The 72,089-nt window shown below is 36.0% G+C and overlaps 2 protein-coding genes across 5 annotated transcripts in view; one reads left to right on the top strand and one right to left on the bottom strand.

Annotated features, from left to right (window-relative positions):
• The window catches only part of fbxo41 (F-box protein 41), a 45,643-nt gene extending 23,281 nt beyond the window's left edge, over positions 1-22,362 (top strand). For all 3 annotated transcript variants that reach the window (XM_042759925.1, XM_042759933.1, XM_042759943.1), the window contains exons 4-13: positions 2,831-2,904; positions 8,470-8,831; positions 11,067-11,302; positions 12,575-12,690; positions 13,573-13,725; positions 14,748-14,843; positions 15,022-15,140; positions 15,781-15,939; positions 16,410-16,525; positions 18,162-22,362. In XM_042759925.1, the coding sequence (XP_042615859.1) occupies positions 2,831-2,904; positions 8,470-8,831; positions 11,067-11,302; positions 12,575-12,690; positions 13,573-13,725; positions 14,748-14,843; positions 15,022-15,140; positions 15,781-15,939; positions 16,410-16,525; positions 18,162-18,224 (1,494 nt within the window). In that variant the 3' untranslated portion in view covers positions 18,225-22,362. The remainder of the gene's footprint in view (positions 1-2,830; positions 2,905-8,469; positions 8,832-11,066; positions 11,303-12,574; positions 12,691-13,572; positions 13,726-14,747; positions 14,844-15,021; positions 15,141-15,780; positions 15,940-16,409; positions 16,526-18,161) is intronic.
• A 2,625-nt stretch (positions 22,363-24,987) lies between these two features.
• On the bottom strand, positions 24,988-55,787 carry rnf24 (ring finger protein 24). 2 transcript variants are annotated; one of them, XM_019092316.2, is made up of 7 exons: positions 55,420-55,787; positions 51,392-51,445; positions 39,578-39,727; positions 34,023-34,065; positions 33,851-33,892; positions 28,607-28,686; positions 24,988-27,225 (listed from the first exon to the last, which is right to left on the bottom strand). In XM_019092316.2, exons 2-7 carry the CDS (start codon positions 51,406-51,408, stop codon positions 27,084-27,086), a joined length of 474 nt encoding a protein of 157 aa, XP_018947861.1. In that variant the 5' UTR covers positions 51,409-51,445; positions 55,420-55,787; the 3' UTR covers positions 24,988-27,083. The 2 variants fall into 2 exon arrangements, with proteins under 2 accessions (XP_018947861.1, XP_018947862.1); XM_019092317.2 differs by lacking the exon at positions 51,392-51,445 and having other exon boundaries at positions 55,420-55,784.
• Positions 55,788-72,089: the final 16,302 nt, after the last annotated feature.

Genomic DNA, 72,089 nt, shown 5'->3' with positions numbered 1-72,089 from the left:
TCATTATCGAAGGCGATTCATCTGTGGTTATGAATGCGATATTGCGTAGCTTGTCACTGAGCTACGGCTCTGTGTATTAAATGCCGCTCCATCTGAAAGCATGTGATGGAGATTTACTACTAATCACAGAACTGGCTTTACTGGTGAGATGCGCATGATAATGGCATGCGAGTTATCGTGCAGCCCTAGTAAAATTCATGTGTGCACGGTTACTCACACTGCCTTTTTAGGCTTCTTTTGACAGTGCATGGCACATTCAGGCAGCACCCTAACACCTCACCCTCTGACATCATTGGGGGGGGGACCCCCTTAATCACCATGGAAACAGCAATCTACATTTGTCATTTACTCATATAGTGTATTGCACACAGCACTGGTGACTCAGTTTGAGTTCACACATAGCCCGTGTTTCCAAATGCCAGCCACAGCCTTCCAGTCTCCGGCTATCTGGAAAGGAAGTACACTCAGTGATGTCAGAAGAAGGGCAGAGTGTTTCAGAAGCATACACTCTGTGATTCAGGACATTTGGCCTAATTACAGCACAGACAGGCACTGTGCAGGAAAGTAAGCAAGAAAGAAAAAGATGGAGGTGCAGAATTATTGTTGTCATCTCAAGCATTTCCCACAATCCCAGGCAGTCTGTTATGCTGTCCACCACTAGTGAGATGAATGGTGCTGCTTCGCTTTCTGCCCCTTTTCTGCAGGCACTAAGCCCAGTGTGTGAATGTATGTGTGTGCCCTGTCAGCATTATGGCACCTTGCTTGGCCCATTTTTTCTTGTATCACCTAACCAGCTAGAGCAGTGATTTAAAGGCACAGTTTTCCTATTTCCTGTATGAAATTGGTAAGTCTAACACTTACGTCTTACAAATAAAAGTCATTAGTAGTTGGCCGATATGGTATTTCTACAGTATATGGAAATCAGAACACACTTTTTTTTTTATACCACTTAAACTGGTACTATATTAAGGATTTTACAGGGAAATCAATGTAGGCCAGGCTGTTTTTTCCCATAACAGAAAAAATATTTCATAAAAACAACAAAAAGACCCATATTTCCCTGCATTTTGGGATCTCAGAATTGCAAATAAGCTCGTAAATATAATTGTAATTAAAATAATCTTCAAAAATCGGCTAAAAAAACATCTCTTCCATCTTTATTTGACACTCTAACTTTAGCACTTTCTATTCTAATTCTATTCTTTCTTTTCTTTTTGTATTCTATTTATTCTTTTTTTCTATTCTCTGTTTTTGTTTTATTTATTATATATATATATATATATATATATATATATATATATATATATACTATATATATATATATATATATATATATATATATATATATATAAAACCTTGCTATGTGTACTGCGTTAAGCTAACTGAGACTTATAGCACTTGCATATCATTGCTCTCTTGTTGATTTTGATTGCTTCCATTGTCCTCATTTGTAAGTCGCTTTGGATAAAAGCTTCTGCTAAATGACTAAATTTAAATGTAAATGTAATTTGCTTTGGTTAGGGGTTTTTTATTGATGTCTAAATGTAAATGTAAATGTTGTATTAACAATTCTCATTCTTGTTTTTGTCTACTGATACTTTAAAATAAAAGTGAAAACGCTGTAAATAAAAATAAAATCTAATTAAATATTAACTAAAATTATTATAGGATATCAATGATACAAAAATAGCACTGGTGTAGATTTGCTGAAATTAAATAAACAAAATTTTACACAATATTCAAAAACATAGAAAACATAAAATATGCATTATCCTTTGACAAAGCTTTCAGCAGATTTGTTAAACTGACACAATCGATCAAATGAACTTGACTGTCAGGAAACAAAGTCGATTTGGTGCAACTTTGCCTATTATTTGGACTGGTAGAGTCTTTCAGCAAGGCACATTAACACAGGTTGCACCAAGGGGATTGTCCATGTAATAAATGTACGGTTAGCCAATTTACATAAAAGCAGCTAAATTACAAATTAGTTATTTATTAGATGAGTAATCACTGATGCAAAGCAACCTGCTGTCTCGTTGGCTGTGCTGTTATTTTGGACTCAGGGAGTTTCGAAACATTACTGTCAGTGTTGATCCAGACATAACCTACTTCTCATGAAGCATGAATAGTGACGCTAAAACTAATGTGAGTCGTAATCTCATCAATGTTCTGACGAAAATGTGACATGTTCCTCCCATGTACTATATGGACCCTTTTCACAAGACACATTTCTAAGGTCATCAGCATCATAAATCCTCCAAAGTTTTTTGTAATTTGATACATTTTTTTAAATTTATGAACATTTATAACACTATACTTTGTATTATATCACCTTTGCATCAAATTACAAAAAACTAGTTAACGCTAATTAGTTAATGGGTGTTTCTAACAGAGCGTCTATGGGAGTGACGGTAAATTTGACATCGTTCTCTCTACTGACTGTCGTTATCAGTCTCTCTCGATTTTTTTCCTTTTTTTGAAAGTCATGAAAACACTGTCATGGAGCTCTTCTTTTGCTATTTGAGCAAATGGGAATGCCACAAATATATTTGTGGTAGTCTCCCATTCACTGCTATAGAAGTTTACCCAACTATGACGACTTCTGCTGCTGAGAAACCTGGAAATGGGAAAAAGGTCAATTTCTCTAGTCTGGATCATGTCTGAACAGTTCAGACTGGTCCTAGTTTTCTACCTTAACTGTCAATCTGCTTTGATTCTATTTGCCTACTGATGTTGAGCTACAGTATCTCAGTTGTGTTTAGTGAAATGTTGGATCATCCTTCTCTCACACACACTCTAACTTGATTTCGCTCTCTTTCTCTTGTAGAGAAATTCCAGTATCTCTGGGGCATCGAGGGGCATGTACCAAGTGTCCGATCGACGTTCCTCCCCCAGCACTGCGTAAGACTCATCATAGCTTAATTCTGCCTGCTTGACTGTTTTGACATCAGCCAAATCTTCTTCTTATCATAAATTTGAATAATTATATGTTATTTTTTAACAGATCATTTAAACAAACCCCTGAATTACAGTCATTTGTTTTGTTCCTGATTGAATTAACGTGTTTGAACAAATTGGTTGAATGACTGATTCAGTGACTCACTCATAAAGATACCAAAGTATCTCTTTTATAGCACACTGAAATGTATCATAAAATTTTGCCATCAGAATTTTGCAGTTTTATCTCAACTATGGCAGAGCAGCATGTTTATGTCTTTTATCTGTAAAGAGAGGTGGGTATGTTGGAGTCAGCCTAGTGTGGATGTGTCTAGGGAAAATCGCTAGATTGTTGCATTTGCCTCAGGGTTAAAGCAGTCTGTAATCTCTCAGCCATGCAGAAGATATGCAGAAATAGTCCCGTGGCACACAGACACACACACATAAACGCATTGCTGTGTGTTGCAAAACTAAAGTGCCTAAAAGCACAAGGCCAGAAACAACCATTACCCAAGGCTCTTTAAGGATAGTGGTGAACACTTCTTGTGTGTGTACTGACAGCATGTGTATGTCAGGTCAGGTTTTGCATACATAGTGGAGACCAAATGCCCAAAATTAGTAAAACCTAAATTCTGGACCGAATTGATGATAGAATTCTCTTTAAATGACAGTATCCTTTTAATAAACAAATGCAATAATATCTTAATGGGAATCTAAAGATCCTTTTGTGTGTGTGTGTGTGTGTGTGTGTGTGTGTATGTGTGTGTAAGGTTATGGTTATAAAATTATGTTTTATAAATGCTGTTTAATGAGGCTATAAATGGGCACATAAAAATGCAGACAAATTGGACATATTATGAACGGCACTATTTTTAAGATTAAATGTTATTCTATTGAAATTGTTTCAACCAATCACCATCTGACTTTGAGCATGACTAATTCACATCACAAACAAATTACATTTTTTGTTTTATTTTTAGATCTTCATCTTCTTATGGGATTTCACCTAACATACTATAACCTTTCTGTGACAGCTCTTTTAACAAGGTTCTGATCTGTGAATGAGACATCACTATCCATCTGTTGTGTGTGTGCATCTGCGCATGGGCCGTATCAAACCATTTGGTGCTCTGAGGGAAGGAAGGAGCAGTGTGGGTTTGCCTGGAGTCTGCTGTCCCTAAATTGACATCACAGGCTCCACAGGTCTTCCTCATGAATCAGACGAGATAGGCTTGAAATACCTGACCACATATGACCACTGCTGTTCCTTTATTATGACATAACCACCATCATCCATCAATTATTAAGACATGAAATAAAGAATTGGCAAATATAATACTGTTAAAAATGTGGGGGCAATATGAAATTAATGCTTTTATTTGGAAAGAATGCAATAAATTGATGCAATAAATCAAATAAAGTTATTTTAAACTTTCTATTCAACAAAGAATTCTGAAAAAAATGTATCGCTGTTTTCACAAAAATTGTGACAGCAATTTTCAACATTGATAATAAGAAAAAAAAAAGTATATTGAGCAGCAAATTAGCAAATTAAAATGATTTCTGAAGGATCTTGTGACACTGAAGTATTGAGTAATGGCTGCCGAAGGTCCACAGCAGTCCATTTAGCAAAAGAGTTTGTAAATCTGCTTGAGGTACACTTTGGGGAAGCCATTGCTTCCATTTTCAGCATCTCTATTTTTAGCTTCAAATGAAAATTACAAATAGATAGTTCTTACATGTAAGTTGTGCTGAAACATTGCAAAAGCTCTATAATACTATAAAGAAACCAGACTTATATTCAAAGTTAAAAACTTTCTTGCAGATGTCATTATTTTTTTACTGTCAGTTTGCATGAAACTTTTCATATTTCACGTTATTTTTAGTCATTGTGTGTTATCTTACAAATGGCTTTTGATATCTCTGCCATAGCCAGCCATGCATTACACATTCCTGCTGTGTAAGAAGTGATAATGTGTCCCAGCTTCATTTTTAGTGGGTCGTTTGCTCTTCAGCCCACAGTGAAATAGAAAAGTCTGTCATTGTAGTCTGTTGCCTACAGCAGAGCCTACAGTGACTAGTGACTGCAGTAGCACAGTACCTAAGTCTCAGTGTTGGCTTTTGAACTGTAACATCTGGAGAATGACTAAATGTCTGGCTGGAATCCCCAGTGGAAATTTGGTCCCTGCTAAGCCTTGGAGGAGAACATTCCTTACCCATAATCCCATGCAAATGCCCTAACTGTTGCCTGAGTTGAATGGTTTCACTTGTAATGGTTAACGAAAGGTCTTGCATAGTGAAAGAGTTCAGAAGTATTTTACCCATTTAAACTGATGCCCATGAGATTTTTGAGCCAAGTAGATTTTGGATGCAACTATTTGAGTCTTTGAAAAGTAAGTTACATAATTATTGAAGATACAAAGGAATCAGGAATAATGCATTCACATGTCTAAATTTGGGTAGTACAATTGTGTCACAGCTTCCTCAGATCATTTGCTTTAAACTGATGTCAAGGCTGCTCTTTTCTATATACTTTACTATAGTTGTATGCTGATTACCAGCTGCTGAATTCACATAAATAACATATATACATATATTTGTTACATATATTTGCATTTGATCTGACAACCACTGTAACCTAGAGTCATTTCTTAAATATATAGAGCTACTGAGTACTTAAAGTCAGGACTTCTGAGTCAGGACTGACACTAGTGCATAATAAAAAGTGCATGGCACTCCTAAAAGTTTTGGTTTACTGTTTTGTACTCTGAGCTCAGTGGTAAGAAGAATCTTCTGAGCAGTGTTTTGACTGAAAACAACTGAGAGCCACTCTCACATTTGCAATTAAGGAAATTACCCATTACTCATTCAGACTTAAAATAATATTTGCAAGATTAATCTTTGCAAGTAATCAATCTTTCTTCCTACAAAGTGAGCTAGCAGAGTCTCTTATTTCTGAATTAGCGGGTGTGTGTTTGTGTGTATTATAGGAAGTCTGTCTAGACAGATCTGATCGTATTTCCTGGTTAACTCTGTTCTAGGTTAACACAAACCCTGTATCCTAAAGCAGTTGTTTTCAACTGGTGGTTCTTGACCCAGAAAATGGGTAGCAAGTCTGTTCCAATAGGCTCATGGAATATAAATAAGAAAATGCAACTACTCGTATAATTGTGCATAATTAGGAAAGCAAAATTAACAGGCAGTTAGTAGAAGCTAAACAAATCAAGCAAATGCTATGCTAACTTGCGACATACATTACTATTTTAGTATTATATATATTCTATCATAGTATTCATTGGGTCTGGGCAGTTATGATGATATATATTGTGGCTGCAGTATCTATCGTTAGAGATTATGCTATACTGTTTATACCGCGGAGTGTAAATATATCTTTATCGTGAAATAAGATTTTGTTCATATTGCCCACTCCTATTTTTATTCTTTAATATTTCCATTTTAATTTTAGTTAAATTGTTAGTGTTTTTTTTTGTTTTTTTTTTTTTATTTTTATTTTTTGTTTTGATTTTAGTCAAAATTAGCTTTAATTTTTATATTTTCAGTTTTTATATATATATATATATATACAGGTCCTCAAAAAATTTGCATATTGTGAAAAAGTTCATTTTCCATAATGTAATGATAAAAATTAAACTTTCATATATTTTAGATTCATTGCACACCAACTGAAATATTTCAGGTCTTTTATTGTTTTAATACTGATGAATACATTTTTTTTTTCTCAAAAAATGAGCATATCATGAAAAGGTTCTCTAAACGAGCTATTAACCTAATCATCTGAATCAACTAATTAACTCTAAACACCTGCAAAAGATTCCTGAGGCTTTTAAAAACTCCCAGCCTGGTTCATTACTCAAAAACCGCAATCATGGGTAAGACTGCGACCTGACTGCTGTCCAGAAGGCCATCATTGACACCCTCAAGCGAGAGGGTAAGACACAGAAAGAAATTTCTGAACGAATAGGCTGTTCCCAGAGTGCTGTATCAAGGCACCTCAGTGGGAAGTCTGTGGGAAGGAAAAAGTGTGGCAAAAAACGCTGCACAACGAGAAGAGGTGACCCGGACCCCGAGGAAGATTGTGGAGAAGGACCGATTCCAGACCTTGGGGGACCTGCGGAAGCAGAGGACTGAGTCTGGAGTAGAAACATCCAGAGCCACGGTGCACAGGCGTGTGCTTTTTGCAGAAAAGCGGTTAAAGCGCCTGACCTGGGCCACAGAGAAGCAGCACTGGACTGTTGCTCAGTGGTCCAAAGTACTTTTTTCGGATGAAAGCAAATTTTGCATGTCATTCGGAAATCAAGGTGATAGAGTCTGGAGGAAGACTGGGGAGAAGGAAATGCCAAAATGCCTGAAGTCCAGTGTCAAGTACCCACAGTCAGTGATGGTCTGGGGGTGCCATGTCAGCTGCTGGTGTTGGTCCACTGTGATTTTATCAAGGGCAGGGTCAATGCAGCAAGCTATCAGGAGATTTTGGAGCACTTCACGCTTCCATCTGCTGAAAAGCTTTATGGAGATGAAGATTTCGTTTTTCAGCACGACCTGGCACCTGCTCACAGTGCCAAAACCACTGGTAAATGGTTTACTGACCATGGTATTACTGTGCTCAATTGGCCTGCCAACTCTCCTGACCTGAACCCCATAGAGAATCTGTGGGATATTGTGAAGAGAAAGTTGAGAGACGCAAGACCAACAACACTCTGGATGAGCTTAAGGCCGCTATCGAAGCATCCTGGGCCTCGATAACACCTCAGCAGTGCCACAGGCTGATTGCCTCCATGCCACGCTGCATTGAAGCAGTCATTTCTGCAAAAGGATTCCCGACCAAGTATTGAGTGCATAACTGAACATAATTATTTGAAGGTTGACTTTTTTTGTATTAAAAACACTTTTCTTTTATTGGTCGGATGAAATATGCTAATTTTTTGAGATAGGAATTTGGGGTTTTCATGAGCTGTATGCCAAAATCATCAGTATTAAAACAATAAAAGACCTGAAATATTTCAGTTGGTGTGCAATGAATCTAAAATATATGAAAGTTTAATTTTTATCATTACATTATGGAAAATAATGAACTTTTTCACAATATGCTAATTTTTTGAGAAGGACCTGTATATATTAGGTTTAGTACTTCATCCTTTTAGGATTAGTATTTCAATTTTTTTCAATTTCAGTTAGTAGTTACGGCAACATTGCTAATTGAAAGGTAAATAAAAAGCTCCAGACTACATTTAAAAAATCTGGTGAATTATTTAAATTACTTTAAAAGAAAAACATAAGGAATTAAGATTACAAATTAAGATACATTTAGTGTTTTGTGTGAATAACTTACATTTTGTGAACATACATTTCATGGTAATATTAATGGATTTTGCAGTATTTTAATGATTATTTGCATGTTAAACAATTACGCCAGTAGATGTCCAGTAATTCCTTTAATAAATTACTGCAGATTAACCACAATATTGTCCCAGTGTTTTTCTCCATGCTTCCCTATGTGCTCTTCCTAAACAGTGCATCAGGACGAGGGAAGTCTGTGTCCCAGGGTTCAGGAGGTTACGACAGTGACAGTGTGGACCTCCACGCTCTGGAGGACTGCCCTGATGCTCAATACTACCACGTCCAGTGCCGACTTGGGGAAGGAGGTGGAGGAGGAGGATATGAAAGGGCGGCTGCTTCTCGCAGCTGGGGTCTCCGCAAACAGGCCATCCAGAACTGGCAGCGCCGGCCGTACAGGAATAGCACAGAGGGAGAGGAGGGCGACGTGTCTGATGTAGGATCCCGCACCACCGAGTCCGAGGCCGAGATGTGGGAGCAAGACAGGAGAGCAGAAAGCCAGCACGGGGGGAACCGTGGAGGATACAGACTAGCTACAGGTGCGTCATTGACTTGCGTGGGCAGAACGAGCGAAGAATTTGTCCTTGAGTTTATTTTGTATTTCTAAATGTTTGTGGAAGAACATGGTTCATTTCCCAGGGAACACAGTTCCAAAGGCATGAATTTAAATGCCATTTTTGGCTTGTCAGTCATTTAAAACATAATCTGGGGCAGGCAGAAAAGATTTCAAATGTCATTTTGCAGTATGTAAGTTTGTGTGTTAACAGTTTGTTGGCCAGTTTGTCATGCCAGAGGCCACAGTACCCACTCTCCAAATAATGACGGTGTAGTCGGGTCAGAGGACCAGGATGCCGGCTGAGGAAAATTAGGTCACATGAATGCAACTGCTGTCAGGATCATAGGCCAGAGTGCAGTAGAGAGCATGTGTCATAAAGCCATGAGCAATGAGCACAGTTTTCCACCTACTGACTCCAGGTCATTGTGGGAAGAGCAAAATGAGTAACCAATAGTCTATTATATGCTCTCATACATAATCATACCATATACAGAGTGTGACTTAAGGCCATGATATCTTTACTGTATGTATTTCATTTACATTGATTAAGGCTCATTTGTACTGTTTTTTGTAGTGTAGATTGTCAACTCTCCATTGTTCAGCTGTTAAATTATGTGGCAGAAAATATTACCAACCTTTGTAGGGGGCAGCAGTAGGCTGTAAGATTTTTTCCTATCATTATAGAAGCCAGCATGGAATCCTATATTTGAAGGATACATATGCCTTCCATGTCAAACAATGTCAAAGTGTCAACCTCAAAAAGTATTTGGAAGTTGGTATAAAATCCATTAGAGAGATCAAGGGATGTATTCTGTGAATTTATTTAAGTGCAGACTTGTTTCTAGCAGATGAATGCAATTAAAAAATAAATGCATTTTTGATTATTATTTTATGTATTTCTTATTATTGTGTTATTTTTATTATTTATTACTATTTTTGCACATTTTTATTTGTAGTTTATTTTTACATATTTGGATTAACTAATTTTTTTAGTACAAACATAATTTAATAATTTGTATTTCACAAATTAATTAATATTCAATAATAAATAAATAATAAATAATTATTAGTGAGGTTTAATTAAATAAGTATTATTATGACCTTTTTTATTCTTTTATTTTTATTAATTAATTAATTAAATCTAAAATTGTGTAAATCAAGAAATGAAGGCATTTTTCGTTGCAGCCTACTTGTTTAGCGGTTAAATGCAGATATGAATGTAAATTTATATATATATATATATATATATATATATATATATATATATATATATATATATATATATTATTATATTATATATTATTATTATTATTATTATTTAATAGATTATTTTATAAAATATTTGTACTCATATGAATAAACTAATTTTGTAATACTGATATAATTTAACACTTTTTATTCCACAGGTAAAACTGTGTATTTGTATGTAATTGTACAATAATTTATATTCTGGTATTTTTATTATTATTTTTTTTATATATTAATTAATGGTAATTAACCTTTTACATTTTTTGTAATAATTTCAGAAATCAAGACCATTTTCCCAGCAGGGCAAACAATGTGGGATGATGTTGCCTGCATCCACTGATCCAGAGTCATCTTCCCATCCCGCTATTCATTAATATTTGGTTTTGGGTAGGAGAAACTGATCCTAGACCAGCAGTCATGGCTAGTTTATCCAGCTAGCTTTTGAATGTAACTGAATGCATAAACATAATGCCCATGTCCAGGTGAAGGCCTACTGTCCTTACCATAGCCATACCTTATCCATACACAATCCCTCCTATCCTGTCTGAGACATAACTTCTTGCGGATTTTGGCTCAAAAAATTTCATCTTATAAAAAAAGAACAACACCTGTTTCTTTAGTCTTGTTAGATCTTCAGCAAATCGTGTATGACTCAAGTAAACCTAGAGCCTGTCAAACTGGAACTGTGAGATAGAAATGGCCTGCTGATTGCATGATTTGGAAGATGTTCAGAACCTGTAGGAGGCAGTGAGAAGAGCAAACAGACTGATAGCTGTCCTTTTTATGTGACTGAGGCGCCACCATATGGACATGTATGGTAATGCAGCCAGGAAAAGGATTAATTCAGGCAAAAATGAACTCACCCATGTTCAGTGTGCTAAAGTTCTTCTCTTTTACATGCAGGTAAACTAAATGGTGTCCACAGCTGTCAAGCAAGTTTTCCTTTAGCTCTTATTCTTCGTGTTGGCAGGTCGTTCTGAAGGGGGATACAAGCCTTGTCGCCACGAGAAAAGCCCCTCAAAAGTAAACGAGGTGATCAGTCCTGAGGTGCTGAAGATACGTGCCGCTCTCTTCTGTATCTTTACCTACCTGGATATGAAGACACTCCTGCGGGCGGCTGAGGTGTGCCGGGATTGGAAGTTTGTGGCTCGTCACCCGGCGGTGTGGACCAGAGTGCTGCTGGAGAACGCTCGCATCTCGTCAAAGGTTTTAACACCATTCACACAAACACTTTTACAGTAGTACTTCTGTTCAGTTTAAGAACTGACTGATTTCAGAATATATTTCTCTTTTAATGTATCCATGGCCTTTTCAGTGAATGAAATCAAATCAGTCTGGAATTTTATGTTTATGTATTTTTATTTTATTTTATCAGAAAATACTACTTCTGAAATGTATGCTTTAACACTACAACATGACAAAAGTATTCATATCATATTACCCATAATTACTGTCTTGAACATGTTAAACATTATCACAGTTTAAATGGCAGAACTGCCTTTGGATTAAGCCTTCATTAGACTATGAATAACTCAAAACTAAAAGGGTCATTCCTGTTATGCAGTAACTTTTGAGCTAATTGTTATCTTAATAATTTATAATAATAATATGCTTGTGCTGTATTTTAGTTAAAAATTTGAAAGTAACTGTAGTTGTCCATTGCTCAAAGAATTGAGAAATAGTAGACAAAAGGGTTTATATTAGTTAAAGGTTAATTTGTTATATTTTATAAATAATAAGTAATTATATCCCTTCCTAGACCTAGAGGATGATGTCTTTTTTCTTCTTCTTCTTCTTGTTTTTTTTTTTTTTTTGTAAAAGCAGATAGGATAGAAAGTGATATTAGGGGCATGGGGGAAAAATATGTAATGACTAATAGTTAATAGACAAATTAATATAATGCAACCCCCCCCCAATGAAATGTTTTGGTGAAAATTAAAATGTCAAAATATATTTTACACATATATAGTTTAAGAATTACAGAGACTACAATTAAAACTGAAATGAAAATGAATTAAAACCAAATAGAAATATAAAAAAGGCACACAAGAAAATTAAAATAACATAAGTTAATAAATATGAAATATATTAATAAATAATAAATTGTCATGTTAAGTTAGTACGTAGTGCCAGAAACATGCCAAAAACAACTTAAGTATAATGAAATTATTCATAATTAAATAGTGTAGTATTATAATAGAAGTATAATAAAAATTATACATTTCTATCATCCTTAAAAATTGTGATTGTAATATTTTAGTCAAGATTATACTCTATATATATATATATAATGTGTATATATGATGCAGAGATGAAAATGTCCTGCTTTGTACTACTGACCCACAAGACATTCAACAGTTCTGAATGAGATGTGAAACGGTGTAGCATAAATTATCTGCTGCCCACGTATTTCGTAACCGCTAATAGTCCTGAAAAAGGCCAAGCTCTCTAACTCTGTCTCTCACTATGTTTGTTTAGTTCTTGTGCACTCTGTCTCAGTGGTGCACACAGACACATTCCCTCATCCTCCAGAACCTTAAACCCCGGCAGAGGGGCAAAAAAGAGACAAAGGAGGAGTATCTGAAGAGCACACGGTAACGCGGTCTCCCACTGCGCCTGCTGTTTACTGTACCATACTGACCCTGCTGTTTGTGTGGCTAATGCCTTCCCACAGCTCCACGCACCTCCTCCTCATCTCGCCGTTGTTTTATTACCTTCTGCACTCTTCCCTGATCCTCTCATCACGCTTTCACACCAAACAGATACACACTCACTCGCTCACACAATCTGACACTTGTGAAGTGCTTGTTCAGAGATCCAGCGTGAGAAGGGCACAGAATGAGCAGCCTGTTAATTGCTCTGCTAAATCACCTCAACCAGAGTGCCAGTTGAAAACCTCATGAAAGACTTTGACGTACACGTCGTATATTTGGTGGATTTAAAGCTTAATGTAATTTTTTAGTCTTAAAATATCCTGTACGAGACAAAAAAAAAAAAATCAAAAAGCAATTTTAGATGTACTAAAAGTTGTATAAGCAATTTTAGATGTACCAAATGGCACTGCAGCCTAATAAATTCAAGACTGTAAGTTTATTTAAATGTATTTTGTGTTTTTTAATGTGTTGTGTATATTTTTTTATTAGATGATTTTTATGTGGTTTTGTATGTAGCAACCACAAATGTCAACTAAATATATTTTATTTGTGAAAGAAAATTAAAAAAGAAAAAATTTATGAATGTATGTTTTTGAATTATAGGATGGATATACATGTACATGACATTTGTCCAAAAATGTATTACACATACATAAACATATTTGCATGGGTAAGATATAGTTTTATATACATACTGTAAATTACATTGGTGTATGGGTCATAACTTTATTAGGAAGTCTGGTCACCGTAGTCCCCAAATATTTAGTATAAACTGAAATGTTAATAAATTGTGTTAATAGATTCTCTTTCTTTTGTGTTTAGTGGGTGTCTTGAGGAGGGTCTGGAGGCTTTGTTGAAAGCTACTGGCAGTAACCTGCTCATTCTGAAGGTGTCTCATTGTCCAAATCTATTGACCGATCGCTCTCTGTGGTTGGCCAGCTGTTATTGCAGGGCACTACAGGCTGTCACATACAGGTTGGTCCACAAGGGAGCACTAGTTAGTCTTTTTTTATATATTCTTTTATTACACAACTTTGTGGCATACTCTGATCGGTCAATTGCGTCATTGTACAGGCAGATATTTTTGTATTATGACTCCTCAACTGTATTAATAAGCACTGTCCCCAAGACATCAATTTACTGCATAGCTTTAATGAAAATAATATCAACTCTAATGAATTTTTCATGTCTATTTAATGATTTATTCACTAAGCAATCATGTAATAAATTGGATTGTTTAAAGGATGAAAACATCTTTTTTTAATGACTGACTGGCTGTTAGATATAATTTAACATTTAATAATATAATAATGGCATAAGGTCATAACATTGAGTTTTCTCTTATAAGATATACACTTTTTTTTTACAGAGCCCCTAAAGGGATGTGAGATGGTAGAGAAAGAGATGGGAGGAAAACTTATATTTCAATGCTTTTGTGTTCACTTGCAAAACATTTGCGTTTTCCTGAGCAACTTTGCGTTCACTCACAAACCTTTGAGGGTGTGTGGGGGGGTGGGGGGGGGGGGGACTATTTTCCAGTGCTTTTGTGAATGAATACAAAAGCATTTAAATATAATGACAATTAATGACCACTGTGCAGGGAAACCAATTTGCTAAATTGCTTTAATGAAAATAGTATAAACTCTAATTGATTTGTCATGCATATTTAATTATTTATTCAGTAAGCTATCATTGGTAAAAAAAAACTGGATCTATACTTTAAGGATGCAAACATAATTTTGGGATCAGGCATCCTTTTGCAATGACTGACTGGCTGTAGACTCATACATTTTTCATGCATTAAAAAAATAAATAAAAATCATACATATATTAGCAGGAAAGCTTTTTGTAATTATGTTCAAAGCCAGTACTGGTCAGAGTAGAAATAAACACGTTGATTAATGTATGATTGCTTAGTTCCCAGTGACAGGTCATAACAAGGTTTGCAAAGGCAGATAGAGAAAGTTTCTCAGATGTTGATTTTGATTATGTCTTAGGAGTGCCACAGACCCTGTTGGACAGGAAGTTATTTGGGCACTGGGAGCTGGTTGCAGAGACATCATCTCACTACAGGTGGCACCTTTACATCCATGGTAAGAGTAAAATACACTTATTTGTTCCAAAGACAATTGTAGATTTTTGTTACGGTGTTTCTTAAACATGGTTTGATAGCTTAAATAATATGTCAGTTTAAAATGCAACATCTACTTTCTTTTTTGAGCAATTATCTTTTGATATTTGAAAAAAAAAATGTGAATTGTCTTTCTGCAGTCAGCAGCCAGCACGTTTCAGTAACAGGTGCCTGCAGACCATTGGCAGATGCTGGCCACACCTGCGAGCGCTGGGTGTGGGCGGAGCTGGCTGTGGCATACAGGGATTGGCTTCTTTGGGTGAGTGAGAGTAAACTAGTGTTTGCCATTATTTCTTGATGTGTTTGTATATACAGGTGCAACTCAATAAATTAGAATGTCGTGGAAAAGTTCATTTATTTCAGTAATTCAACTCAAATTGTCAAACTCGTGTATTAATAATTTGAATACTTCATAAAACCAAAAAAAAAAAAACATTTTTAGTGAATTGTTGACCTTCTGGAAAGTATGTTCATTTACTGTACATGTACTCAATACTTGGAAGACAAGCCATTTTCTACTCTGCTTGAGTACCTTCCTCATTTTGATATAATGGTTTTGACCTTTCTGAATCCCAAGACTGCAGTTAGCTATGTAAAAAAACATCTGAGCCATACATAGACCACTTTAGAAAACTTAATCAGGAAGATAAACAGAATTGTTTTTGAATTTTTAAACTTGTTTTTCTCAAACCTTTCAGCTATTTTCTTCCACTTCACTTCCAGTTACTGTCCTCAGTGTCTCTAGGACTACAGCTGTGTATTAGTTGAGTTGTTGGAGCCATTTTTTTTTCTTCATTTTTGAGTGAAGCATTCCTTTTAACATTGCCTCTAATGCAGCTGACTACAGATTGTGCCAATAGACTTTCTTAATCACCCTGTTTGTGTGTATATATCTTCAGCAAGGAACTGCATGAGGCTGCAGGTGCTAGAGTTGGACCACGTCAGTGAGATCAATCAGGAAGTGGCTGCTGAGATGTGCCGAGAGGGACTGAAGGGTCTGGAGATGCTGGTGCTCACCTCCACTCCTGTTACTCCTAAAGCCCTGCTTCACTTTAATAGTGAGTCCACACAAACTGATTCAGATCCTTATTCATTTTTATTGTTTGGTGTTTGAACAGGAACAGTGAACAGTAATTCTATTTGTGCATCTAAACTAAGTATCAACCAGTGGAAGCCTGGTGATGTCAAAGGCAGAGATGTTGAATCATGCTTTATTAAAATAAATTACTACATTTAATAATTTAATCCTTAAAAAAACTATATTTAATTTCTGTTTAGTTTAATTCTTACTTTTTTTTATAATTAGCATTTAATGAATTGCAAGAGACTAAGTAATATTCTCCTGTATTTGCAGATAATTTTGAAAAGATCATTAAATGAGTTCTTGGAAAATGTTCAGATTAAAGATTGGATTTGGTTATTTCTCTAGATTTAGAGCTATGAATGACATGGAATACGCCCGCACTTCCTGTAAAATGACTCTCTGCCCTCACTCTCTTACTCATTCCCAGCTCTACTCTTTTCACAGGTGTGTGTCGTAACCTGAAATCTATAGTTGTCCAGATCGGTATAGAAGATTACTTTGAAGACCCTAACAGTCCAGAGGCCAGAAAACTCTTTGACGAAATGATGAACAAGCTGCAGGTATAGAATCATTGCTATAGATAGGTTTTTGAGACATCTGAGACCATCAAATACTTTTACCCATCCATATCTGTTTCCACTATCAGACTAAAATTACCAGCAAAAGCTGTTGTGTAGTAATTTAATCTTAGGCCATGGGGTTTTCTGTGTCTGAGACAGCGTTAAAGATGAGTAGGTGAAAGCAGAAGAACCTCTCCATGAGTCAAATGCAAGTGATTCATATCAACCATTTGCTTTCTTTGAGGACGCAGGAAGCTGCCTCTTCTCTGTTCTGACTCTAGATAAGCTGGGAGAGGAAGTGGAAGTGGGGTTACACCCACCCACGTCAAAACTCAAACTAAAGTGACTTGCAGGATGTCTTACACAAGCTGTGCTGAAATGGGCTGCTGTAGATGACAGAGTGCATTGCTCATCAAATATCATTTTCACAAGAGGCTCAAAAATATGTTGTACTTGTTCAGTTACTGCCCACGGTTTATTTCCACCATCAATGAGGAAGCAAATTTATAGTGTCCAGATCTATATCATCTCAGTGATTTGGCTCCTCTATGCGGTCCTGCGGATGAAAGTTCTTTCATTTTGTAAAAAGCAAAATGAAAGTACCCTTTAATCGCATCACAGGATCAGTTGAACCGTCAAAACCCAAGCAGAGATTATGATTATCCAGAAATAAATTATGTAACTATAATGCCTTATTGCCAGACATTTTTTCATTTTTTTTTTAATCCAGAGATACTTACAAATAAATAAAAAAAGAAATGTATCATAAAAGTCCATTACAATAGTCAATAGAATAAAAAAAAAGAAAGAAAATAGTAAATTTTGCAGGCATGTTTCTCAGTAGAATTTTGAATGTCTTTTAAATTCTAATTCAGTTCCTGGAACAGAATTGGATTTGAATTGATGTAGCAACAGAATGCAGAATTGTGATTTGAATTAGAATTTTAAGGTACACTATGGAACGTCGGTCTCTCTGTTGCTTACTATGGTTGAAACATAAAATCGTAATTTACTTGGGCACTGTTTAGTGTTATTTTAGTATTATTTACATACCTTTATATTATTATGACCCTTATATTATTTATATATTATATAACATATACTTTACATTATTATGACCCTTGTATTATTTTGTTAATATTTTAAATCAGTCGTTATTTTTATATTTTCTATATTCACTTTAATTTTACTTTCAATTTTAGTAATTAAAAGAACTGAGATTGAGATAGTAATTTTGTTATGTGGATTTGTCATTTTTATTAGTTTTTAAAAATATACTTTTTTTCAGTTTTAGTCATTTTAGTACTTAAAAAAAAAACTTAAATGAAAATTAGAAATCTAATCAACTAACCAATAAAATAAGTTTATCATTTAATGTTTATTTTTTTTTCAGCATTATTTTATTTATTTATTTATTTTTAATGTTAGTTTTGCTTCACCAGAGCAAGAAATTATGTAAACCTGAAAAGGCTTACCAAATCAGACCTGACCTGACTGTTGTACTTGCTCAAAAAAGGAATTTTGTTCACCTTTGAACAACATGTACTCAACATAACACTGTACATACAATATACATACTGTATTTCCAGTAATATAACACCTGCTCGTTTATATCCTTTCTGTCGTCTCCTCTCAGGCACTCAAAAAAAGACCTGGTTTCTCCAAAATCCTCCATGTGAAGGCTGATGGCTTGTGCTAACTCTGCTGTGTTGCGGCCAGAGCCACATAAAGGTTCACCAATTATTTCAACCTGATCGAGTCATTCTCTCCTCAAATAAACGAGGAAGAATCAAACACTTCCGCTTCAGTTTGAACTCTAACCAACAGTCTACTACACCAAGACGGGAGCATCTGTTAGCTTTGACATGACGCCATCAAATAGAGGAGTATGTAAAGATAATATGTAACAAACTCTACGAGAAGGCATAATTACTTGCCATGGCTGCCGTTCCAACAGTCATCCAATTACAGACTAAGGATTTTTTCCTACTTGCCAAACGCACTAAACTTTTAATAAGATCTCAGAGAACATGACGTCTCTCTTCAGAGCACAGAGCTGCAGGAGGGAGCGGTCTCATTTTCGAGATTGACCTGAATCATAAAATCAATGTGAAACCCTAACAGCACAAATGTAAAATCCACATGGGTAAGTTAGTAATGTGGGAGTGTGTGTTTGTGTGATGATCAGCTCGATTGCTTCCCCGATGTTCAGCAAAGAGACGCATTCGTTCATTAGTCGTCACTTAAGAGCGTTACTCTTCGAACTGGATGCGTCAGCCAGCCATATTACCAGGACAAATATCAACATAAAAAAATCACCAGCTTAGACGTGGCTTACAAAGACCTATATTTAGGGGAAGCCATGTCTCCACAGAAATTACTATTACTTGCAGCTATCTTGCGTCCTTAAGCGCAAGTTCAAACCGAAAGGAGAAGCCAATAAATGCAAGCTGTTCGTGTTCATGTCAGACCCTCCAGTCCTTTAGGGTCACTCTGGCAAGGGTTTGTTTCTCATCATTGGATCTGCTGTTCCAGCAGATTTGCAATGCCTTCTCCATAATGTGCCATCCATACTTCGACATTTTGCTTTCAAGGTTGAATTTTGCTCATACCCAATGTGCTATTAGTCTTAAAGGTATTAAGTCATACCCTACAAGGTGTGCACTTATCTAAAGGGAATTTAAGGGGGAATAGTGAGGGATAGAAACAAGCTCATGGTGCTGTCAATCCAATGTACACCTACTGTTTCACCTCAGATGTCAACGTCTCCATCTCTTCCATCAGTTGCTGTTCAAACTTCTATAAAACTCCGGCTGGTGCCACTCACTCGATCTGTTCTCCATCTGCTCTGTTGATTTCAGATGGTATTTTCCATGTTCTAAAGGTAGACACGACTGAATGGACACGTTGCACAATCGAATAGAAGGGATGAATACAAATATATAGAGTTGTTATATTAGGTTCTTAACAGAATCTACAAGAACTTCACTTCTGAAATGTGTGGGTTAAGTTTTGGCTCTGGTTCGTTGGATAGAACTTTATTTGCTGGAACTGGGAAATAAGTTAACAATAGCCATATTAGGCCATGTTAGACTACAAAATGAAAAATGATTCTGCACAGCTGAGATTCAATTCAATATTTATAGCCTCATTTTGTCAAGGCCAGCATTGTGAAAATAACTTTTTCTTTTCTTTTCAAAAGGAAAAAGATTATTTATGGTATATTGTTGGTGCATTTTTGAGTAGATAGTATGACATAGTCAGGTTTTGCTTTCAGTTGGAATATTACTCCATTATTAGGATAGTTTACACTAAAAAAAAAAAAAGAATATTAAAGCACTTAAATGTGTTTTAGCTGGAAGTCAGTCATACAAAGAAACTAGAGTATACCATTCTCATCAAGTTTCTTTAAAATAATACTAATAATATAAAAACATACTAATGCAATAATACTGATGCAAGTACTGGTCTCGACCGCTCTCGGTGCTGTACCACTTACCCATCAGGCATTGCTGCTCCCCTTGGCCAGTCTCTGAGCTGAAATCACACAGTCCAAACGCTCTACTCTTAAAGTGCTTTAGTCAAGGCGAGCACTTCTATGGTGCAACGTTCTACTTCCTGTCTTAAAACACATTATGGGGCTTGAATTAGGACGAGAGGAGTATTCACACAATCTGCCTGAGTTTATTTTAGGATGGCTGTTCAAAATGAGACAATGTGGACCTGAATGGAAACTGGAAAACCATCTTCAAGAAAGAAACTGCAGAAGTGGGATAGGGTAACCTACTCTACCCACAACGCCACACAATGACTTTTCGAGTGTGTTGGCACTCGTCTTCTGAAAAACTGTATGTATATGTTGTTTCTATAGGAAGGAATTACAAACAGTGTAAATATTTCAAATGTAACCTAAGGAAAGAGACAACCTGCAGCGTTTAATGGATATCCACCCACACATGGTTTCCCGTGTGGTGGCCGCACTGACCAGATGACTTTCAGAGTTCAAAGATACTGAATTTGCAGTATGCTGTGTATGATAGATGCTTTATAATGAATGTGTATCAGAGTCCTATAGAGATGGAAATAATTTAAAAACAGAGTACAATTTATTTCAACTATTTATTTCTATAAAAAGAGATGTCTATGATGATGGCATGTTTGTGCTAAAGCATTATATATATATCATATATATCATGTTGCCTTTTCAAGTGTTCTGCTGTAGATGTTATTAGATTATTAGATCTGAGTGCTCTGGATTACTGCTTGCTGCCTTTCATTTTTAGACTGAGCAACCGTTGCACCATTATGATGATAAAAATTAACTGCTTATGTTTAGTATTAAGCCGTTGATGTTCTATTTTGTTTAATGTCGAGTCTTTTTAAAGAATCTGACATATGTAATGCACTTTTTTTTTCTTCCAGTGCTCTGTGATGGTTGGTTTTGTATAATTAATGTGCAATTCCTCTTTTCCTTAGCTTTGCACCAGAAGACTATCAGCTTTCCATTCATCAATAGTTTTAGTAACTTTTTATGAAACCCTCTCATTGGTCTTATTTGATGCATAGCATTAACCTGCAATATAACAATAAATAGCAACATTAATATTTTTTAATTCATTTGCTTTTAAGCAAGTGGTGAAAGTGATGACATGCTGGGTAATAGTGTGTGGACTGAGCACTTTGTACATGGAATTTTATTTGACTAAAAATAGACTAAAAGCGATTCTGAACTATGTGACCAACCCAAATTTGGAATTGAATTCATCTGAATGGATTATGATAAACTGACAGATTTTGAGATCGATTGAAACTTGGGAGAGAAGAAAAGGGAACAATTACAGAATGCCACTTTAGTAGAAGACCTGAAGCACTCAGAAAGATAAATATACTTTTTTTTTTTTTTGTAAGCATAACCATTGTTTTTGTACCATTAACCAGAACTTCTTGAAACAATCAGTTATAGTGGTGTTTGCTATTGTTAGGTGCCAGATGTTGTGACAATTCATGTGTAGCTGTAATTGTAACCATCAAGTCAATTACCTATTATTAAAAGTAAGTCGAAAAGACAAACAGATGATTTATTAATAGTGGAATATTATCAGCTTTTTGTTCTGTTATGTTTAGTGGACTCGACATGGTGTAAGATAGAAACATCATTCACAATCTTAACAGCCACATTCAAACTCTATAGCACTGGAATGATAATAACCACATATAGTACATCTTAATGCCTTTGATTTATCTGTTTTATTTTATTTCTGCTAGTCTGTCCATTAATATGGCATTCAGTCCTTGATGTCAGGATACTGAGATTTTGCTTTTCCAATGTTCAGCTTTGTGCTGTGATGTTCTTTAGCCATGATACTTCTTGGCTTGTCATTAGTCTACCTCTTGGCTCTCGTTTGAATGATTGTATTTTATGGCCATCTGTCTGAACTGCTTTCATGCATAACCTCAAACATCTTCTGGCAACATAAGTTGAATTGTGCTGCTTTTTTTATACCAACAGATTGCATTGACGTTATTTAATGAATGCACATTCTCTGCCGTTGCACAAGAAGGCAATTCATGTCCTGAAGTTAGTTAATATTTATTGGAAAATGTTCATGATTAAACTCTTTTCTTGCTTGTGGGAACAACTGCAGACCTTTTTTTTTTTTTTTCGTATTTTTATGGCCTGCTTATTAACATTCCTTATTGTCTGTACGATGGGTTATCCTAGTTTGCGAAAAGTTGAATATAAAAGTGTGATGGAATTGTTTACATTCCAAAATCTCATGCCATTTTGTTCCAGGCATATTCTATGAGTTATAATAAAAATCTGATACATACACTCATATTGTTTTGTATTGCTTGCATCCTTTAGATTACGTATTTCATACATATGTAAATGAAGAAAAAATCCTTGAAGCACGAATTTTTATTTTTTAGTTTTTTATTTTAATCTATTTATTTGCACCAATTTGTTACATGTTTTAAACAGTTTGAGAAATCACTCCTAAGACAAGAAAAAAAAAAAAAAATATATATATATATATATATATATATATATATATATATAAATATTTTTTTCACAGTTTCCTCTGTGAAAAGTATGCAGACTAAATAAAATGAAATGGGATGTGAAGTGCATCCTCGGGCAGATTAGGGTGCTTTTATTATATTTGGACCAAATCAGTCAACAAATGTTTCTTATTAAAAATACATTTTACCATGTACACACACACACACACACACACACACACAAATTCGCAGTGTAAAGGTACCAAGTATTTTCGCCGAGGGCTGATTATTGTTTATTGCGCATTGTTGTGTTTGCACGTTTTTAGTTGTTAAAATGTAAGTAATTTTCATTTTACATCGATTTTTAAGTTTCAATAGGCCTACAACTGATTTTATAGACGTAATAAAAACGACATGTCCACCAGATGTCAGTAGTGCAATGTGGAAGCAAACGCAGTGCGTCTTTTCGAATTGCTTTAGTAAATGATTCAAGGTTATTAGTTACACCTGCGTCAAGTATATCATACATAACTGTTTATCTATAAACATTGTTTTATCACTAACATTAAGCATGAGTTTAGAGCCTGAGGAAGTTTTTGTGTGTGATACAAATATCCTACATGACTTTTCAGGAGCAATATCCTCTTAGAAATGAAACGGATAGCAGTATTTTTTATTTTATTTTTGTGTACATTACAGACAATCTCTTTCTCTCCTGTCTTATCAGCACAGGGGACACGTCGCTAGTTAGTTAGTGGGTCGGTAGGCTGGAGGAGAGTAAACACAGGGTTACTAGCCTTTCGGACATAAAGAGTGACCTCGATTTTTACTAGATGTTTACATTTTCAGATTAAAATGTGAGGGGTATTTGCCTGTGCAAAACAAAAATCTAATTGAATTATTTTCTTTACCACCTCATAAAATTCCCAAGAAAATGAACAGGTATACACGGCTACACATAAAACTTACGGTATGCAGAATATTACCAGATGTTTGCAGATATATATCCTCTAGTGACTGTAATTAAATTAAATAATTGTAATTAAAAGTCAAAACTTTAAATCAGTCACAAATTTCTGTATGCAAATGGTCAATTGTTTATAAAGAGCCTATAAAGCTAGCTACTTATTAAAAAAGCGCAATTAATAAAAGTGATTACACGGCAAGTCAAATTAATTTGGTGTCACAGCAAATATATAAATATTTCTAAATATAGCTGGCATTTTTGTTAATCACCAACCAACAGAAGTGTGCAAATTGTTATCCAATTGCAGGTACTGCTATAAGTTTCAATATTATTCGATTTAATTTCTTGCTTAGAGGACAACTTAAGTAAAATTATCTAATTTACTCCCTTTACTCCCCACCGTCCAATTTTAAGAATGACAACAAATATTCTTTATTTCAAAAACTTGGCAAGTTTATTTACAATTCAAGTCAGTCACATGCAACATAGTTTAATGAATATAACACAAAATTAGCAAAAGAAAAAAGAAAAAAGCATCTTTGCGTTTTTTTTTTCTTTTCTTCGAAATGTTGATTAAATATACAAAAATATAGTTTACAAATACTGTACAGAAAATATTCTGCTGCAGAATTCTTACTTTTACAAACATGTTTGTGAAATTCACAAACATTAGCAGTGTTAAAAGACTGTGGTAAAAAGGGGTGGGGCTCATGTTTACATCTGTGAGGTCACAATAATGAGGGGCGGAGCAAGATTAGGTCATCTCAGAATGAGGCAAAGGAGTGGTGTGAGGAGCTGAAAGAACATGTCGCATTGTCAAGGTGGTTCACAATGATTTTGGGATAGTTGATAAATTGGCAGTTCAGTTTTGATAGTAATCATGTATTTAACTGTAATCCTAATTTTGCCTTTTCAATTGGTCAGCTAGATATGGCACTCTCAGTAATGATCAGTAGAAAACATTAGTTTGAATATATTAAGCAAAAATGTAACATCACTCCCATAGAAACACGCTAATTTGACCTCCTGTTTTCTAGATGTTTTCAGACTGATTGTGGATTTTGAAATAACTTGTAACAATGTCCACAAAGCTTTTCTTTCCCTAATCTGCATTCACACTAATTTAGAGCTGTTAGAAAGTACTACTGAAATGTTATGGGTTTTAAACAAGCACACAATAAATAAGATTTTTTTTTGTTGTTGTCCCATTGCAGTTCTGCCTCAATGGAGAGGCACCAATACCACCAAAATGGAAGAATATGAAAAAGTGCAGTAATGAAACTCTTGATTTTAGACATAATTAACTACTTTCACATTATATTGACACAGATGAACCACAGCTCTCTATATGCATACATTCGTGATCAGAGTGAGTCTTTAAGACCTGCTGTGTTACAAACACCAAAGAGATCAGGAAGAGATCCTAATTTAGGACTCAACAATATTTGTCCATGTTTTACACTTTGTTAAAACAGTACCAAAAAAAGAAAAAGAAAGACACTTCATTTAATTTCTTCATACACTGAGCAAATGCAAATGAAAAAAGTAAATAAAAATAAATAATACAATTAAATAAGCTCAATTTAATTCACAATCTGAATCTAGCTTAAAAACACAAAGATACATTGCAGAACATGGTGGACAGTTTTCTTGGCAATGAATGAGTAGTACACAATTCGATCCATGATCAGACAGCACTTTAAACCAAACCAGTGCTGATTTAGTTTGGGATAAGATAAAACATTACTTGTGTCAGATAATTCTACTTGGCATCAAAATAAGGTATTAACATCTGGTATCATTTCTGGTGTTGTGGCCAGCCCATATAGATAATAATGTTCATATTTCCTTTCTAGAATGGCTTAACATGGAGGGCACAGAGACCCAGCCTGACCCTATAGCAGATTGGTGGGATGACCCTGCAAAATAGCTGTATAATAGAGCAGGAAAGAGCCAGAGCTTCTATTATATTACAGAGAATAAAGAATGGCTTTTCCTGCTGACTGAATCCACCTGCTGGTCATTGATCTTAATGGCTGAGGATTCTGTGTTGTGCTGGAGACATTCACGGAAAGATGCTGGAATGATACTAGACTAGATTGTGTCTGCAACTTCAGGTCAAATCTGAGTTTGTTTCTGTAGCCTGTCTAGTCTGGTTTGCCTCAGCATCATTTCATTTATTAATATTTTTTGTTGGAGACAGATCTGAGCTTTATGCCAAGCATATTTTCAGTAAGCAATGCAGCACAATATGAGAGTCAGTATGAACACACGCAGACACACACACACTGGCTGCTTTGCACAGAGCCAAAGCTTCATGGGAGATATGTAATAACTAAGAGAATATAATACTCAACAGTACCTAAGGCATAAAACCCCAGATTTATGCAATAATAATTTATAAAAAGACAAACAACACTTTGGGACATTTTGTTCAGTTTAAATTTGATTAAAACGCCTTATTTAATTTGCACTTATTTCCATTAACTCTATAACACATCTGCAAAACTCAAAGCCGAAGTCAGGGATGCAAAAAACCAAGCCAGAAACTGACTAATACTTGGAAGAGTTAGTGGAAACAGAAGGGGTTTAGAGCAGTAAGTGCGGGCCAACATAATAGGTTTTGCATCTAAAAATGAAATAAGTATATAATGTTTATGTTATTTAGACAATAATGTGTATTAGACCATTGGTGGTTCTTCTTTTGCTTCAGCCTTTTTGGTTACAAATTCCCATCAAATATGGCCTTGAACCTAAAAGGTATAGATGTGTGTGTGTGTGTGTGTGTGTGTGTGTGTGTGTGTGTGTGTGTGTGTGTGTGTGTTTATTTAACACAGCCCTCAGTTAAAAAAGCATTACAAATATGAAGACATTCACAGAACACAGATCAAATACTGCTGGGTCACATCCTGACCTTAATAAGACAAACTCTGCATTCACATTTGTTTTGGCCACCAGCTAAAGGTCACAATGAAAAGTATCTACGGAAACAGCCATTCCACTGACTGTTAATACATAAACACTCACGCTAACAAACATATACACATTGGAGAGCTGCTGTCCCTTTAATATACAGTATAAACGTAACCCTCTCTAATGAAAAAAAAAAAAAAAAAATGGTTTGCTCTGTGGCTCTAAAAAAGTTTGAAATCATAAAATATAAAACAAGATCTTGCTACTATCACAAGCAACTAGGTTTGAGTTGTGTGTAAAGTGCTTGTTAAAAAAAAAAAAAAACTTTAGTTAAAAAAGAAGTTTAAAGGGGTTTTAATGTTATGTTTTTTTTTTTAGTCCTTGTCTTTTATTTGCCTCTCACTGGTGTCCTCAAAAAAGTGCTTTGGTGTGGAACGCTTACTTTAAACATGGCTTGGCCATGTAAATTCAATTCTTCGTCATTATCAGACAGTAATTTGAAAAAAAAAAAATCCTTTGTAAAGCCACCAAGGCAGGACATGAACATATGCAGGTCACAGGTCACCGTGGCTCCAGGCACAAATCCTGCACTCTGTCCTTGGATATGAATGTGTACCTGTACAGGAGTGAGTGTGAAGGTAGTGGTGGTCAGATTTTTAGGAGAAACAGGAGGGGCTACACCAGGTTCTCCACTCCGGGCAGAGGCTGCTGCGATGGGGGCACAGATTCGGACATGCTCTGCTGCTGCGCCAGCTGCAAGACGGGCATGTTGCAGAGCGGGCAAACCTTCCTCACCTCCAGCCATTTAATAAGGCACCTGAAAGAGATACAAAGTGAATTTAGAAGATGAAAGGCCAACTAGATAATAATCTGCCAAAAATTTCCCAGATCACAGCAGAGGATCACACTACAAAGAGACACTGCTAACCCAAACTACCAATAATGCTACTGATAGCAAGTCTAAAGTGAGCTCATATGATGTCTCAGGGCTGGTTATGCGTCTTCTCTTCCCATGTGGAATGTGAGAATGAATCTCGGGTTAGTCTGAGTGAGATGTTGCTATCTCTGCACTGATGAATAATTCACTATAAGCACAGTTCTATTTTAGGCCCTGTTGGTCCCATCAGGTACACAAACAGATCTATGATACATAAGTCCTCATTTAACCACTGACACAGTTGGGATGTTGGAGCCTTTAGGGTTTTTTTTTTTTTTAGGAATTTTATCCATTTTATAAATTTTAATATTTTTATTTCAATCAATATGCATCCAAACAACAAGAAATTATTATTATTATTGCATCAATTCAATAATTATTTACATTTCGTTTTTTTTTTTCTCTTCTTTAAGCTTTTCTGTCCTTTAATAATAGTTCAGATCTATTTGATTTATGTATCATTTTGTCTCCTCTAAAATATCATGTGATAAGTATTCAAATCTGAATTTAATGGAAGGAATTTTAGGGGGATTTTATGGGAATGTCCCGGAGCTCATATATCATACAGCGTGACGTGCAAATGATATGTATCAAGTGATTTAGGTTCACATTTTATTGTTTTCATGTAGATTATTTGGGGCCTAATTTTCATCAGCTAGCACTCTTGTGATGTATTGATTCTAAAATAACAAAAATATATATGAATTAATATAAAAATACAAATGTATTAATTAATTAAATAATTAACTATATCATTTTGCCAGTTTACCATTTAATATATGACTTCACTTCAATGACCCATTTAAGCTAAAAATTGTCTGGATTCCCATAGAAGCAAACTATAATGTTGAAATGTTTATAAAGAACAGAGTTTCCCACCCCTTTGATAAGAGTCCAAGCACTGCTCTGACATTTACTTTGCCATTATTATGTTGTATGTTGTGATGTGCAAATGTTTCACAAAGTGGCGAAAGAGATGGGTGAGTCAGACACATTTCAACTAGATCAATGGCAGATTACAGTTATCTGGCACATTTAAAACCATGTTACACTGTACATTTGCATTTAATTGAAGGTTTTAAGTGTGTACACACTACCTGTCTTCCATTGTTCATCAAACAGGTGGTCCAACCTCAGACCCCAATGTTAATTTTGGCCCAGGAGGGTCGCTCAAATAAACAGACTGCAAAAATAGTTTGGTGCCGCTAGCAGTGCAGAAATGTTCCTCTTTTTAGAAAACAACATATGCCAGGGTACTCACTTTCTGTGAAAGGCATGTTTACATGGGCAGATTCCCAACTCATCTTTCTGCTTGAATTCCTCCAAACACACAGCACAAATCTGGGGAGAGAAAACAGTATATTCCCATAAACACAGATAAAATGTTGAAATAAAAACAATTTTGCCCTCAATGAAGAAAACTGTTCCATTGAATAAACTCAGCAAGTTATTACAAGAAATGGACGATATCTCCTTCAAAGATCAGTGAGACCAAAAGATATGTTGTAATGCAGTATTCTTGTGAAGATTTCTCCTGTTAACCTACAACTTTATAATAGACATAACATCGATATGCCTGAGAACATTTATTTTAAGGCTTTTCCATCTTAAGCCATGAAATGGACTACACTCAAGACGATTCCTTTGTAATCTAGCAGTGAAGTGTAGCAGTTGGGGGTGCAGATATGGCAAAAACCTTTCATGGACATCAGTTGAAATGCAGCATTTTCTGATTGCTGCTTATCATGTCTAGACCCGGTGCTGTAAAGCAGCGGTGGAGCCAGAGGGCTGTCCAGGGTGGCACTAGACATCCCTGACATCTGATTGCCCACCCCAGGTGCCGCCCCAAAATTTAATATGCTACTATCTAATTTTCTTTGTTTAATCATACTGAAAGAAGCATTTATTTTAGCCTCAAACTCAATGAAGTGATGCGTCTGGTGTGCCGCATCGCACTTCATCTCATCCGGTGTGGCTTCCAGCCTCTGCGAACTCTCACTCCACACATTAATTTTTTTACAGAGTGAAAAACATTGCAGAACAAACAGGACACAGACAACACGCTGACAGACAAGAAAGACCAGGTTACTTTTGATACTGAGAAAAAGTCCCAGCATTCAAATTCTGTTAGTTTTATCAAGTATTTCAAAAGATAAATACAGTTGTGGAGCTCTTTAGTGGGGTGAATGTTCACGTGCTTTGCCTCAGTTTAAGTGAAGCAGGAGTGCATTCTAATTAGCATGAAATAAACATGACTGAACATCCGAGGGCATGCTGAAAGATACACTACAACTTACTGAATGCATAGTGTCTCATGCAATCCCTCAATGAGTGTTTCAACCGCGGCAAGAAAATGTGCACTAGGGGAGAATTTTGCAAAAATTACATTTATTATATTTTTACTCATATAATTACTCTTTTTAATTATAATTAATAAAATGTATAGATATATAACGTTAATATAAAAGTAGTCAAATATGTACTTGTATACAAATCATTTTTTACTTTTAACCTCAATTATAGAGCTCCCTGTATAGTTTAGTTTAGAAAAATTTCTACTTAATTTCTACTTAACATACTTAATCACAAGCTTGTTAATTATTCCTTAATAATTCTCATGGCTAAACTCAAAAGTTGGCAGCCCTATTTGTATTAAGCTGAAGTTTTAGGTTTTCTTAACAACATTTACAGACTTCACTGTGTAAGTTAATGTTAGCTCCTTTGCTCCAATTGCTGGTTATTCAGATGATAGAAATAAGTTCCAATAGAGAAACATTTGAAGTTACGGTAGTAATGTATAGCTAATGTGGGGTAATGTGTAATCAGCAATCTTAGGATTTATTCATGTTTTTTTTAAATGCCAGGTTGGAGTGGACACTGATTTGGGATTACAGAAATGGTCTGTGGGCCCCCTGAATTAGTCTTGACCACCCCCTGGCCACCCCATGTACTGTATAAACCTCTAACTCCACCATTGTGTAAGTGGCAAACCAAACGCATTGATTAACAATCTGTCTCACATCAGAAAAATATATTCTGTGGACATTTGGACTTAATTAAATAGTGATGTAATGTAAATGTGATGTAGTGTGTAGTGTGATGTAAAATACTCAGGTACTGGCTATTCCATATAAGTCTGAGGGCTAACATCTAGTTGAAAATGAGAACGTCAACTAAGGAAAAGCCAAACAGAAAGACAGGGTGTACCACGGTAAAGATATTAAGCATTATTGGATAATAAAATTATTAATTTTATAGTTTGAGAATATTAATATTTATAAATGTAAAAATTATATATATATATTAGAAATGTTCTGAAAACTATTTTATTTCCTATCTTTAGACAATTTTGTCACTGAAAAAAAAACACTTTTTTTTTTGTTTACTGTAAATTTCAATTTAATTAAGTTAAATCTGTAAATCTTAAAATGTTGCTTAAATTCTGGCAACAACAGCTGCCATTTTTTATTTTATATTCAGATTATTTTATAGAATATTCAGAATTAATCATACAACCTTGACAAAGTGTTAATTCACAATATAAATACCAGTATAATACCTTGCTGTAATAATTCAGAATACAAGTGAAAGTTAAAAACTGTTATGTTCCATAGCTCTTTTTATCCAGGACTTCTTCCAGAACTGTGTACAAAGTAAATATTTCATTAACCTTGCTGACAGCAAACAAGTGGGCTGGGAAATGCACAGTACCAGTTGTAAGAGAACAAAAGTGGTTTCGGACAAATGTGCCTGGGCACATGGGTGTCTGTCACAACAGTTATTTACTATTCTGTGTGCATCACAAAACATGATATAGTTCTGTATAAAGCCAGAGTGCTTTAGGTGTCATTGACCCAGAGCAGGGGGTGGCTGGTGAATTATCGAGACACAATGGTTCTCTGTCTGAGACAAGCGAGACTGCAAGCACACGTCTCGCAAGAGATTGTCTGCTGAATATACACTGTTGGCTTTTGTGAGGAAAGAATGCCAAAGAATGCCATTAACAGGCCAACAAGGGACAGAATGTTTCTTCATAACACTAAACATATAACTAAATCTTGCACAAAACAGACACTGCTATTTCTTTCACTATTACTTTTTCTACTCCAACCAAGACCAGTCTGGTTATAATAAATCATCCAGCCGGACCAGTGTCATTCTCGTAATGGATATTAAGATGAACTAAAACTAGAACTAAGACTATAACAGAAAAAAAGTTACTTAAAATAATCATTAACTAAAAAAAAAAAACGTAAGCTTATTTTTTTTAGCTAGTTGCCAAGGCAACATTTAGTACATATAAAAAAATATATAAACAAACACACACAAAATAAAAAACAGACAGTATTAAAAAACTCATTTAAAATATTAACAAAAGCTACAATAGTATAGTAAAGACACTAAATAAAACTACCGTGGATCATCATCGTGCATTTCTGTTTTATTAACGCCCTGGCCCTCTTTTTCTCCTGTCTTCTGAATTGAAAGGACCACAACCTGCAGTTCAAATGTGACTCCCGGGGGTCTTTTTTTACCAAACGGAAATAAGTACTGCTCAGTCCATTTCACACCACAGCTCTCATTTGTTTGATCTCTCACCTAGAGAGTTGCAGCTACGCACAAGTATAATAAAACACAAACCGTGCAGTTTTATTTTCGACTGTTTCACTGCAGTGGAATTACGCACAATAAATCTTACTCACTGATGCTGTGATATTTATGTCCATGCTGTTGTCACTGGTTGCCATCTGAGGATCCATATCTTGGCAACCGTCTGGCACATATGCTAGATTTCTGCACCAGTGTGTTTGCACGTCAATCATCTGTGCACAAGCTCTACCGTACAATGTGTGTGTGTGTGTGTGTATAATCACCTTAAAGGAAGGGTACTTAATGTTTCGAGAGCTGAGATTATATTCACTTGTTCCATGCTGTATCTAATGTAAGATCAAGGATCAAGGAGTGGTGTGAAGCAGTGTAATTCAGCTTTCTAACTCATGGTGGTTTGATCTTAAAAGCTGAGGCTACATGCTATGGTCGGACACATGCTATGGTCGGTTTCCTCAGGGGGAAACGGTAGCTTTGTATGGCTGTGCTGAATGTCTGTAACCTCTAACTATGCTAGTGAAAATCTCTCATGCCTGTATACAATCATAACATTTGAATTGATTTAAATGCATTTAAAAATAGCTGAGAGTACTAAGCCCTTATTGGACGCTTAAAGCATAATCAAATTAGTCTGGTTAACCAATATTGTTACCTAACAAAAGATGGGAACACCTGAAAACTATTAAACATCTTCCGAAAAAAGCCAGTATTAGGCGTATTGACGAAAGTGTTTCCCCAAACCTATTTATAAAAAAAAATAAAAATCCATATCAAATATAAAATCTTGAGTCTGACAAATGAGTGTCATGACTGCTGGCACAGAAAGTCCAACAAAACTTGTAGAATACCATACAAACTGAGTTTACAAGTGCGGCTGACATTTGCTTGGCACTTCTGGGCAGTGCTGATAGTTTTCAGGCGTGTTTCAAAAGATATGACTAATATAAATCACTAATAGTGTTGTTAATATTGATGACACTTCATGTACTAGACAAAAATGCAGTGGCTGGGAGAACTTTGTGTTCCTTTCCAAGATAAAATGTTACTAATTGTTTTGTTTGTGTTGCCATTGCAGTGCGGTTGTATCAAATACAAATGAAAAGTAGCCAGACGCTACACAAGGCCGAGTATTCCATCAAATGCCGTCACTGTTTTGTTTAAATATTACATCGCATTCATGCACATACGCAGCCAGAAGATACATAAATGTTTAATTAAAATCTCCGCCTGCTCTTTGTGGAGGAATATCCAACTTTACTCATGATGAATAAAATACGACAATGTGAAAACAATTCCTCGACAATGAACTTTTATGAGATACAGAAAGGGAGTGAAGGGCTACGAGAAATTCCAGGACAGTTTGAGCATTCAGCAAGAGCTCTGGTGTCCTAACACCTCAATATTGTTGCTAACATTTCATTAGCACTCACATATGAAGTCAGGACACTGGCCTGTTAACACGGTCATGTACAAACCATCGCGGTGAAGGTTAAACACGTCATAGGCTTATATTAAACATGGAGAGCATACATCTCCTGTAAAACGTCTATACGTTCAGGGTGGAGGGTAGCTCAGGTTTAACAGTCTATATTCTATATCCACTGAGTACTATATCAGAATATAACTGATATTCATTAATATAATGACCGTCAGCTACTGTGGTTACAAGTGTTATGTCAATTAGGGTGACAATGTTAAACTTGAACATTTAAAACTACTCAAAATACAAACACACACACAAACAAAAAAACCTAGACTACAACTGTGAACAGACAGTGATAAATATCAGTGTTTCAACAGTGTTGTAAAATTTGTAAAAAAAAAAAAAAAAAAAAAATTGAGATTATGACTAAACATGATTAGTCACAATAAATAATTAAATAAAATAAAATCTCACCTCATGCAAGTTTAATTCTTTGACCTTTTCCTTTTGAATAACCTGTTAACAAAATAAAAATAATAATCAGTTTGTAACACTCCCATTCACACCCAAATTGAATCATACACAGTAAATAATGTACATTTACATAATACAGTAGGTAGTTTGAACAGATACGTCAGCAGCTCACCTGCTTGTATGCATAGAGCTCTTTGTGAGCCTGGTGCCGTAACCTGGAAAAAAGAAATCTTTGTTTTAGTTCAGAGTGTGACATAACATTTTCATAAACCTGTGCTGGAGAGACATTGATAATACCCAACTATATATAAACAAAGACCAAAATCAAAGTTGAACCATGATACTAAAATACAGCTCACTTTAAATGGCAGTGTTTTCACAGGGTTTTCTGGGTGTGATAAATGCCTTTTGGACCTCTGTTTATATTTTCCAATTGTATATGGTAAACACATGCCTTGACCTTATTTTTCAGCCACAATTTGACAAATTGTGGTCTTCACTACCCAAAAGGCATTGCTCCAGTCATCCTGATGATCATATATAGTATAAATTATATCCACCATATTTGAGCTTAATCATATAATTAAACACAGAGACATCCACTTTCAGAGATCTTCCTCTTGACATTGGCTGCGTCCAGTTCTAGCAGTGCTGTGAGCTGCCTTAATATTTTAAAACTCTCTTGCGAGTCTTTCTAGAGTAGTTTGGGTCTTGTATTGTCTCATTAAGCTTGACCACACTTTAACAGCCTGTCTGAACCAGACTGCCCAGGCACTACCTACTCACACCGCTGCAATGCTTTACTGAGTGTGACTGTTAGACTGGAGCCAGACCCTTTAAAAGAACTATATACAGATACTCTTGGCATGAAGTCAAGAAATGGAGGCAGCCAACCAATGGACAGTCTACATTTAACACCATTTAGATCTTGAGCAAGTGTGGGTCGCAGACAGAGAGAGAGAAAGTGAGAGAGGAACCCTGGCGGAAAATAACTGGAATGCATCGAGTCTCTGGTGTAAGAAAAAGGCTATTTAAAGAAAATCAGCAAATGCCTCACACACTATGTTTAGCCTCTAATTTGTTAATGTCTGAACTGTTAATGTCTGTAGAGCTGTTAGAACATTAGTCCAAGTCCAATAGCTTTACAAGACATTTATCGTGGCCTTTTTTGAATGTTTGTTTTGCTGAAACCCTTTTAGATGCTTTGAAAGATATGACATAATTTCAACCAATATTTCTTCCTGTACAAAGGAAATGAACACAACATACGATACCACAGTACCTTGCAATCTGATCAAAGATAATACAGTATACATTCAGAAAAGACTTAGCAAGTGAAGAAAGAGTTGGATAGATATGAGAAAACTGGAGACATGTATTGTAAAATTTACCTCCATTACAAGTAAGCTTAACCTCTCGCAGCAGAGTGAGAGGGACCTGTAAAACAGGCAGCACAGTCTAGGAGAGAAACTGACATACTATAAGAAACCAGCAGGTAAAGGTGCAGATTTTCCCTTTTGTGGTGAGGATGAGGGATTTATGGGTATTTTAGGACATTTTTTGTTTATACTTATTGGCATGCAAAAAAAAAACAAAGCCAAAACCCTGGTGCTAATGTTGACGTATAAAGGGCCCCGCAAAAGAATGTGTTTTTACGTTTAAAAATGCACAACGCAAGTGACTTGTATGAAAAAAACTCTTTTACCTTAAGCAATGAATTTTTAGAATGCCATGTCATGCATAAGACACTGCAGGTCACACATGTCCGCCTACTGCAAATTTACAAAGGAAAACAATGGAAATGCAGTGAAGTGGAATGCAAAAATGTGTTTTATGTGAATAGCACCTGAAGTCTGTGGTGGCTGGGTGAAAGTAGTCAAGGAGCATTCGTTCTTCAAAGCAAAAATACGATCATAACATGATGGGAACGTAAAATAACAAGATATTCATGTTTCATAATCAGGGCCAAAATCATACAGTGTAGTTCCTGGAGGAAGCTAGGTCAAGATAAACTGTCATTTGACAAACAACAGGCAGTCATGATTGCTCATGCACCATTAGGGTAGTGTTCCAGTCCATCACGTAGAAAACCACCTTATAACCATTTCCCTGCATTGTAAAATAACTGGTACAGCTATTAACATGTCACAGTAAGTGCTCAATCTCAGACGGGTGTGTGTGAATTTCGATTTTCTTCCCATGAGGATGACTGTGCCAGACGAACACTCCCCCACCCGGCAGTTTTCTTCTCCATGTGTGTGTTCACCAGTCACAGGGGCATTTCGCATTTGTGTGTCGGAGCTGGTGCATGGCTGCTACGTGCGGCTGCGTGTGTTTGCTCTCAATCACGACATCCTTCACAGGTCCACTTGAGCTCACGACTCTCTCATCTTTCATGTTGTGAATGTCCACAGAATCGCACGACTACAGTCTGATGGTCCTTTATTCAGTCTATGATTTTCCTGGTAAAATAGCAGTTTAACTAAACAGGTCAAGAGACCGGCTCCTGATCGCTATCATTTCATCTTAACTATAAAAAGGAAAGCATCTTTTACATAGAAATCCCTGCTGAAAAGACAAACTTCATTCTTGTCTAGCTGGTAACTAGTTAAGTTATATAGGAGAATAAGTTTCACCAAAAAAGGAACATTCTGTTATCATTTACTCACCCTCGTGTTTTAAAAACTACATTACTTTCTTCTGTGGAAAAGAGGGACTTTTTTTTTTTTTTAATAACATACTGGTCGCCTTTTTCAATGCATTCACATTGAAATGGGACTGGAGCTTTCAAGTTTCATAAAAGACGCAACATAACTATAAAAGTTCCTTAGATGTGGTCCAAACAACTATATACCAAGTCTTCTGAAGCCATAGAGTAGGTTTGGTATAGAAATGGTTGAACGTTTGTACGTTTAGTGAGCTGTTTAGCACAGTGGCCAGATCAGTGCGACTGGATCAGTCTGATTATTTGTCTTTTTCAGCTTGACAGCACCATTCCTTATTCACTTTCATTGTATTGAAAAGAGTAGCCAAGATTTTCTTTAAAAATACACTTTTTGTGTTCTATGGGAAGAAAGTCATGCAGGTTTGTAATGCCTTTAGGGTGAATAAATGAAAGAAAATTCATTTTCAGTAAGAACCCTGGTGGGTACACTAGCATACAGACATCCCATGTTGGTAACCAGCATTCAAAAACAACATATGCTGGTTTTCTCATTAGGGACGTCTCCATCCTGTCAAAATCAACTGTTAAATGATGTAAAAAGCTATGCATAAGCACTCTGCCTTCTCCCCTATCGTTTCAACAGTGCTGAAGGTATACGTGGAGGTGAAAAATAGCAAGATAAAAATATAGTGGAAAATGCAGCTAGGCAGAATGTTGGCCTACTATTTTGGTACATGCTGAATATGCAATTGTTGTCATTTCCATTATCCCCTGCTGGTGTAATGTACAGTATAAATATTTCAGAGCTGGTCTTCAGATGTACAGTGGCCCCACTTACATATTTTGTGAAATGTTGTAGGTGAAAAGTGTACTTGTGCAGTCAACTAAAATAAATACCAGTTATTTTGACATTTAATTAATTAATTATTATTAAAACGATGTTAATGCATTTTTAAATGCGCCTAAAATGTTTTTAGTGGCCACATACTCTTTGTGCATGAGGGCATAACAAATGTTTGCTGGTAATTCAATGAGAAAGTTATGAATATCTGTGAACTAATTACATGCAAGGGAGACTGCATCTTTAGAAGCTTGGAATCTGGGCTAAATACAAACTTGTTTATAATTGACTTGGTAATCTGACAGTTTTTCATTCAAGAATCTAGTGTTCTTTTACTGGTACGACTAATATAAGACTATAAAAGGCTACCAGTACAGGTAAACATTTGAAAATGCAGTAAGGGGGAAGGCAAAGTCAAATAAAACAGAAATAGTTTATATTAAATGGGAAAGAACTTACCATCTTCCCCACTGGTTAGGGTCAATTTGGATGAGAGCCGCTGGTTCTCACTGTCTTATGTAAGAGATGCTACACAATTGCACATTAAAGCTTCAGTATCTCTGCTGCCAGGAATGACCACATGGCAGCGCTCAGGAAAAATCTGACTAGATGACAGCAGCTCAATAGCTGAAGGAAAAAGAGTTTCTTAAGCTTCATGAAGGACCAAATATTCGCATTTCTATGTGTTTGCTCATTGCCAGGTTCATTCTCTCTTGAAAAGTAAAAAAAATAAAAATAAATGTCCTTCAAGTTGTGAAGCAGCTGCTGTAGAGTTCACTCAATCCATAAGGGAAGTTGGTGACACAATGTAGTTTCCTCAAGGTTGAAAATGCTTTGATTTGTGATTGTGCAACTAAGCTGCTTTGGGTTCAGTTATTGTGAAAAATAAGAAGCTTTATATCCATCTACATGTAAACTACCAGCCAAATCTAAGCGGGGGCGAGACTGTAATTGTGTTTTTTTTTTAATTCAGATTATCAAGTCAGTAGCTTTCTTAGCTTCTCCAAACTGTGTTGTGTGACCTTCTCACTCTTCATGAAAATCTTTGTTAGTGCATCGAACAAAAAAAAATTAAAAGTAACAAAACCATTTCTGCAACAAGTAATCATGATCTTCCTTCAAAATGCCAAACAATTGCCTTATTGTCCCGATCGTCACTTATTTAGGAATTTCAGAAGCTTTGGATTTCATTTACAAGCTGAAGACACCATCCCCAAGAAAATGCTGTTTTGCAGTAGAGCTGTTCAGGCATGCCATCAAGATGTGGTTTGTAGACCAACCTGGAAAGGCTAATTTGCCTTGGGCTCCCATGGGAATTGGCTTAAATGTGTATTTTAAAAATATAAATTAATAAATAAAAATCCCATTACGGTAGGACAGTGCAATTTACAGACAAGTCTATATATTGAAATGCTAATAACAGACCTTATTTTACTCACAAATCCAAAACTAAATCCAACATTTCAGAGGGAACCCATTCTGAAACTGAACAGCTCTATTAGAACAAAACAACCACAAACTGTGTTAATGTGTAGGATTAGCTTCTCAGTACCTAGCAGAAGTATAAATGAATGAAATTTGCAGATTTATCTCTACTTCTTTATTGGACAGCCACTAATAATTAAGGCATGGTTCTGAAATTTAGACTTGATTCAAAGTAAGCATGATAAAAGCTGCCTCACATGGTATAAAAACGGTGTGAAGATGTTCCATCACCATCTGTTAGTTCTCCTCCATCCTCTCACAGAAGTCTTTTAAACTCTCTTCCATTTTCTATTTTACCTTTGAGCATGGTGCGTTGGACAGTTGTCTAGATGAACACCAGTCCATGCATTTGTGGCATAATCTAAGAGAGTGTCAGCATGTGAGGTTCATACAGTAGGTAACTTTTATATTTGTGGTGTAAATGTGACTTTAATGACGTACATCAGTTCTGATGGCAACACTCTACACCACACGTTCCAACTACACCCACTTATTCATACAGGGTGGATTTCGTTTTTCATGAATTTACAAACAAATCATGATGCAAATTATGCTCAAATGTGTGTTAGCCTTTTAATTACAACAATTCCGTTTTGTAGCCTGTATATTTAGAGATTAAATCAGACGTTCAAACCCTGTAACTGGCTGAAGAGGATAAATAAGCAAATGTATGGCATTTTGAGGCTTGTCCAAACACATTCTGCTGCCGCACACATTAAACACCAGGTGGTCTTACCGAATCAGGTAGCAGCAGAAGAGTAGGCTGAGGATGAAGACGAAAATGGCCGTCCCAAAGACGACAATGTAGATATTGAGGGGAAGGTTCTGGAACCCTATATTCGGCATCCTGAAACTGTAATGTTGTAAATCTGAGGTCATGGATAACCTAGAATGAGAGGGAAAGGACACAAAGAAACATCAGTGAGTGATTTATTGATCACAACACTAAATGCAAGTGCAAATGCTAGCAGACCACATGCCCATTAGTGCAGTAATCTGTGCTGTGTGCAATTTATGCTTTGTCAGCTCAGTCTCAAGGGAAAATAATATCCCTGTCTGCCGATGCACGTATAAGCAAATGTTCTTGTCAGTATGACTGTGATTTGATATGTGGCTTGGCTTGATTTCTGGATGGTTTCCACAACAACTGCTTATGTACCCAATAGACCAATAAATAAACTCATTAATGCATTAAATTGTGCATTGGGCAGTACATGTAATATTCTAGAGGAGAGAGTTTGAGAACATTGGTCCTGCAGGAGCCATTAAGTAATACCCACACTGTCTGTCTGTGGGAAATTAGTGTTAACTAATCTACTGAGAGTCAGCACAGCTTTGACTTGGTCCCTTATGAGCATGTTTTTTTTTTTATTATTATTATTATTATATTTAATATATCATATATTCACGTCTGACTGGAAGAAATAATAAAAATTAAACCTTAAGACTGCTAACAGGATACTGAATAATTTATTACTGGCATGAGTACAGTAACCCCAAAAAGTATTTGGACACTTCAGAGTTTCAATTTCAATGTGTTAGAAAGCAAAATATAAAATAAAATGTAAAACAATGCAGGTTGCCAGATTGACGCACCAACAGGAACGAGCTCACTTGACGATGAATGAAATGAAATACGCTGTGTTTCCCGCCAACTGGCAATCCGGGGTGCTGAAATTCAATTGGGTAAACTGGCAGTGGGCGGGTTCCACAAACCAAAACAGAGATTGACATTCCGCCCGGAATGCACATTTTCAAAGGAGAATAACTGACTGTAGCATTGTTTTTCAGATAAACAAGTATGTTAACTTAGCATGTTTCTTAAATATCTGGAAACATATTATGGTATTTTTATGCTTTAGTAAAGTCAAAAACATACATAAAGCACCTTTAACAGTTTTATTCCTATTGATATTCTGAAGCTTATATATCATTCACCTGAAGTATATATTTAACATTTTATTCCTAAAAACATGGTGTGTGTGTTTGGGTCTTTGTTTGTTTATGTGTGTGAGAGTGAGAGTGGGACATTCTTTAGGATGTTACTCCCCCCAGTGTGGGCATGTCTGGACATGCCTTTGGTAGACAAGAGACATGTGGACCTGTGTGTGTGTAAACAAAGGGGAAGGTATAGAAAAACTGTGTGATGTAACAGCACATGCAGCTGGGTGTTAGCCATTATACTTTATTCTCTCAGACTTAGAGCTGCTGTACTCTCCGTATAAACATTTGACATCCTAACCTGTCTGATTGTGAGGGCCTTTGACACATTCGGAAACGCTCCCACTTTCACCCAGATTCCTACTGACCACCTGCCTCCTGTCTTCCTCTGTCTGTGCCTGTACTGCTTTACCCATGCAAAGCTTTCTGACAGATGGGTAAATATCCAAACAGAAAATCAATAACCAGCTGCCTTTATACACACACTGTTATATCAATAACAGCATCGCTTACTCTTACCGATACAGTATGTACTAGTAAACAGTATTAATTGTTTAACCTAGTTTGAAGTTTGAATCTGTCGGGTTCATGATGCACTTTTGCCTCTGTGGCAAAATACAATTGTACAGACATTAATTGTCTGAGCTCTTGTGGCCTGCATGGTTCTTGTCACAAAGCCAAAACATACATACTGACATTTTAATGCCCTCAAACACAAAGATGCATGTACTTGAGTTCCTTGAGAAGTCATTCTGATATGCTGATTTTGTGCTCAAGAAAAATTTTTCACTGTTATCAAAGTTGAACAAAGAGACACATCGACCTGAACAAACAAAAATCTAAGGTATTCATTGCTGATAATAATTGAGCAAAAACTTCTTTACTTATAATTGGTTTGCATCCAGTTTAATGCAGGGTCAGTGTCAGGTTTACGGTGAGTTACTCAGAGACAAGAAAACATGTATGAGAAAACATGTACATGTAACAAGTATGAGAGCTGGATGCATTGGTCACAACATCATTTTCACCCCAGTTAACAGTAACAGCATTCCAACTGAGATGTGTGTTTATCAACCAAAATGAGGGAAAACTGAGTAAAAGGGGTTTGGATAGGTTAAAATATCCACCACAATTATAAAGTCTGCACTGATGTGAAAATTCTGGGCCGATATCAATAACAATAAATCAACAGCTTGTTGCGACTCATACAATAACCAATATGTTTATTTTACTTTCTGAAATGAGGAATTAGTAAATGCATCACACAGATCAGACAGTCTTGTCACATCATTAGAAAGATCTCATCCTAATAAATGAGTTCAAATAAATTTTTCGTATCATTAATAATAAACAAATTTTATCCAGTAATTGCATATAACTGCTGCTATTTCAAATACACAGTTCTATCTTTGCATTGCAAGTTTTATCTTGTAGTTAATAAAACAATTTACTGCATGCAGTGATATTGCTCTGCAAACTCATTTTTGCCTACATAGTCAGCTCAGGGCAAAATCCCTCATCCGATTTTGCTTACTGTATGAGTCTCGTCTAGCATAGAAAAAAAAAACATTCAAATAAACCTGGCTCTCTCACATAAATGTACACAAGCTGAATCTTTAAAAGCAGCTATCAATTTGGACTTTATAACATTTAACAGATCGCAAATGTAAAGAACTGCAGGACTTTATTTATAGTGTAAGTGATTACAATTTGAGATTGTATGACACTGTTGAGAAAATCCTTTGTTTGCTCAAGACATAATAACAAAATTCCACCTTGGGAGTGTTAGGGATTTTCCCCAAATCTGATCCTGTGATTCTGAGAAGATGTTTCTTAAATGAGTAATAGGCTTCTTTCCTTCGAGTCTCATTCTCGATGGACTAAAGTAAAATAGTTGTGTTACGTTCAAGAACCTAGCCTGTAAAGGCAATCTCCAATAGTGAGCAGATCAGATCTAAAAGCTTTAGAATTACATGTCAACATCTCAAAAGGGAGAAGACGGAAAGCTTGCAGAGGTCGCAGCAGGGACACCACAAATAAAAACCCCCTGTGAACCACAGTGACAGTTTCACATACCAGCTTCTGCTAAGCATGAGAGTTGCAGACACCAAATGTACCCCCGGAGCCACTGTCCTGCTGTGGAATACAAGCCGTGCCACAAAAGGTGTTTTAAGTGTCTGTCAGGCCATTGCTGCCACCCAAAATGAAGGGAAGTGAAACTAAACAGCTTCTTTTTGTGATCTACCGTACCACAGGGTGCAATATCCAGTTTCTTCTCTCCCCTACTTCCCATTATGTCACCAAACTGATCAGACAAGTTCATTCTGCAATGCTCGGCTTGCTGTAACGACACCGCCAAATGGTATTTTCACCTCCGCTGAGGAGGAAAAGCTTTTCAATAGAGCAGAGTCACTCTCAGAGCTGAGAGGAAGTGCAGAGTAACACTGTAGTGGCCCTTGCTTGTTCAAAATTTGCTGCATTTTAAAATTCTTAATATACTCAGATGGATTATAAAACGTAAACTCTTGGGCTTAAAAGAAGGTTCTGACTAAACAAAAATATTTCACATACAGTGAGCCATGTAGTACAAAGCAACAAAACCTACTTTATAGTGCCCTGTTTACGTCTACTTTATTTCCTTTTCAATTCCAGTGTAAATAAAGGAGTGAGAAGTATATAAAAAAGTCTCAATAGCCCATTTGGTACACTTGAAATATTTTAAAGCACTTAAATGATCCTTGTTACAGAAAATCAATCTATTCCTACAAGATGACTTACTGAACTCACAACACTAGTAAATGTTGGTGCTTGAAAACGAAATTGCATTGGAGTGAAAGCAATTACAATTAACAATAATCTTGAACCCTGAGTAACAGAATTTGCTAATGAACTTAGCATTTGCATTACATGAAATAATAATAAACAACATATTTTTACAGCATTTATTAAAGTTAGCCTTAATTTATAAATATACATGTCTGTAAATAATTCATGATCATTCATAGTTCATTAACTTGAAATGTTAAAACTGCATTATGTAAATATTAACACTGTTCAAATGTTCGTAAATGCAGTAAATGTATAACCCTTGAAGGAACACTTGAAACCCATTTTGTAAGTGACAGTAACAGAATAGGGCTTTCTATGCCCTACCTCCCTCTCTCTCTCTCTCTCTCGATATCCACATTATTACATAAGATCATAGGGCACAATGTCACATTTCAATTTACGTGCATTAGCTAAGCTCTAATCACAATTCTAGACGTACTGTGCCCTGATGTGAGCAATATAAATACTGACAGTATACCAGACAACAAAGGAAATGCCTGATTAACTACCAAACAATCTTCCCAAGGGAGAACAACCCACCAGCAGACTGGGAAAAATGAAGTGCGTACTGTACATAACACACATTGAATTCTCCCAGCTAAAGTTAATACAGACTTTGTGGTCATCATTCACCTTAGCAAATCACAATGGGTATTTAGTCAATGCTAAATCTACATAGTGAGGCTTTTAAAGCACCCGTGACATCCATCCAGGGAAAACATATGTAAGGTTCACTTAAGAAGGCAGTGGTTTAAAAAAAAAAATAGGCTACAGCTTTGTTTCAGACTTCTGTAAAAAGAGATGAACTGAGGAGGCCTCCAACTTGAAATGTGGCGCAGGGTTTTAGAATTTAGATACTTTTATATTTGAGCACAAAGTTTAGAAATGTATAGTCAACCCAAGAAACTTTAATTTTCAGGCCTGAATACTACATTACTGAGGCAGTAAAAAACTTCAGTATTACAGGGACAATTAGGTGCCTTTTAACAGAATGCTATTATTCAAGTAGCTATTTAACCTAACAGCTATTCTCATGTAGGTAACAGACTTTAAAGGTGCTCTAAGCAATATTTGAATTATTTGAACATGTGGTTGCTTGGTTTCTTCTTGATAGGTGACTTCGTCTTCCACGTGAAACGGAGCTAAACTGTTCAACACACACTACTTTCAAACACATTCGACCTGAATTACCATGGTAACACTCATTGTTTTCACTTATGGATGACATCATACTCTCGGCCGGAATGCCATAGCAAATTGTGTACGACGTGTGGGGCGGAGTATCAAAGTAGGGGCAAGGTTCTTTTGGGGTAAGGGCATGTTTGTTTTGGTGCTTTCAAATATCAACATTGTTTGGCAAAATTTGCTTAGTGCACCTTTAAATAAATTGCTCTGCAAGATTCCTTTCCAACTATTGCTCCACTATGACGGTAGTTAACCTAAAAAAGAAAACTGAATGTAGAAAACTACAATTTATACAATAGCACCCACTAAATATGAGAATGCATTGCACACTGGTGTTATGTTATGAATTGTGTTTCTAGCACATTTTGGAAATGAAATGTAAAATTGAAGGTTGTTGTCATTTAGCAGATTATTGCCAAACTAAGCTACAATGCCCATATTTCAGAGGCATTTTCAGGTTTCAAACCTACAACTTATTTTGGTTAGCAGTCTAGAGCCACACAAACCATGTTCATACTTTGTAAGAAAAAAACTGTTATTAATTGCCAAATCCATAGTTGATATAGTTAATGTTTGACCACCCTCAGATTACTGTCTTCTGGAAATGACTTCAATATGCACAGTCATCCTGGAAATAACTTCAATAGGCACAATCATCCTTACAATAAAAGCTGGAAATGTCATTTTTTTGTTACCAGTAAGAGCAAAAAAAAAGAAAAAAAAAAAAGGAAAAAAAGCACCCCGGTATCTTTGGAAAAGAAAATAAGATACTTTCTCTGTCTATAGGCCACCAAGACTATTCTCCATAAGGATATGCAACTTTCTAAGTTGTCTATTGAATAAGTTGTCTATAGTTAACTATTCAATTTCACTTTCAGATTTGCTCATGAGTCATTTCTCACTTTGACCCTCAGCAAAGACGCAAAAGGAAGCATTTATTGCAGTAAAGAGAGCTATAATTACACACTCTGTGCATAACCCTGATTGCTAAAGTGTTTGCATGTTGAGAAACTCAGTAAACTAGACCATCAGCACACACCTTTATAATGACCTCTCTTATGTTGCCTGGCAGCTAAAGACCAAGTGGCAAATGTTAATGCATAGATATTTCACACATCCTCTGAGTGGTCCCAAACATATTAAACATAAATTACATTAAAATGAACATGCCAACAATATTAAAGTGGACCTATTAAGATAGCATCCTAACCATCATGGAAGAACATAAGTGACTGATTTGAAACACACAACACAGGACATGAGTCATACAAATAGTGTTCTTCACATGTAGTACACAGGAAACACTCAACTCACAATGGATGGCAATAGAGTTTGACATCAGCATGTAGCTTAACAAATACTCTAACATGAAAAAATACTGGTAATTCCGATGATCTTTTGTTTATCTTTTTATTGTCTGTATATCAATGTAGTATATCTTTTGTTCAGCAGTGGTTAGTTACAAGCACTCAGTGAAATGCGTGACTTGTTGGACTCCCAGAAAAACAAATCATGGGAACCCGTTTAGCAGAATCATCTATAACTTAGGCTGTCAGTCGGTTAAATATTTTACCTAATTAACTACATGATGTGATGATAAATTAATTAATCACAAGTTAAATTTGGCTATGAAAATATCCCCAAAAGGTCATTTAAAGCAATTACTGTGTTAAAAGAGAAAAGTATCAAGTAGACATAAAAAGTATTTTTAGGGGAAAAAAAAGCATTTTATTTGATTCAACATAAAATTTACTACACATAAACGTTTAGGCTACATTGGCCTAACATAAACTATGGAACATAAAGAAAAGAAACTCAGTGAAAAGTGAGAGACATTGTTCAAGTTCAAGTGAAAGAAATTGTTAAACAAAACAGCTTGGTTAACAGTCTTCAAAATACCTTCTTTTATGTTCTACAAAAGAAAGTCAGTCATACAGATCTGAAACGACATGAGGGTGAGTAAATGATGATAGAGTTGGGTAAACCATCCCTTTGTTTGTTTTTTTATGAAAATGTCAGTGAATGTCTTTATGAGTAAGTCATTGAGTCATTCATTCATGCGATTTGTTCAAACGGTTTGATGTAAGGAATAATGTAAATGGCTCTCTTTATGAATGGGCCACTGAATCATTGGTTCACATGATTCGTTCAAAACACGGATTCATTCAGAAACGAATCACCACTGTGTAACTGTAAGAAATGTACATTAGTTCGGAGTTCTGGTGTGGCTTTATAGGTAATATTTTCTCTGCCAAAATTTAGTAAAAAGAGACAATGTAACACAATATAATTAACTGATAATTTACAATAATACTCCTTATTTACTGAATTGTATAAAATCAAATTTGCACTCATGTTATTCAGGACAAAAACAGCGCTTGTGTGATATTGCGCTCACTGCTCGTGTGATTTTGCTTATCATATGACATAAATGTGTGACAAAATCTCATACAGCGGTATTTTTTGACCATATATCTTGAATTTGCACATAACTGCATTTATATACTACATCACACAGTGAGTTGCTGCCATGCATCACGTTTGTCAACAGTCTTCTGTTTGAAATATAAGATGACATCAGGTCTGGGGTGGGGGGAGTGCATTAAGGATTCTGTCCAAACATCTCAAAATTACTGCAACAAAGGTGACAGCAAACCTCAATATTCAGTTGGAAGACTCTGTTTCCACAAAAACTGACCATCACAAAGTCAACATCCATGAAAGAGCTGCAACTGCTGAAACTTTAATCACAAAACAAACATGCTAAAATACACAAAAGATGGTGTCAGCATCATAAAACCTGGACAGTTGGAGAGCCAAGACGAACTTCAGCATCTGCCCTGGCAAACTCAAACTCCTGAATATTATCAAACCACTGAAGACAGTTTTGGAGAGAACAGCAAGAAGTCGCTTCTTCGGTACTGAATAGCTACAATATTAATAATCAACATTTCTCATGTCCTATTTTACAACTTTTTTCTTTTCGCAGAGCATTTTGGGATTGTCTTCTCCTCAAAGGATGCATGCAATACTTATACTTTACAAAAAATTATGTCACTGAGAAGTTAATATACTGCTGTCATCCACCCTTTGCGTCAAGAGTGTATCTATAATGATCTAAAATGTTGTCTGGATAGGCAGACATTAGATTACTAGGTTTTGGAACAGACAGACTATAATTTTTTCCCTATGTAAAGTGTGTACTCAGCTTTTCATTCAAAGACAGTTACGTCCATTCAACAAAACAAGACAAAAATAACTCTACTACTCTTACTGACACCACTCTTTGACCTCTCTACAACACTTGTGTAACCGCCATAAAAATCAACATGACAATCATGGAGACAGACACACTTGCTTCCATAACCCACCTTTGCCTGTAAGTTAAAACTCCTATTTATCCATGCACACTATCAAGCAGGAAAAAAAAGACTCCTTTCTGGGTACTTCTAGTAATATTCCATCATAGGGAGGGTAGATGTTACCCCCCACCATCAAAGGAGGATCTCAATATCTCAAGGCTTAGAACTATAAAACCATGTTTTTACTGTCAACATGTCCCTACTGAGCAGCAAACATTACTCCCCACCTAACATTGTTAGTTGATAGTTCCCTTTTTACAGCCGTTTGGAATCCAAACAAAAGCAATAGGGCTTTATTAGGGTGATTAGTTTGAATAATTAGTATTCCTGATGTCTGTCAGTAAACAGGGGCATTGGAAGGCAAAATATGTTCACATAATGAACTCGATTCTGCGTTTCTTAAAAAAAAGAAAAAAAAAAAAGATTGGGGCATAGGAAGGCAAAATATTTTTACACGATGCACATGATTATGCATTCCAAAAAAAAAAAAAAAAAGGTATAGTCTACTGACCATTAAATGCTGGAAAAAGTCTGAATTGCTCAATATCCTTCTATACACTGGAGCCCTTTAAAAAAGCAACATGCTTTACCAGAAATTGATTTTTAGTTTTCTGTCTTTTGTTTTTTTTTAATCATTATCGTTTTTTGTCTTTTTTTATTTTTATTACGGGAAAAAGCTGTTTGCACTCTTTTGCAACAAAGTCCCAAGCCAATTTCCAGCAAATTGCGTCGAGCCCCTGTTTCAGAACAAAGGCTGCTGCCTGAATCTGAAGTGGAAATTTCCACTGAGCCTTGAGCCCTGGCTATCCCAGTTGCACATTTGAAACTTAATATTACAACAGAGGACCTCCAGCTTCGTAAGGGGAGTGGTGTGGATTCTGACAGTGTCGGTGCCAGGTTAGTGAGTCTTGCAGAACCATGTCTATAGTAGCAGTCACTCACAATTATAAAAAAATAAAAAATAAAAAAAATTAAACCTAGACTGCCTCAAAATGAACTGATATTACAAAGCTTGCTTTCAATGCTTCAACTCAGCTGAGAGAATAATAGATACTATCAGACAATGACTGTGCCAATGTCTGCATCAATAAACACTTTTCTTATCAGTGTAATGAGTAAAATCTGCTCTTTCAGTACTATTCTCCTAGTCAATCTTAAAGGTTTATATATATATATTAAACATAATATAAAAACAAGGATTCTAAAGGTAATACATGTGTAAATAGTCCTGAAGGATTTTTGGTTTTCCTGAGCAAATGCAAACCTTATACATCTTTTATTACATCTCTGACCCATGTGAACGAACCTTTACCACATTAATTCAGACTTTAAATTTGTGTATGATGACAGCACAGAAAGGAACATTGTATCAATGCAAGCATTATATAAATCATCAAAGATTAGTGTAAAAAATTGTCTTGTCTCCGTATGTGTGGACAGTGAGATCCAGAGCAATGGTGTTACTCCCACAGCTAATTAATCCATTTTAAGCAGAAGCAGAGCTGCAGGTGAGGGATTAGACAGGACAGAGAAGAGAAGCCAAACCTATATGACTTAATCTATTAAGGAACACAAAAGGAGAAATGTTGTCCTTTTGTGTTCTATGAAAGCATGTCATATGGGTTTGGAACAACATGAGGTTGAGCAAACAACAACACTTTAATTTCTGGGTGAACGGGAATACACACTGCAGACTAAGCACTGGAAAAGAGATGATATTATTTATAGGTCCGGAGTAATGATGAATAGTGTGCATGCTATCAAATAGCTTATCTTGCAATAATTTTCTCCAACGCTCTGCTGTGCTGAGTGTGCAAGCTGCCTTGTTATACTGATCTGAGAACAGATCTGTTGTCACTTTTATGAGTGGTAAATCCTAAATGTATTATAAGAGGGCAAGTGTCTTGTGAGCCTAAACAGTAACATGAGATGATACAAACAAGTTGTAGAAGTGACACCAGCAGCTGTTATCCCTAATTTACCCTCTCAGCCGACATTCTCCACAGGGCCCTCATAAACAACTCTGTATTTCTTTTTGCCGGTCTTTCTTTTGGTCTTATTTCTCATCTTCTGTTCATCGTGTGGCCATGTATATACTGTACACAAATATGCACGCAATAGCCCTTTGATTCGGTATTAGTATTACACTAGTATCTTTCACTAGAAAATCAGTGTTTCTAAAACAACACAGAGTGATCTTCTTTCACTGAGTGTATAAAAACACCAGATACTGGAAATATCAGAGAAACTGTTCATTAAAGAGTCTTACAAGCTGTTGATGCAAAACATTATAAAGGTGAGCAAATTCAGCTGAGTGATCAATCATACAAGGGACAGTTTAATTTTTTCATAATATATGGAGAATCTCTAGAACTGCATTTTGCTGATCAATTAACTTTAAAGGAATATTTCACCCAAAAATTTAAATTTGCTGTAAACTAATTCAACCTAAGGCCACTCAAGATGTAGATGAGTTGGTTTCCTCTTTGGAGCAGATTTAAATAAATCTACCATTGCATCACTTGCCCACCAATAGATCCTCTGCAGTGAATGGGTGCCGTCAGAATGAGAGTCCAAACAGCTGTTAAGAACATCACAATAATACACACAACTCCAGTCCATCAATTCATGTCTTGTGAAGCGAAAAGCTGTGTGTTTTTAATAGACAAATTCATAATTAAGACATTTTTAACTTCAAAGAGTTGCTTCTGGCTAAAATAGGAGTCCTCTATCCATAACAAAGCTTTCTCCAGTGATAACGTTGTCCTGTTAGAATCAGAAGAGAAATATTCACAGATCAAGCACCGTCTACAAACTAAAGCTCTAAACAAATGTCAGTGGATTCCGATGTAAGAGGATTTTCCACTGGAGGAAGCCTGCATTAAAACGTCTTGATGGATTTGTTTCTTACAAACACACAGCCTTTCACATCACAAGACATTAACTGAAGTCGTGTGGATTTTTGTAATGTTTTTATCAGCTGTTGGAAGTCTTATTCTGATGGCACCCATTCACTGCAGAGGATCCATTGGTGAGCAAGTGATGTGATGGTAAATTTCTTAAAAACTTCTATTGAAAAAACAAACTCTACATCAAAATCTACATCTTGGATGATCTGAGAGTGAGTAAATGTTCAACAGATTTTTATTTTTTGTGTGAAATATTCCTTTAAATGACCAGAAAACTTGAACTCAGCTATCAAATATGTTGTAAAGCAGTATATTAAGACTTACACTGGCAGATATAGCATCTTTGTGGATTTTAGGCAGGATTCAGAATTCAGGAGCCTGCAAAACATGATGACTAATTCACATCTGTGTCTTTAAAAACTTACATAATCCTTTTTTTTTTTTTTTTTAACAAAAGAGTATGGAGGGGAACAAACATGCAAATCCAGCTGATGATGAATTGCCTCACTACCTAGGTTGCATTTCCACAAATAGTCAACCTAAATAAAACAATTTCTGGTCTTATCAAAAGGAGAAAAAAAAGGAATAACTGGAGTTAACTACACTTACCACAAATGACCCATGAGTCATATCTGGCATGTGTTCATAAGCATTATACACAGCTCAATCACAGGCTATACTTTCAACAGCTCATTTGCATGTTAAGTAACCTCAAAGTTAAATTAGCAAAAGCCGGATTTGTCAGTCATAACAATACAGCATCACAAACATTATAACAATGCATAAACATCAGAAGACCATATATCAGCATGTTGAAATAAACTAGACACATAGTGAAAACAGATGGATTTGTACGGTGCCTGCGAGGTGACACGGGCGGTTCACTTAGTTTTGTCGTGGCCACGACATAATAACTTGTGGGAACGTGATAATATGTCATGGCCGTGAGATATTAATTTGAGGGAATGTCATATTAACTTGTGTGAACGTGATATGATGTCATGGCCACGAGATCATTTTGTCAAGGTAACGACATATTTTTCTCGTGGCCACGAGTCTGCGTGACCATAGTAACCCGGGATTATCAAAAATAGATAAAATATTTTTATTAACATTAAACTTTTAATTTATTATTTGTATATTATTATTATTATTATTACTACATTAACTTATTAGGGCTATATTTTTGTATTTATGTTATATATGCTTATTTCCACTTTCAATTTGTGTATTGCTTTACCTAGTTAACGTTTTGTATTATGCTAGCATTTGCTAGCATATCATATATTTTGTAAATAAATGCCTGACAATTATGCCAATAAAGTTTAGATTTTATGATTGTATTTATGCCAATGTGTGATATTAAATGAGCGTGTTGTGTTTTCATTTACAAATGAAACTACGTGAACGATTAATTCCTCAATGAAACACTATAGTATTTATAATTATGGTCTATTAATTAGCAAAAATAAAATTAAATATATTTTAAATTTAAACTGCATTCCAGCAAAAATTCCAGTCAGCATAATCAAAGCTTTATTGGCATGACGCGCATTTACAGTAGGCTAATTTTTACAAAAGTATTCAGAACGTTAAGTAAAGAGATCGAAAAGAAGGGAAAAAATTAATATAAAAATATAACCAATAATAATAGGCTAATAATAATAATAATTTATAAATATTACGGGAAAAAATCAGTTAATGGACTTACAAGACTGTAGGGTGGATAAAAATGTTTTCTTGTAGGCCTATTTTATATTATGCATTTTATGTAAAATTTATTCATGATAAACTTCATTTGAATGCTGACTATCGCACATAATACAGCCCGGTAGCCAAGCCCTATGGTTAATATAATTTAATAATGTAATAATTTCTATAATAAATAATATAATAATTTCTTAATTCAAAATAAAATATTAATGAATCCATCTCTGATTATTCTGGGTTGCTATGGTCACGCAGGTTTGTTTACACATTAAACTCATGGCCACTAGAAAAATATGTAGTTCCCTCAACATAACATCTCGAGGCCATGATATAAGGATGTTGTTACCTTGACAAAATTATCTCATGGCCACAACATAATATCATGTTACCACGAGTTAATATGACGTTCCCTCAAATTAATATCTCGTGGCCACAACATATCACGTTCCCACGAGTTATTATGTCGTGGCCATGACAAAACTAAGTGAACCGACCATGTCACCTCGCGGGCACCATAGATTTGAGGGTCAGTTGCCCGTGAATAAACTGCTTTTAACAGCGAGCTGTAGTCAAATGTTTATAGTTTCTGAGCACTGCTCCACATAAGGTCACACTGTTGACCTCTACACCACAGGGGGCTGTTATTTTCACTGTCTAATACCAAATAGCCAGGATGGCATAAGGCAAACTGACATCTCTGGACATTGTGCACAAAAACATGTTCCTGATTAGTTCTTATTATACGTCGTACATGTCGTTCAGCCAGCTACACTGAAAAACAGCATGCACACGCTTGGTGTATTACACTAGAGACCAGACGTGTCTGCTTGATGATGCGAGAGTCGCAATTAAAGTAAATACATTTTCTTGCCATGACAAATTAAGAAGAATGCTGTGGTTTGGATTTCTTTATATTATTAAGTTTACATGTGCACTTTAAAAGTATTTTGTCAATGAACCTAAAAATGTGCTTTATGCACTAATTATCTAAATCACTGGTATTTAACTTGTAGGCCAAGACCCAAAATGGTTCTTTGGTTTGTTATGATAGGGCATCCGAGGAATACGAATAATGTTAAAGGCAAATAATAGCATGCTATAATTGTGCATAATTACGGCAACAACGCGGTCAGTGAAACTCTATTGTGTTTTGGCACAAATTAATCTTTTACTCGGTAGTCAGTCACCAAATTAGGCAAATAATAACATGAACATACTCTCATCCATGAAAACCATTAAGTTTAAAAAAACGTAAGAGCCAATCCAGGTTTAATACTAGACAGACAAACACCAATTAAAGTATGCTTAAGGATTAGGCCTATCTCTCAATGCAACTTTAAATCAGGTTTTGGTACACCATAACTAAACATTCCCCAGCGCTGGAGTTCATAATGAAGTGCACAGATTACTATTGTGTTTACTTTGTGTAACAGAAGCACGTGGTACACCAACAGCTGGGGTCAGGCCAGCACGCGCCTCGAACATTCTGCTCTCGCGCTTGCTTTTGTTATCATAATGACGTCGAGAAGTTTAGACACCACACGTGAATGAACGAGCATTCAGCAAAAAAAATCCTGTCGCAGTGGCAGACACAGCAAATAAAATACTTCTATACTGCTCAAAACCCGAATGAGTTCCATTCAATCGGTTAAAACATTGTTATATACTCCGGTTATATTTGTTTTGGGCTGATACTGATTGTAGGCAGCGTCTCTGCCGTCAATACAGAGTAATGAATGTTCTCTACTTGTAAAAGCAGAAGCATACATGTCTCATTGTAATTAACATAAACATTATGTGTCTTCTAGCAACATTTAACACTTTGACTTGAACCTCACTAGCTGTTCTGCTATCTGAAACAGAATAAGGAATTCAGACTCATTTCTGCGAATCGATTCATTCGAACAGTTAGTTTCAAAGAATCATTTAAAATGATTCAACGTTCTTTTACGTGTAAGTAGTACATATGGCTGCTTATACAATTTTTATTATGTTTTATTATTACTAATAATACTATATTCTTTTAATACGCGGGTTTTATAGTAACACACATTATATTTAGAATTCAAATATAATTTGCCTTTACATTAAACTACTAATTCCCTTATCTGAAAAAGTGTATTCATGCTCAAATAAAATGATAGTTATTAAAGCCAAGGCTTGCTTGTTGATATAGCTGTCAACAAATTGGTAAAATATTTCCAGGACATTTTATATGAAATATTTAAGTTATTCGATTTTTAGAGTAACTTTCATGGTTTTCGTCCTATCAGTGAAATCCTTGGTTCAATCCAAATTATTTAAAGCATGTCAGATTATGAATCGGACATATTCAAAAGAAACGGTTCTCGCTCATTGAGTAGGCGAGACGTTGAATCACGAACCGTACGGAGCAATTCAGTCCGATCGGCCTTCCGATGATTCATTCAAGATTCGGACACACTAACCAGCGGGCTAACGGGGTCTAACGCTACAAGACATCAGTTTATGTCTTTTAACCTTCAGTTTAAGCGTCGCGCTTTGATCAGTGCACTCGCGGAATGAACCTTGCCAAGGAAGAATGTCTGTTTATGACAGTGCAAAAACCACATGATATAGGCTATGTATTTATTGCTCTTGTGGGTGTAGTATTATGGACTTACCAGCCGTTTCTCCGCCACTCCTCCCTTCTGCTCGATCACAAACGCAAACAGATGAAAAGAGCTCAATTTCAGCGCATCCGCAATATTATGCACCTTCTACCTTCCTCTAACAACCGACCATAAATAAATCAATCACGTCTTTAAATGTGCATAAATCCGTGCGCATTATTAACAAATCAATAATCGTGTAAGCACAAGCATCGCAGGCTGTAAGTTCTCGGATGCTCGTAAAACAGAAACTAAATTCGCTCCCCAGGTCGCTTGAGACTGTAGTGAGCTGTGCGCGCTCTTGATATAGGTTACGTCTTCATGGGATGGGCGAGTGAGATTTTTGGTGGTAGATGTGAACTCTGCACGTAGCTCACGACACGAGCAGGTCCCTCCTCCTTCCTCACAGAGAGAGAGAGAAAGAGAGAGAGAGAGGGGGGAGTTGAGACTGTGTGGTGAGGGATGCGGATGCTTTCTCAGAGGGAGGGGCAGATGGGCAGATACGTAGCTCTTGCTGAATATATATAATATTTTATACATATTTTATACTGTTTAAAGCAGGGGTGGGGACCGTTGATTCTGGAGGGCCGGTGTCCCTGCAGAGTTTAGCTCCAACCCTAATCAAACACACCTGAACAAGCTAATCAAGGTCTTCAGGATACAGGTAAGTATTTTTTCCAGGGTTGGAGCTAAACTGTGCAGGACAGTGGTCCTCCAGGATCAACGTTCCCCACCCCTGGTTTAAAGCATAGTATAATATAACACCTGAAACCCTACAAAGGATAGGTCTAAGTGGTTTGCAGAATGATATAATATAATATAGGCTAATATAATATAATATAATATAATATAGATAATATAATATAATATAATAATTATTTCATACCCCCCCCCCTTTCTTTTATCTATATATTAATAACATTAAAATGTTTTGCATTTACACATTTAATGAATCTATGCCAGTCTTTAAAAGTTGATTCGGTGCCCTGTGCAAACCGTTTAGGATTTAGCCGTCTCTGGAAACACAGTGTATGGGCACACTTGGTTGAGACATAGCCTGTGCGCGTGTGCCAGTGCATGCCAATGAGGTGCCACTGACAGACACGTATTGTACCAGAGCCAACTGGGAGGAATCATGGGAACCCATGAATAGCTGCCTGGGGGGTGGGTCGGGAGACCAGGATGGCAGTGCTTTCAAAGCCCTATTGAGGCCAGCACACCAGGTAATAGACTGGCACTGAATCAAGTGATATGTGGGGTACAAAGTGTGCAAGGAGGCAGGAAGCATTATCCTTCATACAAACCGATCAAGCAGAATGGAGCATTACTCTAAACATTGTATATGGACCTGTAGAATGACAATTAAAGCAATCTCAGCATTTGTCAGCCACCACAAACGTCTTCTTGCCCCCATATTCAATTCTTACTCAAAATAGCTCATGCCATTAGAGTACACATTATGGAATATTATGGAAGTCAATAGGGACCAGATACTGTCACCCACATTGTTCAGAATATCTTCTTTTATGTTCAACAGAAGAAATAATCTCAAACAGGAACAACTTGAGGGTGAGTAAATGATGGCAGATTTTTTGTGTGAACTATTTCTTTAACTGTCTTTGTGATCCTATATTAACCAAAACTTTTCTTTTTTTTTTTTTACATTGATTATGTTAATGCTTTGACATGCCCTAAAGTATAGGTACAGTATGCTGCATTCACTTAACATGCAGTGCTCAAAATCACGTTATTCTTGTCCTTTAATTATAGATTTTGAGAGGTTTATAAGCATTTGGTTAGTGTCTTTGATGACTTTCGTTTTCCTAGCTTGTGATATGCAGTACATCCTACAGAATAGTAGAGGTGCCAGTCAGTGAAATTTACAACAAGAGGATCCATTGACCCTGGGCTCTTTGAAATACTGATTTCTGCCATACACATGTGAAGTTGAATCTTGTAAAGAGAGCAGTTGATAACTTCCCCTTGACTTTTTTATTTATTTATTTATTTTATTATATAAAACGGATGTGTAGGTAGTTGTATGAATCATTTTTTGAGCAACTGAACAGAGAACAGGAAATTGTCAGACAACAGGGGTGCTCTATCCATAGGCTGTCTCCATGGTCACCACATAAGTTGAAATCAAAAGTTCAGATCTCAATGCAGCCTACTTCTGATTTGTATATGACGGCTTCTCTCGCCCTCTAGTGTTTTCAGATTGCTATTACATCGCAGAAAAACAAATTAAAGCCAAACTGATTTTACTTCTTAAAAGGATTGGATTTATATGAAACATTTTGTGTTGCATAACAGAATATCTGCCACAACTATTAGTGTAGCCTTCAGATTCAGAGCTAAATGTCCTTTGCTATTTTACACATCGCACAAACTTCACAGACAAAATAGGTTTATTGGTTTGACATTTTTATTTGATTTGATTAGTTTATTTATTTATTTTTTTAATATTAGTGTTCAAAAGTATTCAAGGGGTCAGTAAAAAATGTTTTTTGAAGAAAATTCTAATGCTGACCAAGATTGATTTTATTTATTAATACAGAAAAAATTAATCTTTTGAAATATTATTATAATTTAAAATTGTAATAATTAAAATTGTTCTCCAGTCTGCAGTGTCACATGATACTTCAGAAATCATTTTAATATGTTGATTCTTTGTTTGTTGCTCATGATATTATTATCAAAGTAGAAAACAGCATTAAAAAGTTAAAAAGAACAGCATTTATTTACAGTAGAAATGTTTTGTAACATTATAAATGTCTGCATCCTTGCTGAATTAAAGTAATTTATCAGACGAAAATAAAAAGACAAAAAAAAAAACAACCTTTCATCATATTTAAATCATCTTTTGAGAATTGAAACACACAAAAAGCAAATAAATACAAATCTAGTTTGCTATAGTATAGATAGCAAACTCTCTTTATTTACTACATACGATTCTCTAAAGATAAGTTGACATATCAAACACCCTATAGGGCGGTGTGGATGTTTTTGTTGTTGTTTTGTAATGTGGTTAGAGCATCAGCTGTTCTAACAGTTAGTGGGAATGTTATTTACTACACACCTGAAGGCAACAACTGACCTTTAACCAAAATAGAGAGAGACTTGACAGAGGTCATAGCTAGAAGGAAGCGGAGCTCGGTCATGTCAAGATGAAGCTGGAGGGTGAGCTTTCAGAAGTCAGAAGAAGGAAACAGCTTTATTGTGAAATGTGACCATGGACCACAAAACCTTAATTCGCTGGGGTGTATTTGTAGCAATAGGCAAAAAAAACATTGTATGGGTCAAAATTATCGATTTTGAGTAAAGATCATGTTCCATAAAGATATTTTGTAAATTTCGTACCGTAAATATATCAAAACTTAATTTTTGATTAGTGATATGCATTGCTAAGAATTCATTTGGACAACTTTAAAGGCGATTGTCTCAGTATTTCTCAGTATAATTTCTCCAGATATTCAATCTCCAGATATTCAATTCTAATAAACCACACTTCAATGGAAAGCTTATTTATTCAGCTTTCAGATGATGTATAAATTTTAATTTCGAAAAATTGACACTTAAGACTGGTTTTGTGGTTCAGGGTCACAAATATATTTACACACACAAGGAATCTGTCTTAGTGCAGACATAGTGCAAACATACATGATATTGCAGACATAGGAATTACCCAGTAGATATTAAATATAACACTAATATATGAAAAACAGAAAATTAAATAATGTAATATAATACAGAAGTAGAAATCTAGACAAAAAATGAACAAACAATTGTTTTAATTAATGTGCATATAATGTAGTTTACAAATGTTATATTTTCAAATGCTGTGTATATACAGAATATGTGACAGTCATGATGGACAATGTACAGTATAGTTGAAATGAAAGTTTTAATTGTTCAGGCTGAATATGGTCTGTGGGGGGAAAAAACTGCTCTTGTACCTGGCTGTTTTGGTGGTCAGTGCTTTTTAGCGCCAACCAGAGCAACAGTTCAAAGAGAGAATTGGCTGGTTGTGAGGGGTCCAAAGATCTTGGAGGATGGGCTGGGGGGAACCAGTAATCGTCTCAGCAGTCCTGACTATCTGTTGTAGTCTTCTGATGTCTGATTTGGTAGCTGAACCAAACCAGACAGTTATGGATGTTTCAGTTTAATTTATCAGGGAGGCATAGAAATCTTGATGCCAGGTATTGTTAGAATATTAGTAGTAAGAAAATGTGTTATAATGGGTTAGATATGAGATGAGATGAGTTATCTGTTGCAGATGGAGAACAATACGGGTCCAAACGCTGATAATTTCAAATCAGTTATGTCTATTTATTTGGTAAGTAGCAGTAAGTTGATTAATGTGGCCCTTTACGATAATAAAATAAACTCCTTCATTGTGATAAAAGGCCTGTATCCTGCAGTAAATCATCCCTTAATTAAATAATTATATAAGTCATCTGTTTCGTAATAATCAGAATATATATCAATAAAAAAGTTTCTCTAACAGATCTGTTTTCACTTTTCTGTTATATCTATATCTACAGGTCCTTCTCAAAAAATTAGCATATTGTGATAAAAGTTCATTATTTTCCATAATGTAATGATAAAAATTAAACTTTCATATATTTTAGATTCATTGCACACCAACTGAAGTATTTCAGGTCTTTTATTGTTTTAATACTGATGATTTTGGCATACAGCTCATGAAAACCCAAAAATTCCTATCAAAAAATGAGCATATCATGAAAAGGTTCTCTAAACGAGCTATTAACCTAATCATCTGAATCAACTAATTAACTCTAAACACCTGCAAAAGATTCCTGAGGCTTTTAAAAACTCCCAGCCTGGTTCATTACTCAAAACCGCAATCATGGGTAAGACTGCCGACCTGACTGCTGTCCAGAAGGCCATCATTGACACCCTCAAGCGAGAGGGTAAGACACAGAAAGAAATTTCTGAACGAATAGGCTGTTCCCAGAGTGCTGTATCAAGGCACCTCAGTGGGAAGTCTGTGGGAAGGAAAAAAGTGTGGCAAAAAAACGCTGCACAACGAGAAGAGGTGACCGGAGATTGTGGAGAAGGACCGATTCCAGACCTTGGGGGACCTACGGAAGCAGTGGACTGAGTCTGGAGTAGAAACATCCAGAGCCACCGTGCACAGGCGTGTGCTTTTGAACCAGAAACAGCGGCAGAAGCGCCTGACCTGGGCTACAGAGAAGCACTGGACTGTTGCTTAGTGGTCCAAAGTACTTTTTTCAGATGAAAGCAAATTTTGCATGTCATTCGGAAATCAAGGTGCCAGAGTCTGGAGGAAGACTGGGGAGAAGGAAATGCCAAAATGCCTGAAGTCCAGTGTCGAGTACCCACAGTCAGTGATGGTCTGGGGGTGCCATGTCAGCTGCTGGTGTTGGTCCACTGTGTTTTATCAAGGGCAGGGTCAATGCAGCTAGCTATCAGGAGATTTTGGAGCACTTCATGCTTCCATCTGCTGAAAAGCTTTATGGAGATGAAGATTTCGTTTTTCAGCACGACCTGGCACCTGCTCACAGTGCCAAAACCACTGGTAAATGGTTTACTGACCATGGTATTACTGTGCTCAATTGGCCTGCCAACTCTCCTGACCTGAACCCCATAGAGAATCTGTGGGATATTGTGAAGAGAAAGTTGAGAGACGCAAGACCCAACACTCTGGATGAGCTTAAGGCCGCTATCGAAGCATCCTGGGCCTCCATAACACCTCAGCAGTGCCACAGGCTGATTGCCTCCATGCCACGCCGCATTGAAGCAGTCATTTCTGCAAAAGGATTCCCGACCAAGTATTGAGTGAATTAACTGAACATAATTATTTGAAGGTTGACTTTTTTTGTATTAAAAACACTTTTCTTTTATTGGTCGGATGAAATATGCTAATTTTTTGAGATAGGAATTTTGGGTTTTCATGAGCCCTATGCCAAAATCATCAGTATTAAAACAATAAAAGACCTGAAATATTTTAGTTGGTGTGCAATGAATCTAAAATATATGAAAGTTTAATTTTTATCATTACATTATGGAAAATAATCACAATATGCTAATTTTTTGAGAAGGACCTGTATATCTATATCTATATCTATATCTATATATCCTCTAGGTGGCAGCACTGATCTAGGTGCCCTCGAAACCCACAAGAGCATACAACGCAATTTCTCTCCTGGAGGTCAAGCCTTACTTGATATACATGGGTAGTGTTTTACTGAGGCCCTTTTAATGTCTCCACAGTGCTAGAAATTACACACTCTGCTTGTCCTTTTATCACCTCATTTGGAGCCACATTAATGGTTATGATACATCAGAGGACGTGTGAATCACAGATAAGCCCCTTTCAGTGTCTAGAGATGATGAATGAAGTTTCCATGGTTTCTGTAGAATATAAAACACAGAGATTCATGCTTCTGCACAAGCAATCACAGACAGCAGATGTCTCCATATCTGAATGACTAAATATGATGTTCTTAAGAACAGATATGAATGAGAAACCAGTTGTTGTGGTTAAACAGGTGCAAAGACAACTGTCATTTTCACTTCACTATGTCAAAGATATTGCATAATAATAATAACAATAATAATAATAATTCCAGCCAGTGCAAGGCAGCAGTCTGTGCAATTCATGCAAAGGTGGTGTCCTTTTGAAGGCACTGTTAACAGATGATACCATTTTAATCTAATTCTAGCCGATAGAGGACATTTTACTCCAGGCATTTCACAGTTGAGCCTGTGGCATTGCTTACAGCTACAGAACAGTTGCATAACACATATTCATGGCCTGTTTTACTAATGAAGAGATGTGAACAGTGAAACCTTTGACTGACTTTCAGCAGTGTTAACTGTTATCAGTCTCTCTTTAGTTTTGTTTTCATATGCACTTACATTGCATTACAGCTCTGGATGTCCAAGAGCTGCTTCTGAACAATTTAAGGGTGACTTCACATTTCAGCTTTCCTATTAGTCACATTTTTGACATATATACAAATACAGCACAGGTCAAAAGTTTGGAATAATTAAGGTTTGTTAATGTTTTTGAAAGAATTCTCTTAAGCTCTCCAATACAGAATTTATTTAATTACTTAATAATACAGTAACAACAGTTTTATTAAAGAACTCTTTTCTTTTTGAATATGTTTTTAAAAATGCAATTTATTCCTGTGATGGCAGAGCTGAATTTTCAGCAGCCATTACTTCAGTCTTCTGCGTCACATGATTCTTCAGAAATCATTATAATATGCTGATTTGATGCTCAGTAATCAATTATTATTTATTGATAACTGCACCGTAGACTGGAGAAATGGCTGCTGAAAATTTGACTTTGCTATCACAGTAATAAATAACATTTAAAAAATATATACAAATAGAAAAAAAATATATTTTTGCAATTGCAATATTATTTCAAAATATTACTGTATTTATTATATTTTTCCTAAAAAAAATAATGTGGTCTTGGTGCAGCATAAGAGACTTGAAAAATCTGAATTATGCCAAATTTGTACTTTATTTTGATCATTATGTGGCACAGAGAAACCCTGAAAGATCTACCTATGAGATAGGACTGAAGCCACCATAGTACTGTACCTGTGATGCCAAGTCAGAATGGATGGACAGGAAGATCTGGTGGTTAACAGTGCCAGAGAAAAGATGAACATATGATTCAGAGTTTGCTCTTGCCAGTCGAAGAGTTTCAGCAGTGGTTAGTACAGGTGGGTACAAGACTTAAGTCTTAAATTTAGTTGTATCAAATTTATAAAAAGATTATAAAAATATGATCTTAATTACGATTTCAAGAGGTCTATGATTTTACAGAATATGTATGAGCGCTGCATGTTTAAAAGTAAGGTGCTGGGCTGCTTTGTGTACTGCAGTTAGCAGGGAAGCCACTATATTTCTGACATTCCGAAAACGCCACCTGCTGACAGAGAGTGAATTAGCATTTTCAGTAAGCGAATCTCCTGTTTCTGTTCAGACCAATGGGAAAATCGACCCATATTTTTATGCAGCAAACATGCAGTTTTAAATGTGAATTGGTGGATTGACAAGAAGCTAAGTGGCCTAGTGGTTAGAGAGTTTGATTCCTAACCCTAAGGTTGTTGGTTCGAGTCTTGGGCCTGCAATACCACGACTGAGGTGCCCTTGAACAAGGCACAAACCCCAAACTGCTCCCCGGGCGCCAGAGCATAAATGGCTGCCCACTGCTCCGGGTGTGTGTTCACGGTGTGTGTGTGTTGACTGCTGTGTGTGTGCACTTTGGATGGGTTAAATGCAGAGCATGAATTCTGAGTATGGGTCACCATACTTGGCTGTATGTCACGTCACTTTTTAATGCTAATGCATTATAAAAATCTAATAAATTAAGACACTAAGATATATTTATGTTATTAAATTCATATAATAATTTATTGATAATAATTGTTTAAATTAATGTAATATATACTTTTGACTCCCTTTTCTTAAAAATGGTTTAAAGGCTGAAATGTGAGGTTTATGATTTTATAAAATCTTTTATTTTTTGTGAAAACCTATATGAATTGTAAATCATGCTTTTTACAGTCATTTTCTGGTTTAATATGTTACTATAGACATTACCCTACCCCACCTATATGATATTAATTTTATTTGTGTAGCTCTTAAAAAGTCTTTGATTTTAAAAATCCTGCAGATACCCCTTTAGTGTGGCCTCCTTGGTGTGTCTGCGTTTGAAGCCAGACTGGTTGTTGTGATCTAGGCTGTTCTTTGATAGAATAGCGATGAGTTGATTGAACACAACTCTTTCAAGAGTTTGGACAGAAAAGAGACTGGTTTGTAGTTTTCAGCAGCTGTGGGATTGAGTGTTGGCTTTTTAAGCATTAGGGTTACCTGGGCCTGTTTAAATATGGAGGGAAATGTTGATGAGATCACCTGTAGCACCTGCAGACTGGGTCTAAGGGACAGGTTGTAGGATGGTTGGCACAGAGAACTTTGGAGACCTCATTCTCTGTAAGAGGAGACAAGGAAGAGAAGAGTGGAATGTGTGTGGGTGGGTGGAAGCTGGCTGTGGGTAAGTGGTGTAGAGAACTGGTTGCAGTTGGTTGCCACCTTATCAGCAATCAGAGAAGAGGGAGACAGTGAAGAGAAGATAATGTTGCGAATAGTTGCCAAGTGTCTATGGTGTTGCTGATTTTGTTTTGGTAGTGAGATATCTTGGTAACAGAAACATTAGAGGAGAAGGAGGACATGAAGGAACGGTACTTGCTCTTGTCAGCAAGGTTTCTAACCCTGTTTTATTTCCTCTTAACATCTCTGAGCTTGGTTCGATGTTCATGGAGAACAACTGTGAGCAAGGGGCTGGGAGGTATCACATGTACTGGTCTGGAGGTGAGAGGACACATGATCAAGGCAGGTTATTACAAATGCTTTCATTTACTGTAACTATTTATTGGAAAATATGCTAGTTTGAGATGAGCATGAATCTGTGCAGCACTGAGAAGCATCTCAATGTATTTACTTTTTACCTGCTCTACAGTTGTTTACAAGTAGCATGCGCAGTTAATAAATAACTTCTTCAATGCTGGCAAAAGACAGGATGCATCTGGAGGTTTCAACTAGACTGCATCCGCTCTTTTGTGGGTTCTAAAACTATTTTACTATTATTACGTTAATATTTGTTTACTGTGCGAGATACCACTCCAAATGATTCAGTGGGTGAAAAATTTAAATGATTCCGAGAGTTTCGCCAACCCTTTGACCGATTCATTGAAAAGAACCTGCCCAAATAGTGATTCATTCACAAATCGGGCACATCCATTTTTGAAGACTGAAAATACAGTCACAAAACTTGATGTTCCTTAGATTAGTATACATTAAGCTCCCTAGGCAGACAACATTTTACTTGGTTTTTGTTCACCACAAATAGTGAAATTTGCTTGGTAAACCCTAATGTGCTGCTTCACAATAGGTTAATTTTTTTTGGCTTGTTTACATAACTCAAGAAATTGTTTTTTTAATTTAATGTGGTTTCTAGTATTTCTCAAAGCAATAAGTACCCAAGGACTGCTGTAAGGCATGACATGGCTTCACTGGGCTTATTGCTTTTGTAAAATGGATATTACATAAAAATATCTTTAGCTTACCCATTAAGTCAAAATTCACAACAAAATCTGATGTATGTTCTAGAGTAATTTGCCATGGCTTTAGCATTCAGCATTTGTCTACCTGCCATATGAATACATGATATAAATGTACAGTTCAGTAAGTGGAATTTATACAAAGTTGCAAAACAATACAATACAGTTGCTTTAACCTACAAGCCAAAAATGTTTAGCATAAATCTTACATTATTGTAACACTTTATTTATTTATTTTTTTACTTCTTCAAAATTCACTTGAACTTTGAGACTGAAAATAAGTTCTAGTGAATCATAACCTGTACATCTGCAGTGCTCTTTCTTCTATCATGTGAGACTGTTTGGAAATCTTGCCGGGCTGGAGAATAACAGCACGCTATCTCTGAGATGCACAGCTGTTGGCCCATCTGCTGTGTGACAGACAGGTCTGTTAGGAAAATATGAATGGCAGTGTAAAGTCATTAGTTCTAGGTGAGTGTGGTTAATATGCACTGATCTGAGACCAGCCCCACCAAAACCAAACCCACTGATATTCATGATTGTAAAAAGAACCAGCAGGTTTTGTTTCAGATTAGCGTAACTGCAGGGGGTCCAACCGGCAATTTTGAAACAATATGGTCAGACTGACATTTAACAAACACACTGACTAAAATGTTTTGTATTAGGGTATTTTATGTGAATCCATCACAGCTGGCTATTTTAAGGATAAAGCTATGGAAAAATGGTCAGGTTTTATTATTATTATTATTAAGGAGAGGTTCTCCTTTCTTCTTTAAAGTACTAGAAAATCAAACCCATAGGGATTTGTCCGATGTATATTCACTCTTTTGTATGATTTTAGAATGTAAAATGAATGAGTAAAGTCTCCTAGAGCAAATGTTATGATCCTGACTGTTGTCCAGGGTGTCTGTGTGTGTTCTTTATAGCTTAAAGGGATAGTTCACAAATTCTGTCATCATTTACTCACTCTTATGTCTTTCCAATCCTGAATGGCACATATATATATGTCCACACTATGGAAATCATTAGAAATTGCACAAATGATCACTAGCTTTAGCCTTGTTACTGTGAGTATGTCTGGGAATAACTTGATCCTCATCTCTCAGTCGGTTTCTGACTGTCTGGCTGTGAAGGTATGCTGACTTACCCAGCTGACAGACTGTTTACAGTATCATTTTACAGCATGCGATAGAGGCAGGGGGTAAGAACAGTTTGGACCTGTAGCCTTTGACGCTAATAACCAGCCATCATGCCTGCTTTACCCTTTCCCTGGTTCTTGTTGTTTTTTTAATTAAAGATAATTTTTTAAAGCACTTATGATGATCTTGGTATCATATGTTTATTTAGTGACCAAACTTTGGTATCAATGGCTTATACAGCTGTATTTGAGCTAAGTTGTGACTGTCAGTTTGGAGATAATTTAACAAACTGTGGCTGTAAGGAACCTGGAATCTCTGCTTGTATTACAACACTCTGCATGTTTCCATATTGGCGAGTTATCAAACTCCTAATAGATGCTAATAGATATCCTAAAAACAAAGAACACAGAACCATTTGATATTCAGATTTGGTCTGCCATCTACTTGATCAACATGACAAGTCTAATTTAGCACTTAGATTTTGAATGCTGTATTTTCTCCACATTTAAACTTATGTTGTGTTTAACAACATTCTATGATGAAAATGACAATTGAAATATGGGGATACTTTAATTGCTAGCATTTTTTACACACAATAAACAACTTTTGAAAGTTTTAGAGGCAAAGTTTGTTTGTTGGGTTTACAAATGGAGACCACAAACATGAAAACAATTTCAACCGATTTTCAGCCTTATAAACCTCTGAACGCGCACACTAGATGATTCAGTCTTACTGCGAGACCACACTCTTGTTGATTGTAGGAACGATTTGAGATCTCACAGAGGCTTGCAAGATCAAACGTGACTAGAGAAGAAAATCACATGAAGGGAATTCAACATTGTCGCTCTGTTGTACAGTGAAAAACCAAATATACTGTATATATAAAAAAAGAATATGGGTGATGTTCTTTCTCAGTACTGTACTTTCGTGGCATGTTTGTGGCTGCCAAGTTTGCTCACTCTCATTGGCTATCGCGGGTATCACATCAGAGGCAGCCTGATCAAGAGTCAGAAATATCAAACATGTTTGATATTTACGATTTAAGTTCGGGGGCCCTCAGTCTTGATCAGGAGCAGTTAAATAATTATAATGACACCACACAATAGAGGATTTTTTGGACACAAAATTGTTTGCGTCAAGCCTTGAATCAGGCCACGCCACGCCTACCCCAGGTGGTGAATCATTTGTAGCCTCTTCTAACAGCAGCTGGAATTATTAAACTTGTCATTTACCTTATTCCGAAAGGTTAACGATAGTGTATATTTAATGTAAATTGCTGATTTTTATCTAAAAATATGTAAATTTAATTATGTCATAGTTAAAGATTTAAATGAAGACATTATACTGTAGGTCTGGGACAAAGGTAAAATAATCAAATCTATACATAAAGTGTATTTGAAAATTCTCTAAAATAAATAAAGGCTGTAAAATATAATATGTATAAAACAACAAACTAATGTAAAATGTACTATAAAATGTTTCAAGTCAGTTTTACAAAAATAAAAAGTTCAAATCTGTTTGCTTTGATAAAAATCAACCCCTGGGACATAAAACTGTCCATTAAGGTAAAGAAACGTTCATATCCAAAAAAAAAAAAAAAAAAGGTTTTTTATGAGAAGAAAAAAGATGATTCCTGATGTGCAGAGGGCCTTTGAACTCCAGGACACACTTGCAAAGGACCTGTGTCCTGTCCCCCACAGAGACCTAAGACCCTTGAAGGCAATCAAGTCTATCCCACCCTCTCCATTTGTGTCTTTTCCATTTTGAGGAAATACCTGAGAGGAGGATGGAGATGAATTGTTTGAGTCCATCACCGTCATAGGCTTCCTTCCTATGATTCAGAGAGGAGGATGTGTGCCATTACACACCCTATCCATTTGTGTCTTTTGTACTCACCCAGAGAGAGAATGTCGCCTAGAAAAGAATTGTAGAGTATCAAGGATTGCAGAAGGTTGAGGGTGGAAGGAGGTTGAAAGCTGCTGGAAGAAGAGAATACAGACTCACAACATTTATCGTGACCCTTTCGTTGATGTATTCTATTGTTCAGGTTTGTTGAGTAATATTATTATTTTTTATTCAATACATTACAGATCGGATGTATATGTATTATAGTTGGGTAATTTGGTGTAGAAACTATTTTCACTCAGAAATCGCTAGTAAATCTCACAAACAGAAAAACCAAGTAGCACAGAATTTGCCATGTTTTTTATTTTATTTTTTTATTTACAGTGTAGTGGCCAATGTGATCAATTTGCTGTTTAAATCCAGCTTTGAATTAAACCACCAATTAATTTTTTTTTTTCCAATCCTGTTTCTACTGTAATTAAATAGGATAACAGGTATTTCAGCATAGTTTACAAACTACAAAGGCCATTTGGGTGTGCGCTGATGACAGAAGCACAGGTGCAGCATAAATAAATAAATAAAACCTTGTCTTGAGCACAAATTGTGGTTTCATGTTCCTAAGTAAAATATTCTTTTACTGTGAAGTCTTTATATAAGCAGCTTAAAGTGGAAGGGTGTGCAGCCCTGATGAAATGTGGCACACTGGAAAACAAAATTGCTGGTAATGCATGGTAACACAGCACTGTGCCACATGGTCACAATGAAGAGAAAGCCAGCTTTCTAGCCAAGAGTGTTGCGCAACCAGAGCTGTGAGGAAGCAAGAGTGAGATAGTGAATGAGTACGGGCAGTGATGTGACTGTCTTGGCTTGCCTTGTCTGACTGGGACTCATTCATTTTGGTTGCAAAGAACCAAGTCTTTATGTGCAGTCAATTAAAATTCCTCTCACATTAGGTACAGCATGTTACAGCTGACTGTGTTTGCAATAAAATATTTTGCATGTTAATGTGAAATATTTATTACCTTTATTAGGCTTTTATAAGTGGGGAGTTTGTTACACACACATAAACACAAATTATAATGAGAACTTGATCATAGAGCTCAGCGAATTTTTTGTGGACACATGGTGGTGTCTTCAGAATTGTTGAAATTACAAATTGTTCTGAATTTGTTACATGGAGGAACTACACACGTGGTCAGTTGTTGAAATTACAAATTGTTCTGAATTTGTTGAAATAAAATCTGCATTGTTTTTTCCTTTTGTCATTTTTATTTAAAAAAACCAAAAAAAAAAACAAAAAAGAAAAAACCCGTGCCTTTCATTGGAGAATAAGAATTTAAAATGTGGGGAAATATTATGAAACAAACCTCTTTCTCTAATACGCATTAGACACAATTAATGGTACCCTTTTTTTCGATACTTTTTGAAACTTCCATTTGCCAAAATAGTATAGGAGTTTTCTCCTATAAATTCCTGATGAGGTTAGAGAACACCTGTTAAGAGATCAGAGACCATTCCTTCATCCAGAATCTCTCCAGATCCTTCAGATTCCCAGCTCCATGACGGTGCTTCTCCTCTTCAGTTCACCACACTCATTTTCTATAAGGTGCAGGTCAGGGAACTGGAATGATTATAGCAGAAGTTGGTTTTGTGCCCAGTGACCCATTTTTTGTTGTTGTTGTTGTTGTTGTTGTTGTTGTTGTTTTTAATGTTTGTTTTTAGATTATTGACACATGGCCCATTATAAGATTTCTAACAGAGTCAGTCACTTTTAGATTTTTTTATCTGTTGGTATTTGATAGAATCAATGATGCTATGTGTCTAAAGATGTCCAGGACCTCCAGCAGAAATATAGGCCCATAACAAGTCATAATAACTGCTTTCTATTTCAATATATATTTAAAATCATTATTTTCCTTTGATGTTGAAGATGAAATTTCAGTAGCCATTATTCCAGTCTTCAGTGTCACATGATCTTTCAGAAAACATTCTATTATGACTTGGTACAAACAAACAAAAACATTACAACCTATTATCTGTCATGATATACAGGAGAGGAATGAGGAGACACTGGAGAATATTTTAACTTGACTTTTAATTCCATAAACCAAGGGAGTGTGGAGTTGGGTAAACCTTAAAATCTTTAGGAGAACTTATAAAAACTTGTTCTACTGTTCTAACTAATAGGCAAATAAAAGTTTTTTTTTTCTCTTTTAGGCTAGGTTAGGTTTCCCAGGCTGATCCTGGATCAAATGGCTCTGCTAAAACCTTTATACAGGGAATTGTATTTGAGTTTGGCCTCAATCTTTAGAGAACACCGCTGATTTAGTGTTGTTTAAAAAAAAAAAAAAAAAGTAACATTCTTAGAATGTGGTTCACATGTTAAACAGGCCATTTCTTTGTCCTTTTGGGGCTTGATATATATGAACTATTCCGAAAAATTTCAGAAGAATCCATTAAATAAATTACAGTAAAAGAGCCTCCCAGGCAAAATGATATCATTAATCATAACAAGCAAAACAACTCAAAATCTGCCAACATCCACAATGAAGCTGCCTAATGAGAACGATTCCACCCAGTTCCTGTGCTTGCTTTCTCCTCCCATTCATGAAAAGACACTTTCTTCCTTCTCTTTTGTACTGCTGAGGCACATGGCCACTGGCCAATGCCAATTGGACTGCTAGAGAAAGGCTAGGCGGGCAGCATTCACAAAATGCAGGCTATGCACCCCACTGAAGTCACCAACAGAAGAGCCATTCTAGTAGCCTAGTCCACTGGTGAAGGCCTATTACCACATTCCACTTTGTTCCACTTATTCAAGAGGCTTGTGTCTATTCACGTGCTGGCCACATAACAGCAGCCTTTCTATGTAGCCAAGCTTGCTTTGAAATCATCAAGATAACAGATACAAAATGGAGCCCATGTGTTAATGAAACCAGCAACAGTGTGGTTTGCATGCGACAACATGTACTAGACTCATTTCAACCACTGTTCAGCAAGTACAGAGATTCAAAGTGGGTGATTTCTCAAAGATTAGAAAGACTCATTGTGTTTATATGTAATTATGCCCGCACACATGTATATTTGTGTGTAATTAAACTCAGTTAACGGATAAATTCTATCCAACAACAGCATTTTCCATCCAGTCAACACTAATTTGGAGAATTTAGAGAATAGTAAGCATATCTTAATTTGTGTATGCGAGTGAAATACTTCATACGCCAATGGTAAATGACTTTTTAAAATCAAATAGCGAATGTTAATGATGTATATATGCAGTGTTTTCAAAACAGAGGAATCTGACCAGCGTTTAAATTTGAAAGAAGATTATTCTGTCAACAAGCACTTCTGCTCTTCTCCGCACTTCTCACTGTTTTTTTTTCTTTTTTTTTTTTTTTCCACCCTGAGTAAACGTAAACTGAACTTTATTTAGGTTAAAACTTTTTAAGTCACTTGGATGTAATAACACCCAAAATAAAGTTTTAAATGACAAAAATGATATTGTTATATATTGATACAGGCCAGAACACAGGCCGGCATCTGACCTTTTTTAACTATATCTGGGATC

The sequence above is a fragment of the Cyprinus carpio genome, chromosome A1 (genome assembly GCF_018340385.1).
Source record: "Cyprinus carpio isolate SPL01 chromosome A1, ASM1834038v1, whole genome shotgun sequence".
NCBI classification, from domain to species: domain Eukaryota; kingdom Metazoa; phylum Chordata; class Actinopteri; order Cypriniformes; family Cyprinidae; genus Cyprinus; species Cyprinus carpio.
The sequence above is the reverse complement of the archived record's forward strand: the minus strand, read 5'-3'. Positions and strand labels throughout refer to the sequence as shown.

Coding starts and splice junctions, on each gene's coding strand:
- rnf24 (XM_019092316.2), bottom strand. Junction 34,066..39,577: donor TTCTGCTGCTACCTGATTCG/GTAAGACCACCT, acceptor TCTTTTTTCCAG/GTTACGGCACCAGGCTCACA. Junction 27,226..28,606: donor AAACATGCCTTTCACAGAAA/GTGAGTACCCTG, acceptor TATCTCTTTCAG/GTGCCTTATTAAATGGCTGG.